The 72,089-nt window shown below is 33.3% G+C and overlaps 3 protein-coding genes and 1 pseudogene across 3 annotated transcripts; 3 read left to right on the forward strand and 1 right to left on the reverse strand.

Annotated features, from left to right (window-relative positions):
- Nucleotides 1–20,122: 20,122 nt before the first annotated feature.
- On the reverse strand, nt 20,123–22,069 carry LOC120138780 (annotated as a pseudogene).
- A 1,414-nt stretch (nt 22,070–23,483) lies between these two features.
- Nucleotides 23,484–25,442, forward strand: LOC120138788 (transcription factor ABORTED MICROSPORES-like). Its single transcript, XM_039154200.1, has 8 exons — nt 23,484–23,538; nt 23,688–23,764; nt 23,888–24,019; nt 24,195–24,263; nt 24,352–24,461; nt 24,578–24,803; nt 24,951–25,148; nt 25,254–25,442. Exons 1-8 carry the CDS (start codon nt 23,484–23,486, stop codon nt 25,440–25,442), a joined length of 1,056 nt encoding a protein of 351 aa, XP_039010131.1.
- Nucleotides 25,443–32,287: 6,845 nt separating this feature from the next.
- LOC120138797 lies at nt 32,288–34,822 on the forward strand. Its single transcript, XM_039154207.1, has 6 exons — nt 32,288–32,317; nt 32,436–32,912; nt 33,017–33,152; nt 33,303–33,622; nt 33,734–33,937; nt 34,586–34,822. Exons 1-6 carry the CDS (start codon nt 32,288–32,290, stop codon nt 34,820–34,822), a joined length of 1,404 nt encoding a protein of 467 aa, XP_039010138.1.
- Nucleotides 34,823–35,919: 1,097 nt separating this feature from the next.
- Nucleotides 35,920–38,520, forward strand: LOC120139129 (uncharacterized protein At4g28440-like). The gene is made up of 3 exons (XM_039154453.1): nt 35,920–36,025; nt 36,605–36,832; nt 38,100–38,520. The coding sequence occupies exons 2-3, from the start codon at nt 36,613–36,615 to the stop codon at nt 38,288–38,290; spliced, it is 411 nt and encodes a 136-aa protein (XP_039010384.1). The 5' UTR covers nt 35,920–36,025; nt 36,605–36,612; the 3' UTR covers nt 38,291–38,520.
- The last annotated feature ends 33,569 nt before the right edge of the window (nt 38,521–72,089 follow it).

Genomic DNA, 72,089 nt, shown 5'->3' on the forward strand with positions numbered 1-72,089 from the left:
TTATGAACTCTACCCGGTAATGCTGATCCATCAAATGATGAATTCAAACAAAAGGTTGAACAAGTTCTTCTCATTATGAACTTCCTCTTCCTCTTCAGATGAGTTCTTCTCATTATGAACTTTCTCTGGCAATGCTAATCCATCGGGTGATGAATTAAAGCAAAAGGTTGAACAAATTCTTCTCATTATGAACTTCTTCCTTCTTCAGATGAGTTCTTCTCATTATGAACTCTACCTGGCATGTTGATCCATTGAGTAATGGATTCAAGTCTTTGCTAAAATCTTTGAAATTCCTGTCAAATATTCAACATGGATAAAAAGAATGAAAATGCCCCTATTTACAAATGTCTAGATATGATGCATGAATGTTAAGTTCATCTTTATTTGATTTCAAAGTGGTGAACTCGGTCTTCCTTTACTTGGTCAAAATGTCATTTCAAACTGCATTTTTGATTTGGAAGAGCAATCTTTGTGTCTTATTTGCTTCATTTGCATTAAAGTCTCAGAAGAAAATGTTTCATTTATGGAACTCTTGCCGTAGTCAGAACTATGACCTTGATGCCCCATTTTGTCTGGATAAAACTGACTTTCTTTGTCTGGACTTTTGTAGAAATCCAATAAAGCTTTCATCTTTGAAAAGAGAATCTATCATCTTTGAAGAGTGTAGATGTAGATATGTCTGACTCAGCAAATTAATTAGGAGAGTAGCGTCTGTTCTGATTTTACTCTTGAAACACCTCACAAGGAGGATTTATCCTAATTCATTTCATGTCTCCACATCTAATTAGATCTCGAACAAGGCAACTTGGATCATATCATGTCAAGATGCTTAACAACAACTTGTCGTTCAACCTTAGTTGGCTCCACTAGTTTCTTATTGTTAAAATTTTTGTTTCCCTTCTGTGGAAAGAAATCTTCATCATATCTCACTTCTAACCTTTAGGTTGAAGAATACAGACTTTATCTTGCATCAATAAATGGAAACCATATGATCACAACATTGGTTTAGCATCGGAATAAATGGTTCATAAAACGCTTGACAACACATTCATCCAGCTTGTGACTTCTGCACAAATGCTTGTAAAACATTTGACAACACATTCATCCTTTCCTGTGGCTTCTTCACAGCTGGTTAGGGAAGCACTTTCATAGTGTGCAGAACCTTTCTTTTTTTTATGATGTCACAAGACCACTTGAGAACAAAACTCGATGGGAATACAAGTGAGCTGCTGGTATGACCAAAAAGTTTATCAAATTCACGATATATGCTAGTGATGAATTGAATAAGAGATACCAACTGATCTTTATATCATCTTGAGCAAGGGCAAGTGTGATATCAATCACGTTTTCTTCCATAATGAATGTTTTAGGAAGTAGAAACACATCAATTATAGGAGCCATGGAATTTGTGTTGCTGCGGATGAAACGCATATGATAAAACCCAATAGATTAAAACTCTGTTCATCCTGACTGGCAATGATAACTCCAATAACAATGGGAATAAGGGTAACATACATAAGTCAAGCCTCTTTCTTCAATGTCATCAAGTAGGCAAAACCGATGTGAAAAACGATTTTGTAGCCTCAACAGCATGATTAAAACTAACTGCCAGAAATCTCAAAGAAATATTTTCAATCATCACCGACACACAGAATACAAAATTCAAAGTCGAGATCTTGAGGAACTGAACCCTGGATCGAACGGTCTACATGGGGACCAAATTCAAAGAACATGTTGTCATGTGACACATGGTTAAGAATATTGGGTATTTGAAACCATACTTGTTGAGTAAATATTTGTTCAACAATAGGACCCTAATACAACTGCCTGATGAATGAAGCAATTATGTATAGTCAGCTCGACTGCCACTGTTTCTCCATTTTCATTATTCATACCTTTTTGACTCAATGAAAATATTTGCTCAAATCAATGATCTTTCTGTAAGATGATATGGGTTTCAACATGCCCCAGCATTGGCTAATACAAACGTTCAAAATGCACCAACATTCTTGATTCTGATTGAAATGGGATTTCAGCATGCCCCAGTATTTGTTGATTGTTAATGTGAGCTTTCAAAATGCCCCACATGGATCTGTCTGAGGTAACCTTTAAAGTGCCCCAATATTTACTGATACAGATGTTAAAAGTGTGCTCAACCTTACTTCTTGCTGAGATGAGCCTCCAAGAATGCCCAAATATTCATATTGCCGTGAGCCTTCAAAATGCCCCAAATATTCATACTGACATGGGCCTTCAGAATGCCCCACATGAATCATTTATGTCTGAAATGGGCTTTCGAGATGCCCCCACATTTTGCTTCTGATTCACTCTCAATCTCTATTTGACTTGAATATTATGATCCTTACGAGGTCCAATTTTGACAATGCATTATTGTGGGTATTTGTAGATATATTCGTGCCCCAAATCTGTTTATCTTGAATACTCTCATTCTGGTGTCACTAAACAGAAGTTGTCAAGTAACTTGAGGAATTCTCTTCATGTTGTCACAAACTTAAGAAATACTCAATTATTCTGATGGAAATGTATGAGATATGTGCCTCTTCTGAATGAGGTGGCCATTTACAGTGATATAGGTTCTTTAAAAGTCCGCACCCACGTAACATGTTGATTCTGATAACTACTCATCTGATTTTGAAGCGGTCTTTCAGGATGGTTCCACATATATTGATAGCTCTTCTGATACCAAGGAAAACCTGAATTCTGATTCTGATGACGAGAATAAACTGTTATGCTTAACGAAAATGGGGTACTCAGAGGCGAAGGCCTCAATAGCCATGGAGAGATATGGTCCAGATTCATCAATTGCAGAGTTGACAGATTTTATATGTGCTGCTCAAATGGCTAAAGCTGTTGACGCACTTCTTCCGGTAAAAGATAGGAAGCCTTTATACAATGACCCCAATTACAAGAAAAGGTGAAACTCGGGCTATGATTTTTTTGAAAATGAAGAAGTAGATGAAGCTTGTAAAAGAAGCTTCTTAATGAAGACAATCATACAGTTCATCTTCCAAATCTAATGATTGGTTTTGGGGTTTCTACCAAATCCGATCAGATAACTCAAAGAACGCTTCTAGAAGATGCTATTGGGCCTCTTTATCTCTACAATGAGAACGTGGCACTTGCTCCAGTTGGTGTTTGGATCGAAATGTCACGATACGTATCGATGCAGAGCTAGAATTTGTAGATTCGAAGTATTTTTGTATTGCTAGAAAAGGGTCTACATTCATAATCTGCCAATTGATAACAAATTTCCTCTTATTCCGCTTCCTTCATGCACCATACATGATGTTTTTCCATTGACAACAAACTGGTGACCTTCCTTCGAATGTCCAGAAGTATGTTCTTGATGAGTGCCAAAAATGGAATCTGGTATGGGTTGGAATGAATAAAGTTGTTCCACTTGAACCTGATGAAGTCAAAATGCTTCTAGGTCTCCCTAAAAACTATACACGAGGAAGAAGATCTGCTAGAGACATGTTCCCTGGTGGTATCAATGTCTTGTCTCTCTTTTCTCTGGTATCAGTGATGCAGAGGTTGCCTTCTACTGTCTTGGCATACCTTTAAAAGCAAATGTGCAAGAACTGAATGGTGATCAGTTGGAGTAATTTATGAGTAGATTTGGCGAATTTGACCTTGTTGTCGGTGGCCTCCAGTGTAACAACCTTACCGGAAGAAATAAACATCATCAGGATGAACTAGAAGATTTTTGTTGGTGCCTTTCCTTGCAATGAATGCTACAGTGACTGTCTCTTCTGCTGCTTCAAGATAGACATCTCCATATCCCAATCTTCCCGAACCATGGAAAGGTTTAGTTGAAAGGACCTATAAGTGTAGAATCTGTTCCAATGTCTTATTTTGTGCCATAAGTTCTCAATTTCAAGTTCAGCAATCTTCTGAAGGATATAATGAATATAATCCTGACAAGGAAAATGATCGGATATGGAAGAAGCTATGATGTACCAAGACTTGACCCAGTATCACGGTATAACCAGAGTGCAAGTGGTGACTTATTCATTCCCATAATACACTTAATGGGACTTATGACTCTGTGATTGGAGAATCTGCTAGAGACATGGATTGATGGTTGGGGAAAATAATTTGTCTGGTGATGCTTATCACCCTCAGCATGAGATAAGTGATAATCTTTCTTGATGGATTGTTAATGATGTCACAGGAGAGCGTTACAAGTTCAATTATCCAGACTTTCTGGCTTTTTGGACCACTTGCTTTCAAGAAAGTGCAATGCTTCATCATTCTGGTCTCGTTTTTTTTCTACAATAGAGGTAGAATAAACAACAACTTGCTTCAAGGACCTTCCCTTATTTGATAATGTCCTGTTTGAAAATGTTTTTCCTTTTTTCTTTATCGAAGAATAACATAATTTTGTAAAATGTTGTCTATCACAGGTTCACAATAAAATCAAATCATAAAAATGAATTCAAAGAATACCAAAATAATCAATAATTCTTTAATGTTTGAGAATTATAGTTCTTTGACAAGTATCAAGATTTGGTATGGTTTCAGGATGGCTTTCCTATTTTCTATGTTTACATCTATTTAAGATGTCACTCATCTCTCGCTCTTTGTGAACTTTGTCACATGCCTCACTTTGAGGACTTGGTATTTTAACCGATACGTACAAAATGACGCAACTAGGATTGCCAATTACTAGACCTTCTAGAGTCCTTTCATTTCAATTCTCTGGAATCTTTCATTTAGACTCATCTAATCAAAGTAGTGCGAAAATATCAGTCTAAAAATGAAATTTCTGAGTGCTTGTGTGAAGTTGACTATAACATGTGTTTCGTAACTCCCTTGGTCCATTTGTTAACACATTTGCCATTTTGGCTAGCTGAATTCAGCTTTATTGTATATAATAATATAATCACCTTTATCAGGTTAATTGAAACTTATCCATAAAGCTGGGGCGATTAACCAATTGCTCTAGAGGGACAGTTTTATTGCATATAATAGTATAAATAGATTAGCTGAATATTATCTATAAAGCCGGGGCGATTGACCATTTGCTCTAGTGGGACAACTCAAGCTTTATTGTATATAATAATATAACATGGGTATCCAAATCCAATTTCTTAAGCTTGTTAAGAAGAACCTGTTATAGTCTAGGTGTTTTGGTGGAATTCAGAAAATCTCTTCGTTAGAGTTCAATTCTGAAGCAACTAACTTAAACTAGATTTACCTATTTGTAAAAATTATGTTCATCATTGAACGTCATCAATAGAAAAATATTTTAATCGGTTTTTTAATGTATTACACCAACGATGCCCCATATTGTACGCTCCTATATATAAATACCAAGCCTTCTTGTAATTTCTTTCAATAGGAGTAGGCTATCTCATATTTGTAATAGGATAGTGTTTGGGTGTATTTCTTCTGAGGTAAGGTCAATGGTCCTTGTTTTTCTGGTTTTCAAGCCTGATATTCTGTCAAAGATTATAACTCTAATCATGAAAAGCTTTTTAATCCAGTTTATATTCAAAGAACTACAAGATTACAAAATTGACTCAGTGCTCATAACCTTAATAAGCAACACAAATTTATTTATTGCACAAAAGGCAGAGAAAGGAACAAAAAACAAGTTTAATCAGGATGCTGAAAATAGAAAAGTAATACAGTGGTAGATAACAACTTCCACTTGTTTATTTAGCTTACGTATATCATTCCTTGAATGTTGGGTGTGTACTTGGCCCAAGATTTTCATCTTTATTTGCCCCCATTCCTTGATCATTTCTTATGTCAAGACTCCCTTATCAACGAGTGTCTCTATTTCTTTTAACAATGACCAACAATTCCTTATTGAATGCCCAGATACTCCAAGTGAAAATTACAAAACCTATTTTGATCATAGCAATGGGCATAAGGGTTTGGTGCCACTTTCACCAATCTTGGTGTAATGTATTGGCCTTTAACCAAATGAGGGTACAGATTTGAGATAGATTCCTGAAACATCTTCAGAGTTTTTCTTGCTCGAGAGATTATCACTTTCTTTGATCGTTCTGAACGATAAAATGTTCTTCTGTGATCGAGGGGGTTCTGAATGCTCATTTCAGCTGCATCTGGGGTAGTATTAACCAGACTCCTTAAGTTGCCCCTTGCCTTACTAGTTTTCAGAAAATCTGATATAGGTATCTGAGGTGTCTTCTGGTTATATCTACCTCATTCTTTCTTAGACCTATGGGCCAATCTCGAGTTATCTCCATGGGAGCCTTTTGATTTTCTTGCGCCCTATATTCTTCGCATGATTTGGTCATATTAGTCTCTGTTGAAACAACAGTTTCTGAACATTGAACCTTAACCCCTTCTTTTATCTTTGCATTTTTGAATTGCTTGCTCTAAAGGATCTTGGAAATTTCCATCAAGGTTACCAGGAGCCTTAGCTGAACAATTTGGAATTCCAGTCTGATTTATCCAAGGAACTTCCTTATAGGTCCAATTCTCATTTGGAGGCCACTATGGTTGATCAAGTTGTGGAGTAGTTAATCTGGCTGAGAGCATTTTTGGATGCAATTTTTCACTCGAATAGTGGAAGGGAGAAAATTGAAAACCTTTCACATTCTTTTTCTTCTTGATCACTCTATAAGGTTCGGCACCATGTTTAACTGAATAAGGCCTTATTATATTAACCTCAACTTCTTTCTCGACGTCAGTATTGTCAGAGCCTCTTATCCTGCCATTATTGATAGCCATTTCGATCATTTCTCCACTCATGATGATATCAGAGAAATTATTAGGGACAACCCTATCATGTGATTAATATAGGGAAACTTTAGTGTACTGATGAACAAAGTAGTGAACTCCTTTTCAGTCAATGGTGGATGTACTTGAGAAGCAACGGCCTTCCATCGTTGTGAATATTGTCGAAAGCTTTCATTGCACTTCATAATCATGTTTTGTAACATTGTTCGATCAGGGGCCATATCAGTCATGTGCTTGTATTGACCCAAAAAAGCTTGAGCGAAATCCCTCCAAGAACGTATTTGAGTACGTTTTACCTAATTATACCATTTGGATGCAGACCCAAATAAACTGTCTTGGAAACAGTGGATTAACAATTTTTCATTCTCCACATAGCCAGTCATACGACACCAGTACATAGTGATATGATATGAAGGGCACGTGGTCCCATTATATTTCTCAAAATCTGGGACTTTGAAATTTAGTGGGAGAACTAATTCGGGGACCAAACTTAGCTCTTTAGCGTCAAACCCATAAAATGACTCAACTGTCTCTCTAGAAGCAGTACAAAATTCATTTGGCTTCAACCCAGAAGCAGTAGAACAATCAGTGGGGAACGACGCTCCAGCTTGATATTTCTTAACAACGAGTGAACTGGTGATTGGATTTCTTGATGTACAAAGGTGTGTTCAGGAATGTGAACAGGTGTAACACCCAGAGGATTTGTGGGGTTTTCAACTAGACTTTTCCCAGTGGTTAAATGTTTCCCAATCATTTCTTCCATCTTGTTCAGTAGATTGATCTGAGAATTTGTGATATTAATTTCAATTTGTGCCAACTTGATCCTCAATTCTTCTTGTGTCTCTTTTTGCTCTATCTCAAATTTTGCTAGCCTATCCTCAGTTTCTTTAGACATTTTTCTTGTGTCATTCTAAGCGTTCTTGCTACAAGAAATAACCAAGATCACTTCGGTTGAAATCCTTATTTTAATGAATGAATATTTTAATGATGTAAGTTTGAAACTATAGATGTAACTATGCAACGATGAAAATGTAAATACAACGATGCAAAAAAAAGAATGCAAATTGTGCAATACAAAAGCAAACAAATGTAAAATGAAAATACAATGCAAATGCATGTATGAAAAGGTGTTACTCAAGAGTGATCATCTTAGAACAGATTTCCTTGAACACAAAAGTTTCCGTGCATCAAACAAAACTTTTACATATAGGGGACATCTTTCAGTCCTATCTTCAGCAAAACTTTACATATAGGGGATAACATTTCCCTCCTAAAGCCAAGTTATTCTATCAGCTTGTGGGCCATATTGCTTGTCTGGATTGCAGCTTCTTCCATGACATTCTCTTTCATCTTCTGCATCAGTTCTTGGAATTGCTCATTTTCCCTTGTTAGAGAACCTTTCTGTCCAAGAAGTTCTTGGATAAGATCTTCGTATATGTTGCAGTTCTTTTTTAGTTTGGTGACCCCTTGTATCCACTCTTCTGGGGTGTTTCCTATGCCAGCACTTTGAAAGGCTCGACTCATCTTCTGGAAATCTTCATGCATGGTTTCCACTTCTGAGCTCAATTTCCTGTTTTGGTCTTTCAAATAACATGCTTGAGCTTCATAAAAACCTCCTTTATTCTGAATGCCCCGACTGATGCTATTACCGTAGACTGCTTTTGGTATCAATCTGGAAGGATCTCTGTGGAGTACTTTTGGTATTAATATAACAGAATCTCTGTGTGCATTGCTTGCTTCTATCCTCAGAGTTTCCTCAGGATGTCTTTCCTTAGCCGCATCATATTTTGTTTGATCATAAAACTTTTTATCCATTTACGATTTCTTTCCAATTTGATGAACAGTCTTTCAAGTAAACACCTTTTGGTTATGCCATGATCATGCAATGCAGACAAAAGAATATAAACAAATTAGAGCAATGTAACATACATGGAAAAATAAGAAAAAATAGAATAGTTAGTACCAACTAATGGAAAGAAAAATTCTATCTATCAAGGTATAAATCCTGACCTCATGCTTTCTAGTTCCATGCTTTGTTTGGAAAAAATAACATAACTGCATGATTTCTAGTTCATGCATTTATTCAAGAAAAAGAAAATAAATTAAATTAAAAGCTAGAGTTTATTTCTCCTTTGTGTACACCTACGGACAATGTTTAAGTATTGTCTTAAATCAGGAGAATCTCTAGGGTTTGTTATATGCAAGGTTTTGGTTATAAAAGTAAAGGTACTCGAATTGTCCTTGTTAATGCCCCATTGGGCTCCCAATCTTCAATCCTAGTCCACTATAGACTTGAATGGATCGAGTTCAATTCGAGGGGACACATTTCTCTATGCCTGACACGGAGAATAAATTCCCACGAAGACGTCACTTTCACTCCCACTTAAAAAGGACAAGCTTGATTATAAAGCTTATGCAATGCAAGTGATGTGTGTGAGGAAAAATGGTCAAATCTCTAACAAACAAATAATATGAAATTTAAATACTTGAAAATAAAAAATATATATATAAAATAATACATATATAAATATTATAAAAATAATAAGTATATATAAAAATTTTGAATGAAAAGAATTATAAATTAAATATATGAATTTTTAATTTCTAATTAATAGAGATAATTTGATTTTAAAGTTTGACCAGTCGCCAAGCTGTCGTAACCGGTTTTCGCCCGGGCACGAAAAAATTTATTTGGCGGGAAAAATAAAATAAATAAATAAATAATGATTTTGATTAAAAGAAATTTTTGGGGAGTCGCCATTGACCTTTTTGGGTTAGGTAGGTCAAATACCTAAAAACAATCTTTTAAAATAGTTTTTAAGAAAATATAATTTAAAAGATAAAACTGATCTGCGTACAACCAAAAATTTTAATAAAAAAGGATTCGTGGTCGATTACGTTTAGGGAAGGATTAGCACCCATATAACGCCAAAAATTGGTACTTTATTTATTATAAATTGTCTCTATTATTGGAAATTTAAGAATTCAACAATATATTTAATTTATAATCCTATTATTTCAAATTTATTAGTATAATTTTAAAAATATATTATATTTTTTAAGATATTTATTTATTTAAAAATATCAGAAAAGGGCTTCTATCTTAATATTAAAAAATAAAATATTATCTAAAAATAATTAAAATATTTATAATTTAAAATATTTATTTATTTAAATATATCAGAAAATGGACATCCGGTTACTTTAAGACTGTCATTTCTTAATATTTGAAAAAAACAATTAAACATAATAATTTTTCCTAAGAAAATAATTTAACTAAAATGTGTATTTTCTGGTTTTTATAAGTAAAATATTTATTTATTTAAAATACCAGAATAGGACATCTAGTTGCTTTAAGACTGTCCTTATCTTTGATATTAAAGATAAATAAATATTAAAAAGAATATGATAATAAAAACGAAGCAAATATATTTTATGAGCAAGATATTTATTTATTTTTAATATATCAGAATAGGACATCTAGTTGCTTTAAGATTTTCATTTCTTAATATTTAAAAATAAATAAATATTGTTATCTACTCAAATTATAAAAATATTGTATTTCATGTAAATATTAGTGAATAAAAACATAAATAATAAATTAAATGAAATACTAATTTAAACATATAAATGATAAAAATATAATAAAATTATAATAAAATGACCAAAATAAAATGATATCTAAATTAATGAACCTAACTCTAAATATTATAAAAATATAATTAATAATTGTGTAATTATCCCTTTATTAATTGGTGATTAAGATAATAATTATGAAAATTAAAGGCTCTAACTTGAATAATAAAAAGTTTGAATACTAATAATGTAATTTAACCCTATTTAATTAATTTGGATTAAAATAATAATTACTAAACTGTAAGGGACTAAATTAGACATTTACCCTAAATATATATATATACGGATAAGGACTAAAATAATATCAAATAAAATTACGACACTAAATTAAAAGGATTAGAAAATAGTTCCAGTGACTAAATTGCAATGTTACAAATCTATGGGTGTTACGGAAATGATTTTCCTAAAGGGAATTATATAGATACCCTCCCCCAAAACGACGTCGTTTGGGAGAGGGCATAAATACCCTAAAACCGGCCTAAAATGGCCATCTCTTTCATTTTCATTTTTCAGCTTCTCTCTAAAACAGAGAGGGAGACCACCGGCCGGCAGCCATGCTCCGGCGCTGGTCACCATCGCCGGCCACCGTCAGCTTTTACACAGTTTCTGGCTATGTTTGGGCTTTCCGAGGGTAAGTCTTTTTCTCTCTTCTCTCTTTTCTTTCGATTTGATGTTATGGCGATGACTGTTGGTGTGTGTATTTTCTCTCAATGGTTGATGTGTGTATCTCGATTTTTCTGCTTTCTTTTCTTGCTCGGGTTCTTGGTTGCTGTCGGTTGCCTCGTTCTTCTTGCTGTGTTCTCTCTCGGGTTCTTGCTCTCTGTCTTCTTTGTTTGCAGGTGGTCGATTTTTATAGTCTCCACCGAGGATACTCTCGGACCAGTCCAAAGGGTTGAGCCTCGGTGAGTCACCATAGCTATGGTGGTGACTCACCATAGAGCAAGCGACGTGGAGGGACAGTTGGTCTTCTGGAATCTTCGGCGGTGGTGAGGCGTGGTGGCATCAGCATCGTTAACGAGTGGTTGGACCATTTGGCAGTGGAGGCGTTGGCAGAGTGGGACGTGGGGCGGCTGGAGCTAGGGTTAGAAAACTCTAGCTAAAACCCCAAATTAGTTTAGGGTTTCCATTTAGGTCTGGGCCGGTTCTGATTAGGCCTGTGTATTTGGGATGGTCCGGTTTTGGGCCTGTAATAGAAAATTTTATATAATAATAATAATAGTATAAATAATAAATAAAAATAATAAAATAAAATAAATAAAAATGGATAATAAAAAACTAGTATCTTCACATTGCATCAAAGACATATTTGTATTTCAAAACCAAAAGAGATGAGATGAAAAGACTAACAGCAGAATTTGAAAACTCATTTGGTTTGAATGATTCAGTCAACCGAAGCAGTGTAGTAAACAACGTTCGTGACCCTCAACGAAAACAACGCAAGCGAAAAGAAGTAACAAAGAACAAGGTCGAGAAGAAAATTAGGCGATGTGGGTTCTGCAACGGTGAGGGACATAAAAAACTAACATGTCCTCAAGTCAAGCTCAGTTTGGAAACAAGCACACAACCTACATCAGCTGATTTTTTTGAAGAGGGAATGGAATGCCCATTCAGTCCCGCACATGATGAAAATTATGTTAGTGACATTTGGAATAATGCATACAACGATCTCCATATATCGTAAGTATCAACATGTATAAGAAACATGTACAACAACCTATTGCTAACATTTCTCATCTCATACATAATTACATTCAGATACAACAACCTATTGTTAACTTTACTCATCTCATACATAATTACTCCTACTATGTATAAGAAAACATGTACAATAACCTATTGTTAACTTTTCTCATCTCATACATAATTACATTCAGATACAAAATTATAAATCGAATACAAAATTTCCCTTACATTGACATCATCGTGCCCTTTTGTTATTCATGTGTCTGATGGCAATATTCATCATCTTCTCTCTTCGTTTATTTTGATCGTGGCTTACAAGATCATTTAATATTCGCATACAACCCCATTCTCCAACAACCTATATTCAAATTGTCAGTACGTTAACTATTGTAAACCAAAACATTCAATCTACGACTTTTAACAATTTAATCGCAAACTAATTTTTCATTCTACTTACAAAATCACCAGTTGCCCTCTAGAACCGATCGATTTCATCCACATAATCACATATATACTGCAATCAGATCTGTTACAAAATTTGAATACCACACATGTCAATTATGAAACCTGCATAAATTGAGCTTTCTATTTATGATAACATCTCAAACCCATTCAATTGCTCATTAATCTTATGCTCCACAAATTTGAATTGTTTCAATGGGATCTTTAGACGGTCACATGCTTCTACCCAAATTCGTTGCTTATTATATCTATCTAATATTGTCAACTGCATTAAAAAATATCAAGTTATGATCCAAACAAATTATGGATTATAATTTACATAATTTGCTTTCATACATATCAATCTCTTAGCATCCTTCACTCTCTGTTTGGCCGCTGCAGATGAAAATAGACTATCATATACCGTTACAACACATTCTACCATATCCAACACCAACAAATACCAATGGGAATTATTATAGTTTATTGTGATCATGATCTGCAATAAATTTCACACCCAATTTGACAAAATTCAACATTATATATCCAAAAACATCATTTGCAATTCGTATGGTGTCTTACCTTGTCACACGCGGTGAATTTCACATAGTCATCTAATATAGAACCCCAAAAGCTCGCAAGACCATCAACAGTTACGTTGTCATTGGCCTCCAACGCTTGTTGCTGCATTTACGAGACAATCATTATTAATTTACCATCTATAACACTACTTTTCAACATTTATTAACTTAACTCACCGCTAAGTGGTATGGAAGGTAGCCAATCTTCCCGAGTAACTTTTTTGAGTCGTAAACTAATGTCCAGCCGACCAAATCAATAACCTAACAAAAAAAATTAAACAATCAGAACATATTCACTAGGTTTTAACATTTTTTACTTTCTAATTATCGCACTGCTTATCGATTTCATAGCTTCAACGTTGCAACGTCGGATACATTAGCGAATTGATTTCCCATTGCGATTACAACACATCTGTATAAAGTATTAGGATTAATATTTTGTAACGAAATATTTAAATATCACTCACAAAACAATATATTTCACTTACGACAATTCTAACCCACTATTCCATAAATAATCACACATTGCAGCTTTGTAATCACCAATTCCGCTTGGAATTTCCGCTTTTTCAACCTACAATTTTGCATACAAATTTTTGTCACAACAACATAATAAAAATCAAATTAAGTTTTCTTTTATTCAGCTTAACTTCTGCCTTTTCTTCTTGGGTGAATGACATTCTGAATCCAAATCTGCATCTATAACACTCTCCGGTGTATAAATCACATCCACATCCTTCCTCCTCACTTCCTCCATCTTTTCTTCTTCATATTTTTTCAATTCACGTATTTTTCCTCTACATAACTCTTCATCTCTTTTATTTCATCCTTCATTTTTCCCTCATCTAAGTTTTTCTCAACCACTCCCTTTACACCCATAAGTTCACCCCTCAAATCCACAACTTCCTTCACCACTCCATCAATTTTTCACCCATCACCATCTTAACTTCACCCCTCAACTCCACAACTTCTTTCACCACTCCATCTATTTTTCCACCCACTTCCCCCTTAAGCCTCTCAGTTGCCTCTTCGGCTCTTGATTGTCTTTACAAAATATCAAAAAGGAATTTTTTTACATCCGCCAATTCAAACATCAAAATATGAATTTACTCTGTTTCCCTCACTGTTATCCCCCTACTACCATCTCTTATTCCTTCTCCTCTTCCTCCACTATGTCGACTGCATCCACTGCCTCTACTTCCTCCTCTACCACCTCTACCTCCTTACCAATAACCTTCAAAATTAAATTACAATATTAATACATTGATTATATTCTTAATATTATTTAATTACATTCCCTTTCTTGCTTCCTCTATCAGTCCAACTTCAACTTCGCCATCACTCTAACCACCTTTTCTTCCCCCATACACGGATGTGTGCCACTCTGTTTCTTTCATATGCTGGCACACTATTACAGCCCGACCAAAAATCGAACAGTGCAATCTGCATTTATAATAAAATTTATAATTTTATATAATAACTATACTAGCATTTTATATAAAAAAACAAAAGTTTCTTTAAATCATTTACCTCTTAGATTATTATGCACCCTTTGAGGTATCTTTAGTTGTCTTTTTGAAAGTTGATTATTGATTCAATCAATCTCAAATGGACATATTCAGCCCAATTGAATTCACCTTTCAAGCCTTCATCGCAAATCATCTTCATATTGTCCTTGCTCGTTGATGTATCACCCGTTGGACAAAGAAAGAACCCGACAAGGTACAATAGAACTCGGGCCTTCAGGTCATCCCCCCGGTAAGATCCACTTTTGATTTTCTCTTCAAGTTAAGTATATGTCACCTTCTGCTTCAAATCATATTTGGAGGCAAGTGCTTTCCAGTTCTTACTCTTAGTGACTTCTACAACACTTTTACCTTCATTTTCTACCCCCAAGACGGTTGCAGCACATGGAACCCCCAGAGGAAATGAATAGTCACCATATTTAGCAATACATTGTTGGACATCAAATTGCTACACCAAGGATCGAAACAATTCCCTCCGAATTGGTCGATCCCTTACTCCTATCAATGATCCAAACCCCATTTCTTTCAATTACTCCTTCTCCTTAAGGTGTTCAATTAATGAATTCACTCTTTTTATGTTTCACCTTGTCGACACTTCTTACATTTTTTTAAAAATGTATAATGTTATTTTTCTTATATATCTTTTATCAAAGTATTTAGAAGTTTAATAAATACATTCTTTTCATGTGCTTTCCTCCAAGCTTTGTATTCTTCACTATCCATCTTTGACTGTTTCATGTAAAGTTCCTTCTCAGCATCACTCATCGACTTCCATTTCTCCAACACATCGTTTTTCACCTAATATTGAGCATAAACGTTTCTTAATCAATACATTAACGCTAGATAATACTCAATGTCAATTTTATTTTACATACCGAACCGATGCGATTACCAGCATCCTTCATCCTTTGGCACTCGGTCATACTGTCAAAATTTAAAATTTGTAATTAATTTAAAGTTTTTAAATACTTTAATCCAATTACCATTTCAACAATAATAATAATAATACATTGATACTTACTAGAAGTACATATATCCACCCTTTGGTTGCTTTCGACTCTCGGCCTCAATTTCAAAGTCATCTTCGCCACCAACAATTGCAAGATCCATTGACTTCATTTTTCCTTCATATATCAGTTTACGCAAATCAAATCAAATACTGGTTACATACACTTTATTCAATATACAAATATCGATAACTACAATATCATTTTCTACATATAATATTATATACAGATATCCATATTTATTTTCTACCTATAATATTATATAATCGGTCACAAATCCTTCTTGGATTCGATTCGAAATCCCCAAATCAAACCCAAAAACCATAATCTCTATTTCCTTCAAACAAATGGGAACACCCAATACTCTAAATATCGGCACATTTATACAACATATAATATCATTTTCTACCTATAATATTTAATAAAAGTATCGATATTTATCATCTACCTAGAATATCACTTTCTACCTATAATCGGTCTCAAATGCTTATTTACTTCCAAAACCCCAAACAACACATAATACCCCTATTTCCTATTACTGTATAATAAAAAACCAGGGTTTCGATAACGTACTTTTCAATTCGACTACAACAACAAACAAACAAACTTCGCTTTAAAAACGCCTTCTGAAATGCAGCAACAATTACGCTTCGATTTCTCAAAAACTCAGCCGTGTTCTATCTATTTTTAGAGGAAATTTAGTAATATCCTTTATATTTTAACCGGATATGTTATTTATATTTAATCGATATAATTACCAAAGTATTAATACTTTTATGTCAGGTGTCGATACTTTCGATAGGATATTTACCTATTTCTTTAAAAAGTATCGATAATATTTTACGCGTACTTATTAAAGTATTAACACTTTCAACATATCCGATAGCGTTTTTCCAGTTTTGTCATTTCGAGACCGGTTTTGTCATATTTTTACCTTTTATATTGTTATGGATCGATACATTTTTATAAAGTATCGACATTTTATAGGCGCTATTACTGCTTCTCTTTTAAATTTCAAAAGTGCCGATACTTATATTAAAGTATCGACACTTTCAACATATTTGGTAGCGCTTTACCAGTTTTTTCATAATGATATCTGTTTTGTCATATTTTTACCTGTTATATTGTTATGGATCGATACATTTTTATAAAGTATCGACACTTTATAGGCGTTATTACTGCTTCTCTTTTAAATTCCAAAAGTGTCGATACTTATATTAAAGTATCGACACTTTCAACATATCCGGTAGCGCTTTACCGGTTTTGTCATAATGATACCTGTTTTCATATTTTTACCTGTTATATTGTTATGGATCGATACATTTTTATAAAGTATCGACACTTTATAGGAGCTATTACTGCTTCTCTTTTAAATTCCAAAAGTGTCGATACTTATTTCAATGGAATCGATACTTTCAACATATTAGGTAGCGTTTTACCGGTTTTGTCATAATTAAACTGGTTTGGTCATATTTTTACCTGTTAAATTGTTATGGATCGATACATTTTTTATATCGATACATACCGACAAGCTAAGTCTACCGGTTGCCAAATATTTTAATATTTCTTCATGATTTCCACATACAACATTATTATTACTCAACATTTTCGGTTGCGCTAAATCGAATTTATTAAATATCTTTTAATATATCTGATAACATCGTATATTAGTCCGTCTTTTCTGAGACAATCTCACATAACGGGGTTAAAAAGTTGATTGTCTGAATGTCGGTGGGTCATTCTTTAAATACTTTCTCTAAATTCAAATTCTTTACTATTTAATCTTAATTAAATTTTTCTATAAAATCTTAAGTAATATTAATAAGATAACTTAATCCTTGAACATCTATAAAACAAGTAGGGTAAATTATAAATTTATTAAGTGAGTTTTACCTTTTTCCTATTTTACTCAGTATTTTAATTTTTTTTAATTTATCCACTAAACTTTATTTATTAGTTTTTTTAACATTCAACTGTTTTTCTAAAAATTGAATGACATGACATTTTAAATTATTACTTTAAATTTTCAACATTTTAGTTATCATATATTTTTCTTTCTTTAATTTATTTTCTTCTATCTTTTGCAACACAATTAAATCATCACCAAAACACCAAATCCATCAATTTCATTATAAGAAATCAAACGAAGACGTAGCCTCCTAGACCCGACTTAGACTTTAAGTCCATTTCCAATCAATCAAATATCATATCCCATAAAATATTTATTGAGTAAAGTCCACAATGATAAGCATATAAATATACCATCATCAAAAAATCATATAAAAACGTACTCAACACAAATACTGATAATATAAATATATAAAGATAATAGTAAAAACACATGTACCAAAATTAAACAAAAAAGAATATATAAATGTATAATGGTACAAAAGTGAGGAATGATCAATCCTCCTATTATTTGGTAATATCTGAAAAGGTTAAAAATTAAATAGTGAACTAAAAAGTTTAATGTGTTCATTAAGGTGTATAAAAACGTACATATATCAAGCACTTAGGTAAAATTTATTTAAAAAATTATGTTTTGAAAATATGACCACTACTCTCATCTGAACATTAAAATAAGTAGGTTTCCTTAAACTATAAACTCATTTATACACCCAGTAAGGACCTTAAACTTATAGCATAAAAACATGAGTATGACTTAGTTTGTGCACAAAGCAGAGGAAACTACGATATGGTCTTATAAATTATATATTAAATGTGAGATACTTTCTTCTGTAATGTCCCTTTAAGATCTTATATGTTATAGATTAAGTGTGAGATACTTCGTCGTATAATACCTTAAACCAGGTGAACAATTTCATGAAAACATAGAGTCGATTTCCAACAACAGTTTTTTGTTTTCACTTAGAAGTAATCTAAAAAAAGAAAGCAACAAGCACAATCAGGTGAACAATTTCTTGAAGAGCAAACGAATAGAAGTTATCGAAAAATCATGTTGTTAACAATATTGGAACTTCGTTTCCCGAATATCATCACCCTAAATCACCCAATCGGACATCGGCACACTTAAACAATACCCTCTCCGACACCCTACGCTGATCATTCACTGCCGAGTTCTTCAAATTCCCTTACCAGAAAACCCCTTGGCGCCCCTCAATCTCACAAACCACCCTGAAATTTTTTGTTACTATCCTAAAATCTGAGTTTTCTTCGATTAGTTATTTTCTTTTATGGACGGTACTCATTCTAAAATTTTATTTATACTCATCTTATTTAAAAAATTTATGTTGTTAACATATATATGTCAATCCTAAAAAATATTTTTAGATTCATCACTGCCATCATTTATCCGGATCTTCGAGATTGTATAGGTACAAAACATCATGCATTGAAATTATTTTTATTGAGCTGAAACTTGTATGCTTCCCTTTCAGCTTTTCCACCAACTCTTTGGCATCGCCCCAATTTCCTCACAAAAATCAAAAGATTCGCCCTTTAGTTCCCAGATTTTGATATCTTTAATCCAAAAATATCATGAAGGTTTAGATTTTAGAATCCAAAAATATTTTAGTATATCTCATATCATTTAATGTATTAATTATTTCATCGATATTTTTATATTTGTGTTATTGAATGGTAAAATAGGTTCTTGAACTTCTATGAGCCATAGATAGGGGTGTATTCGGTTCGGTTCGGTTCGGTTTTTTACCAAAAATTGAATCGAACCGAAATAAACGGTTTTCAATATTTAAACCGAAACCGAATAGTTAAAAAATCGAAAAAACCGAAACCGGTTTTATCGGTTCGGTTTGGTTTTTTTAACGGTTCGGGTGGTTTTTCGGTTCGGTTCGGTTCGGTTTTTCGGTTTTTCAATGAAAAAATCATTTGAAACTATAATTTTTTTACAAAAATTGCCTATTCGGCTCAGTATGGAACAAATGGGTTCCATATGAAAAACCCGAACCGAACCGAATCAAAAAAATGAAGCCTTTAAATCGAACCGAAAACCGAACCGTTTAAAACCAAATCGAACCGAACTGAACCGTTTTACTCGGTTCGTGTCGATTTTTCGGTTTTCTCGGTTGTTGCTTTGCCCTAGCCATAGATAAATAATTTTAATAAAAATATGATTAAATTATTATATTACAATTTTAAAACAAAAGTTCACCTAATAATAATAATAAATTAAGTTATAATCATATACTTTTATATTATAGATTATATAAATTACATCTATCGGAAAACAAACCCGAACCCAAACCAAAATCTCAACCGAAACCAACTCCGAACCTAGACAAATTCGAACCCATAAAGACTTAAACCCAAAGTAATCAAAACCCCAAAAAACCGAAGCCAAAGCCGCCCAAATAAGCCTGATTGGCACCTCTCGCTGTAATCACTGGTCATATGTGTAGGAAGAAAAAGATTGGTACACTGCTTAAAATCCGAAAGAGTTACAAATGTCCAAATGGAGAAATCATTACAATGTTAGTGAACAAATTTCGTATGATATTGATGCAACAAAATACAGATGAATTCGAACAAATCAAAAACTTGAGGATTCATCTGTGAACAGCTTCTTAAGACGCTGCAACAACTTCCGATTCCTCCGATGAGACTTCCATCTTTCTTTAGTGTCACAGACTTGCTCGTGTTGGTAATGATGTTCGTTTATCTTCTTTGATAACCAAAGCTCCTTGTCCAAAATTTCCGAGTCACATCTGCCCTTGATTCTGTCGGCTTTGGCAACTAGATCATTTATCAGCATCTCAGTGGTTTTTGCAGGTATTCCGCTTAGATACCAAGAAATGGGTGGGGGAGGAGCGATGGCTGGTTGAATCAGTTGGTCTTCCTTTACCTCCAGTACATGAACAATACTCTGACAACATTTTCGGTTTGAAAAGAAAACAGATTTTCTCGTCCACGAAAAGTGGTTCGACTCGCCAGTAACCTTCAAGGCTTCAAACTTTTGCATGAATCCGTTGCTCATTTGTTTGAACCTCATCTGTTAACCATGATCATTAGAATTAAGGGTTATCCACTAGTAAACCTTGCACAATCTCTTTGCAAACAACTTATGCATTGAGTAATCCGAACAAGATCAGTTTAAGCAAAAGCAATCAGGCAAAACTTCTAGTACTCAGACGGGTATTTAGAATACGTTTTCTAAGTATTTAGCGATTCATGGAAGATAATACCTCCATTATCATTCCAAATACGTGTCAATTAACTAGGGGAAATCCATACCGTGTGATCTCTGTTTTGATCCACTAGAACATGAACCGAGATGGTTCCTGACCACCAAAGGAATCTCCAGATAGCTGATTGTTCCACTTCGACCACCTGTCTTTGACCTTCATCGATTAAAACCTTCCTTGATATCACTTCCTGAATCCAAATATCAGCTCGTTAAAATAAAAACCGGAAATTTCTAAAACTGCTCGAAACATTGAAGCTATATGAATGTCATTCCGACATATGGGTAGTTGCTAAGTCATTTCCACGAGCATTAGATATCGGTACTTCAAAGTAAATGAAGATTCAGAGCAACACGGGGTAATCGTACCGTGATATAACTTCAGATTTATCATTGTGGATGAAAATGTAACACTCACCTTAACGTTTTTGAAAACTCTCCTGTTATCAGGATCAGTACAGATGTTATACACCTCATCTGGGGGCAACCCAATATCGACTGTTGCTTTAAGGTGGCAAAGAGAGCCTTTCCCTACACTGACCTGCCGAAAATAACATTAGATTTCAAGTACTTTACAAAACTGAAAGTAAAATGACAGCAATGTGGTGCAAATATTGGATTTTAAATTATCTTTTATTATTAGAAACAAATTTTTTCTTCAACGTCGCCTATATGAAAGAAATAGTACTATAAAAGTGTCATGCTTTGTTACTCGGAACTCGGATGCAAGTGTCAGAAATAGGTATGTGTCTGACATGAGTATGTTTCATTTTTGAGAACAAAACCATAAAATTTCCAGTACCTCTCTTTACCTCTATTTCTGGAGGTGGATTAACCCATTAAGGATTTCCTCTCCAAGCTTCCAATTGTTTCTCCCGATCGATCCGCAATCCGGTAGATAAACGGTTCTTCTTCTCAATAAAAGAGTTCAAATGTTTTATTTTGCCACCATCTTTGGCTAATCTCTTCAGTTGTGACTGTATCCGAAAAAAAGGGAATTTGTCAGTCAAAATCTAATTGAGAAAACAATGAATGATCTATCAGCACAGCATCGTAAAAAATTCATGCAACATAAGAGCTATGGCTAACCTTAAGACAGTTTCGAAGTTTGTGTGGAAGTTGAACAAGAAAGACAGAAATTACTGGATCAAGAACCTTGGATTTTCTATTCCTGGGAATATCTATGCTTATTTTTTCCCCTTCCATTCTCACCTGTGAAGTATGAATATTAACGCAAACGTTAATCCATTACCGGTTAAAAGATGTATTCTTATCCTTCCTAAATTTCTAAAATTTTGGACGATAAACGTATAGTTTAGAAATCATATTTCTGATTCAGCGTTCAGGTAGGATCAGGAACATTATGGTGCACCTTCAATTTCATCTGTATTACTAGGATTTGGTGAGTGTGTTTGACATGAGTTGATATCGAATATAGGTATGTTCAATATTTTTCAAGTTTTTCATGTAATTGGAAAGGTCTTAAGAGGATCATATACCCTACTATAGTCTAAATATGCATCAAATTCGGGGTCAAAACATGTATGCTTCAAGCAGAATGAAGAGTCATAGCAATATAGTTTTTCATCGGCTGATTAAATGGAAGTACATCTCTTAAAGTATAATTTTACTTGGAAACCTTGGAAAAACTCCTACAATAAGACAAAATTAGCAATAATCCCCAAAGACAAACCTTTGAAACAATTAATCAAATGAAGCTAATCTGTAAAGCAATGCAAGATAAAATATTTGAGCATAAATGAAACAACCTTGAGACAAATTCTGAGCACTATATTCGAATTTCATTTGTTATATAGATTGTAAAAAAATGTTAAATTCAAAATCATAAATGTCTGCATGAATTTCAAATTCAACCCTAAATCGATATCCAAGAAATCCCCAAATTGCATTTATATCTTTTTCTTCATCGAATTAACACCATTCTAAAATCCGGAATCCAAATTCCCAAATACAACCTGAAAACGTTATAATCAAAAGATGAAGGCAGAGACTAGAAAACCCAGAAACGGAAACAAAAATGAACATCCCAGCAGAAATCTAATAGCTCTTGCAATGAAAAATTAAGAAGAAAAACAGAGGAAAAAAGGGTTCAACTTACAAAAAATAGGAGAAAATAAAGATGAACAATTTACCAACCAATCAAATATACTTACTTTAATTTTATTTGTTTTGTAAAATCTTACTAATTGTTTTATTTATATCAAATTCTATTTTGTAAAATCTTTTTTATTGTTTCATTTATATCAAATTCATATAGCGTGATCATATCATATACCGCGTACTATATGGATACTGATGGGGCTGAGCAGTTAGAGGTAGCTGTCACAAGCTGCTTTTGTTAAATATATTTTAATATACCGCAAAACCGTATATTAACCCGCCATTTTTGAGACAACCCCTTTGTACCGTCGTTGATTTGTTGTTATAAAGACTCATGAATTTCTTCAAGTAGACAAGTAAAAAAAGCTCTCTGTCACTGCCACTGCCACTGCCACTGTGCCTACCAGCATCAGATGCTTCTCTGACACAGATTTTGTACCCAATTTTAAGATGATCCCTCCATTATTAGTTGGTTAACCAAAAAAAAACATTGCCCTTGAGCTTTATAACAATCATTTCTTTTTATATTTCCACTATTTTTCGATTTTCAGTAAGTTCTGGGGGTTTTTTTTCAGGGGTGATAAAGACAATGAGAGGTTTCGACAGAACAGTGGATTGGCTTAGACCATTTGTTGATAGTAAAGGTTGGGACCTTTGTGTTGTTTGAAGATTGGGTGATGATCCTTCTAGATACAGCATTCATCACCATAACCAAATATCATATTCATTCTTTCTTCCCTTTTGGAGACTCAAATGAAGCTTTAGTTTCTTTGTTTTTGGTTTCTTGTTGAAGGTTTATCGAATGGAAAAGCTGTAGCGGCGCTTGTTTTGATGTCAAAGAGGAAAAAGATGAATTGCAGAAGCCATAGGGTCCCTTCTGCAGGGATTCTCATTTTCAACATCCCATAAGATCAAAGGCTTGCGAAGCTCTCTCACCCTTTCCTTTTCTCATTTCTTTCTATTGTGGGTCAACATTGCTCTCTCAAATTATAGAGTTTTCAGTTTTGGAAATCCAAGAAAAAGAAAGACAAGTATTCTGATTTTATGACAGTGAAAAGAACAGGATTCATGGAGATGTTGCTATGTCCAATCAGCCAAGTTGGATTAGCTATGGAAATGCCTCTGGTTCACAGTCTTCACATCATGTGTGTACTTTCCACTCTCTTACATTTTGTCAGTATAGAAATGGCAGTAGTTTAAGTTTGATCAACATATGCGAATGTTTTCTCCTTGAACTATAATTTTTGCCAAATGATCAATGTGTTTCTATATTTTGATATGATCAATGTGTTTTGGACAGGAAATGACCGGAACCCAAGTTCTGATCCCGGTTTTAGGCGGTCTGATCGAGCTCTTTGCTTCGAATCATGCAAGATCCTTTGGCCTTTCTCATTGATTTCCTTGCAATCCATTACTGTCTTTCTTATAAACATGTTTATTCATCCTTTTTCATTCAGATACCGAAAGATCACAGCGTCATAGAGTTGGTAACATCTCAATGCAATGCAGTTTTAAAACCAGAACTCACAAGTGCAGAAAGCTATACAAAAGCAAATCTTGACAGATGGTATAACTTGACATTTTCCATTAGCTTGTCGACCTCTAATCGAGAATAGGATCAATTCCACCGGTATCGTATTCGAGCTCCCGTCTTAGCTTGGATGGATCATGCTGTGGTTCCAGTCCTTCAATTGAACATCCACCCTTTGCTTCTGATTCTGCCTACATGTCTCAAGGCGAGAAATTCAAGCACCTAATTGGCACACATTATGGAACAAAGAGACCAAGATGCAGCCAAAATGTATCTGAGCAACAAGCAAGGTTTGTTCCAGATCGCGACGAGTCCGTAAACAACAGAATGCGAACTACCGAGCAGCCCGAGAAAGAGAAATACAATTCTAAGAATTTTGTCTCAGAGAGGAACTGAAGGAAGAAGATAAATGAACAGCTCCTCGAGCTGAGCTTTAGTCCCTAAGATATCCGAGGTTAGCCTTGAACTAACATTGCATATAAGCATGATAACAGAGTTCATTTCACTCTTCTGCCTTCTTATTAGACATCTCCAATGATATCGTTGTTTCCGAATTTGCTGATGGATAAACCTGCTATTCTTACGGATGCCATCGAATTCGTCGAAGATTTGCAGCAGGAGAAGAAGAAACTCGAAAAAGAACTCATGGAAATCGAGGACAACATTTCTGCTGTTAAGCCTAAACAAGTGTCATCCAGTGTTACTGAGACGGTAAAAACGGAGGTAACCGAAATGGAAATTAAACACTAGTTTTGTTGTTACTTTTTTCACAAGTTTCCATGGTTGAAAACTTTCAACTTAACTTATGTTCTTGAATCTTTTCCTCAGGTACATGTAGAAGTGAACCAGATAACAAAAAGAGAGTTCTTGATTAAACTCCAGTATGAGCACAAGAGAGGTCGCTTTGCAAAGTTGATGGAAGGCATAGATTCTTTGGGACTTCAAGTGATTGATGCTAATGTCACAACGTTTAATGAAAAGGTTCTCAGCATTTTCAAAGTTGATATCCATAAATAGCATTGTCAATCTGCACCACCATGCCAAAATCACTAATATTTTTAAAAATATATTAAAATAGTATATTAATATTAAATATATAAAATAATATTACATATTATTAGTAATTTATATTATTTAAAATATTATAATAATAAATAAATATTATTTATAGAAATATAATAAGGGTAAACTATATCGTTCATCACTTAACTATCTTCTCACTCCTATTTTGGTTAGTGAAGTTTAAAAATTTTCAATTTAATCACTTAACTTTCGAATTATTCATGCTTTACTCACTCAGCTATTAAATAATTGACGACATCATGATATGACAAATAACACCGAAACGAAGTAATTTTAGATCTTTACAAAAAAGAATCAATTTTGGAAACATCAATTTGATGTTAATTTACCGTATGAACCAAAAATGGGGGAAATGATCACGAGCGGCAGCCTTAATATACGGCTAAAAAATGTATTACCGGTTTTGTTATTATTTAAATAACAAAACCGGTAAAAATATTACTGAAAACATTATTATTTCTACCGGTTTTGTTATTTTTTTCTACCGGTTTTGTTATTGTTGGGCATTTTACCTAAAATATTAAAAAAACATTGATGTTTTAGGTAGAAATGATAATGTTTTAGGTAATTTTTTACCGATTTTATTATTTAAATAATAACAAAACTAATAACATTTTTTTAGTTGTATATTAAGAGTTTCGCACCGTAACACTTCCTAAAAATGAAAAAAAACTTGGTAGAAGGAAACCCAAGAACCCAACAATCAAATGAAAGAATAGACCGACACTAGGGATGGACCACATAAGGGGCAAAAAAACATAAATGAATAGTTTTGTTTTGTTTTAGTAACTAAATTTTTATTTGTTTAAAAATCAAATGTTTACTTTTTGTTTTATTTTGGTACCCTGCCACTAAAAATCTAACTGCATTCTATATGGGTAAATTATATCATTCATCATTCAACTATGGTCTCACTCTTATTTTGGTCACTAAAGTTCAAATTTTTTTCATAACTATCAAATTGCTCCTATTTTAATCACTCTAATTAATTTTGATACTAATTTTTGTGAAATGATATTTTTTATTATTTTATTAATATATAATTAAAATAAAAAAATTATATTTGAAAATTTAGAGTGATTAAATTATGAGCAATTTGAAAGCTAAGTAATTAAATTAAAAAAATAAACTTTAGTGACCAAAATAGGATTGAGAAGATATATGAGTGATAAATGATGTAATTTTCCCATAAAAAAGTTTCCACGTACAACTCACCTATTAAGTTTTTAACGACGAGGTACTAAAATGAAACAAAAAGTAAACGTTAGATATAATTTTGAAACAAATGAAATTTTAGATATTAAAATAAAATAAAACTAATAGTTTAGGTATTAAATTTAAGTTTACCCATGAATTATTCAAAGGACATACATGGGGATAGGACATACGAGTACAATTTTATAGATTTTGTACTGTATCCGCTTCAATTGGGGTAGGGATAGGTATAAGTTTAGTGGATGTAAAAAGTCATACCCGCCGTGAGTAGTGGTAGGTGATGAGTTTGAGAGCTTACCCGCATCGCATCCGCCCGACCACTAACTACTCACCATATAAATTTTGAAACATTATGAATTTAGATATAATTTTAGATATTATTCTGTAAATTTTAAGATTTTATAGGACATAACTTTTTATTTAACATAATGTTAGGGTATAAACATTTTTAGAATTGAAGATCGTTGTTTCTCTTATCTTAAATTGACGAGTATTGACGGGTATGAATGGTACATACGAGATATGAGATAGGTAGTGTGTATCCAGTTGAGTAGTGGAGGTGAGGATAAATTTAATAATGTATAAGTGTGGGTAGATAAAAATTTAAAATTTTTACTCATCATAAATAGTAGGAGATAAGAAATATAAAAATATTAGATAGATATAAAAATAGGAAAAGAATATCTACGGAAAGAATATCTACAGCTGCTCCACCCGTTTATCATTCCTAGACATACAAAGATTTTTCTTTTCATCAATAACTGCGAAAGGAAAGGTCCCAACTCCCAACTCCCAAAGGTGGGATCATCAACCCAGATATCGTCAACGTGATCGTCTATCACCAAGAACAAAATTAAACTTAAATTTTTTTTACATACATACGGTAAATTATTTGTATATTGATGAGTATATTATCATAATATATGAGTTACATGTAAATTTAGGATAAATATAAAGTTTTATTGTATATAATTATATAAAACATCAGTTATACACAAATTAAAAATTTTCAATTAGATAAAATGTATAAGAATTATTAGTTAACTAAAATTACTATTGATTATAACTGATACATATTCCTTTGAACAAAATCAAAGCAAAACCGAGTGTGAGACGATCAAAAACAAAAACCAAGAGTGAGTTTTGCCGCGAGCAACTATAACTTAAAACACAGATTCAAGAGATTTTGTTTTGTTTTTGTAGGTTTTCAGTATGATTTTGTTCCGAAAAATGTATAGCCAACAAAATTACAGCTACAATATCCGACAAACTTTTTTTAATTGAAACATAATTAACTCAAGGAACGCCGCCAGTCAACAGCCGCGATGAAAGAACAGTAATCGCCGCGGTGAAGAAGATAATAATAACAAAAACAGAAAAATTAGTTAGAAGAGGTACTAAATTGATGTAATTTTGAAGTGTTAATTTTTTTTTTTTTTGAAATCAGGATCAAATTGTAGAAATGTATAAAAGTCGATAATTAAAATTTTATTGTGTAAATTTTATTAATTATTATATCATATTTCGTTAATTTTTTAAAAGAAATAGATCAACTTCTTATCTTTTAAATTAGATTATTACTTTTATAATTGAAAAATTCAACAAAAACTACCTTATAATTAAGGGATTATTTATGTATTTTATCTTTAATAATATTAAATGCTATTATATTAAAATAAAATATTAATAAAAATATTTTACCTTATAATTAAAGGACTATTTGTATATATATTTAGGTATGGACAAAAGATTTTATGTTAGGTGTGGACAAACTTAAACTTATAAAATTTCAGGGGACAAAAATATTTTTTCAATAGAAAATATATAAAAAAATATAAAATATATGATAATTTTAAATTTTTAAGGGTGATCGGTTCCACCTATTCCTACCTAGGTCCATCCCTGTATAAATTAGAATTGTATGAATTTATGATTAAATGTTTGTATTGATACGAAAAATTTATTATATTTCATAGTTATATTTGGTACGTTTATAAAAAAAATGGTGAAGTATATGAATTATAAAAGTTATCATATGTATTGTGTTGGGTAATTTATCGATACATTCATAACCTTTGTGGGATAATCTATTAAATTTGTTCTCTCAATCTTAATATTTTTGTTAATATTGCATATAGATTCGAATATAGACATAAAGATTATTGATAGCTGTTAATTTTTTTTTGATAGAAAGATGAAACATACATTTAAGCGAATGTTTTGATTTTAATTTTCTTCACGTCTCTTAAATTTTCATGTTGGAATTGTTTTGCATTCGTTGTACTTTACCCTTCTATTTAGCAATAACCTAAATAAATGTATTCACTAAATAAATTTTAATAACTATATTTACAATAAATTCAATTTAATTACAAATTAGAATTTAAGTCTATGTGTACATTTTGACAAATCATTAAGTATTTTGATCATACTCCATATTTAGGTGTTTTTCTCGAAAAATCACCGGTGATCGGTATATTTACCGATCTAACACTGGTAAGATTATATTTTCCGGTCTAACACCCGTAGCAGTAAAACGCGCTCCTGAACCGCGCTATATGTTGATTTGGCTCCACGTGGGGTATAGCGCGCCCCCTTCTCCTAAAAATAAATAATTACAAAAATTAATTCTTAATCTAATAATCATGCATTAAATAATTAACTAATTATTACTAATAATTTAAATTAAATTAAAACGTTAAAATGTTATCGTATCAGCAAAGTGTCGAGATATTTAATTCTTAATCTAATAATCATACATTAAATAAATCAACTAATTATTACTAATAATTTAAATTAAATTAAAACGTTAAAATGTTACTGTATCAGCAAAGTGTAGGAATATATGATTTTCATCCGAGTGAAGTAGACTGCCTTCCATTATATATATGCAAAAGAATTATATTAGTAAAATATTAAATAAATTAAAATACTTAAATAAATTAAATACATAATAGTAAAAATATTATAAAATATACCTTAAAAAGAGAGAGTATTTGAGAGAAATTTAGAGAATTTGAGAGAATTTGGTGTGATAAAAGTGATTGAGGATGATGGTATTTATAGGGAAGATTGGGATGTGGAGGGGCGGGTATTTAGGGGTATAGCGCGCCCCCTGCACCGCGCTATACCCCACGTGTTAGATATCTAGGTATAGCGCGGATCAGGGGCGCGCTATACTCACGTGACGCCAAATCAGCGTATATCGCGGGACAGGGGGTGCGCTTTACTGCTACGGGTGTTAGATCGATAAATATAATTTGATCGGTGTTAAATCGGTAAATATACCGATCACCGGTGATTTATTGGGAAAAACGTCCCATATTTATGGAAAAACAAACTTGATCAGTAAGAATCTGTATTTCATAACATTTTTATTTAAATAAACTTAATCAAAAATAATTTTTAACCATTATAATTATAATAAAATCTGATTCCATTGTGGATTAAAATTTGAATTCATATGTAATATTTTGGTAAACATTAAATATTATTTATGTTTACCTATTTTGATAAGTGTTAGAAATTAAGTTAATAAAATAAAACTAAAACATTTTAATAGTATTATTTATTTTAAGATAATATATGTTTAAAAAACTTTTAAATATTCAATAATGGGAAGAGTCTACAGCGCATAATTGATTTCGAATTTATTCTTTAGTTTTAGTTAACAATAATATTAATATTTTAATTTATTCATTAATTATTAACTTGATACTAATAAAGTTGAAAATTAAAACTCAATTGTAAAAATAAAGTAAAAATTATAAAAGATTTAAAACCTAGAAGTCTAAAATCTAAACATGGGAAAGTGTGCGTGTTTGTATGCAATTTGACCATTTAAATTAAAACGGTGATAGTGTAATTTAGCTATGTCTATTAAAACAGAAATATACGTTTGTCTGAAATATAATTGAGAGAAACTATAGGGGTTTTCCATGTAATTTAATCATTCAAAATTAAAAACAAATAATGGAGTTGGAATGTAATTTTACCTTTCAAAAATAAAACAAACCTAATAATCCAATCGTGCAAACCGCAAATGGAAGAGACGACCGCTGCAAATGAAAGAGACGACCGCTGCAAATGAAAGAGACGATCGGTTAAGCGAGAGATGAACTTACACGCGAAGGCGGTTGGAGACGAACCAGAAATTTCTGTCGTGTTAGTTGCCGGCGGTTAGACACGGATGGACGGCAGTCGGGGTAAACACAAACGAAAACTGGAAACGCGATTAGGATATTTTTGTAAAGCTGCAAAACGGGGACTGTATTCTCCAAACTGGCCAACTGCTTGCCTTCTAATGGTGCTGCGCGACGGCGACAATGAACGGCGACGCTGGATTTGTAGTAGACTGTTCTGCGGCGAATTAAAGTCTACTGGTGATTATTAGTGATTACCATTATTAACTTAAATAATTTAAAAATCTTAATTTTAAACAATTTAAATCATTAAAATTAATTATTATTTTTAATAAATCTTTATACTTTTTAATATTTATATAATAAGGATAAATTTACTTTCATTATGTTTTGATATGTCGTTTTATTGATACGTTACTATATGCGATATACACCGTAAAATTTTTTAGTAATAAATGTTTAAATATCACTGTAGATATTATACTTAAAAAATAATAATTATTATCTTTTTAATTATTAAGATAACATATTAATTTGACAACTAACAGCTCAGCGCAACACCTTTCCTTGCTTGAGATGATTATTAAATCCCCTCACATTCCAAAAATATACTAACATGATAAAATAGAAGAGGAAGAAGCGCCACCTCTATCCTTTATCTTTTTAACTTTTTCAACATGTTTTTTCTTCTTTAGCTTCACATATTGAATTATCTTTGCCACTCCAAGAGAATCACCTCTCTGCTTTCTACTAGAATTCTCAGTAGGCAATCCCATCAAACTTTCAGGATCAACAGAGTTTAGTATCTCAAATTTATTTTTCGATCCTCCCATAGTAGTTTTACCACCCTCTTTAGATGGTCTGCCTCTCCCTCTCTTAAGTGGGGGATTACTTCCATACTCAGGATTTAATGTGATAACTCCCTCATGACCAGCCTGTTTGGTCTCTTGCACAATCTCCTCACCAGAGCAAGCCTTATCCCTACCAGTGCAAGTCGCTGCATTAGAATCTCATTAGAATCTATCACTGCACAAGAGTTTGTATCAATAGAAATATTTCCACCAGTAATATTTCCAGTGCTCAGCACATATTTTACAGCCTCACCACTACTAACAGAAACATCCTGATTAACCTCCTGTACAGAACCTTTAACCCTCCATATTTGTTCAACCTTTTTCTCCTGAGGACAATACTTCCCTAAATGTCCAAATCGACCACAATCAACTCAAGAAATATGTATCCAAGGTACAATAACCTTAATCCAAACCACTGATCCATCACACAAAAGCACATCAACATGGTCCGGGATCTTTGAACCATCAGAAATCTCAATATAAGAGTAAAAGAGGGTAAATCAGGGGAAATTTTAAAATAAGAGGTTTAGTGATTGGGATTTTTGTTGCAATTACAACCATGCTGTAAATGGTTGTATTTGGGTCATTTGGCAAAAAGGTTTGAGTTGTATTGTTTGCTTTGTATTTGACCAAAGTGTTTCTATCAAGGGCACTTTTGATGGAAAATATGTTTGGATAACTGTGGTTTATGGTTCTAATGTGGGAGGTATTCGCAGGAAACTATGGAATCAACTGAGTTCTATGAAAAGTATGGTGATATTATGCCTTGTTTGATAGGAGGGGACTTCAATGTCATTTTAAAAGCTGAGGAAAGTTCGGTTCCTGTTACTGCTGGAGCAAATGCTGATATTTCTGATTTTCAAAACTGTGTGGAGGAGTTGGGGCTTTTCGATCATCTTTTTACTGGTCCTCTATTTACTTGGTCGAACAAACTGCAAGAAACTTACCTGGCACGTAAATTGGACCGCGTACTTGTAAATTCGAAATGGATCGACACATTTCCTGACTCAGATGTTGAATTTCAAGCTCCAGGTGAAATGGATCATTGCCCTGCTTTAGTTTGGCTGCACAAAGAAGCTCCTGTAGTTAGACCTAAGCCATTTAAGTTCTTCATTTTTTGGGTGATGCATCCTAAATTTATGAATATAGTTGAGGAGTCTTGGCAGGCCCTGGCTGTAGGGAATCCAGCTCAGGTTATTTTTCAAAAACTTAAAAGGTTAAAGAGCTTAATAGGGTTCAATTTAATGACATTTTGGGTTAGGTAAAGAAAAAGAGAGAGTAACTGATAAAAATTCAGTTGACCAATTTGGATTCCGATATTGCTGGCAACAATATTAATGCTGAGTTGAAAGTTAAGTGGGAATTGGAAGTTCTTGAGAAGGTAGAATTGCTTTTCTATAAGCAAAAGGCAAAAGTGAACTGGATTAGAGATGGTGATCAATGAACTCAATTTTTCCACTCTATAGTGGCTAGCAAGAGGAAGAGTAGCACAATTCGGGTTCTCTATAATCAAAATGGAACTAGGCTTGATACTTTTGATGACATGTCTAACGAGGTGATTAAATTTTTTAAAAACCAATTAGGTGTGGCTGACTTGGATGTGAAGGGTTGTAATGTCAGAATGATTAAAGATCTTCTTGATTACTCCTTTCCTATGGGTGCTACATATGCTTTATGCATGGAAATCTCTGATGCTGAGATAAAGGAAGCCATATGGGAGCAAGGGAATGACAAATCCCCTGGGTCGGATGGCTATAATCCTTACTTTTTCGAAAGAGATTGGCCTATAGTGGGGGATGATTTTAAGGCTGCCATCAGGTACTGTTTTGATAACTCTTTTTTACTCAATTCTTTAAATGCAACGACTATAGTTCTTGCGCCAATGGTGCCTAACCCGAGTATGGTTAGGGATTTTAAACCTATTTCTTGCTGCTCTGTGATTTACAAGACTGTTACTAGAAATTTAGTTAGATGATTATCTGTTGTTTTTCCTGGTATGATCTCCATGAACCAGACTTCTTTTGTGAAAGGGAGGAGTATAGTAGATAATGCACTACTTGCTCAAGAGATTGTTAGAGGTTGCACTAGGAAAAATATATCCCCAAGATGTGCTCTAAAAATTGATTTACAAAAAGCATTTGACTCTCTAAACTGGGAGTTTGTAGGTTTTATCTTGCATGCTTTGGGACTGTCTGAGAAGTTCATTGGCTGGATTTGGGTATGTTTTACAAATCCCAGATATTCTATAGTGTTTAATGACAACCTAGTTGGTTATTTTAGGGGTGCTCGGGGTGTAAGGAAAGGTGATCCTCTCTTACCGTATATTTTTTCCTTGCTATGAATGTTCTGTCTAGTTTACTGAATGTGGCTTCTTCGAGGGGAATTTTTAAATTTCATCCTAAGTGTAAAAGGATTGGCATCACACATATTTGTTTGCTGATGATTTGCTTATTTTCTGCAAAGATTAAATTGATTCTATCATTGGAGTGCAAACTGTTTTAGATATTTTCTACTCCATGTCGGGTTTGAAATTAAATGCTAGCAAATGTGAGATATACATAGCTTGGGTCTCTGATGAACAGTGTGATGCTATTAAGGAGATTACTAGATTTAAATTGGGAAAACTCCCTGATATTTGGGTGTTCCTTTGGTAACTAGAAAACTTGCTGTGAAGGATTGCCAATGCCTCATTGATAAAATAAAGGCAAAGTTGGATTTATGGGCTAATAGACATCTTAGCTTTGCTGGTAGGCTGCAACTTGGTCGTGCTATTTTATTCAGCATAGAAAATTACTAGTGTAGACAACTTATTCTACCACAAGTGATAATTAGAAAGATTGAGCAGTTATGCTCTCGTTTTTTCTAGAAGGGGTCTGACTTGCCTGCAAAGGGTGCTCGGGTAAACTGTAGACAGGTTTGTTTAGTGAAATCTGAAGGGGGACTGGGTGTAAAAGATATAGGAGGATGGGAAAGAGCATGTATTGTGCAATTGATTAGAAACTTATTGGCTAATGAAGGTTCCCTCTGGGTGGCTTGGATTCGTACTTATGTGACTAGGAATGCTGAGTTTTGGCAGATGAGTATCCCTATTAATGCCAGTTGAAGCTTCAAAAGTATTTTGAAATTGAGGCCTGCTATTTGTCATCTATTTGCTGGTCCGAATAGAGACCTTAAAATGGGGCAGATTTGGAAGGATAGGCGCATTAAGGTTCCAAAGGTCCTATGGCATAATCTGGTTTGGTTTCCAAGGCGTATCCCAAAGCACAACATCATTGTGTGGATGACTATCTTAGATAGACTTCCTACTCGGGTAAGGCTTTTGAGCATGGTATTAAATGTAGAAAATGACAAGTGCATGCTTTGTGGTATCGAGGCTGAGATTAGAGACTATTTGTTCTTTGATTGTGGTTTTGCGAGGGAGTTGTGGGGTGCTATCCTTATTTTATGTGGTGTAAATCATAGAGTTAGCAATTGAGATAGGGAGTTGGCATGGGCTGTTCATTGCTTTAAAGGAAAGTCTCTCATTGTGAGAGTGTTTAGACTTGCTTGGACTGGTCATGTGTATGGCATTTGGAATGAGATAAATAACAGGTTGTTTGGAGGCAAAATACGGCTGAAAGGTTGGACTATCAGTAGAACTGATATGAGAAATGACTCCCTCTGTTTAAAATATGGTATCTCTTAAGTTGGGGTGAACTTGTACTATTGTTTTTGTGTTGTTTGTGTTGTTTGCACTCCAAGTGCTAATTTGTTGTTTTATATAGCAAGTTTCTTGTTTTCTTAGGTAATGAAAATAGAATTATCCAAAAAAAAAATTATTGAGATAATATTTGTCATGAATATTAATATTTAAAATGTTAAAAATTTAGGTGTAATTTTAGAAATTTCGATAAAACGTTATAAATTTTGGTTTATGGTAAATGTAGAAAATTAGTTGACCCTATTCTCATATGTAATAGGGTGAGGGGGAGGAAAAATAGTAAGCTGCCCCCAATGGGTTGAGAGCAATTTTATGGAAGACCTCCAACAGTCAGAATTATGAATTGTTCACCATAAGACTCGATCCCATAACTACAAAGTTAACTTTACCAACTTAACTGGACGGGTAAATGTAGACTTCGATAAAATAGGATTACGTGTATGATTTTGATTTGCAAAATCCTATCGGAGATTAACGGTGGATATTGATTGGAAAACATTTCCTTCAAGAGAATACTTCGACTACGCTAACTACGAGGTGTCTTGTCAAATCTCTCTCCGTTAGCTCTAATCCCAGATTCGGTTTAGCTCTCCAAATCTTCAGAAGGTAATTTCAAAACCTTAATTTTTCTAACTCTCAAATCGTTATTCGAATTTTTTGATGCCCAATATGCGATTCTTTTTTTTCCCGTTGTATTTTGTTGTGCGTGAAATTTTGCCAACGATTGTTACCATTCTGGGGAATTATCTGAAAGGAGAATTACAGGAGTTTGATTCGTTAGATTTCATTCATGTTATTATCTGATATCTCTGTTTGTGTATCAAAATCTGTAAGTTTTAGGGATTTTACTATTCTGTTAAAATTAGTGTTATTATTAGAGTTGTGTTGTCCTATTAGATTGGAATTCAAGTTGCAGAGACCATACTATTGGCTTTGGATGCTAAATTGAACAGTTTTTTAAATAACTGTTTGGATCATGAATTTCGTTAAAAATCAATTTGGAGTTTTAAATAAGTTTTCTCACTCATTTAAGTTTATTTGTTTAGATTTGAAAATAATTAAATTTGGAATGTAGTAATATTCTTTAGTTCCCGCGTCTCCATGCTTAAGAGGCTTATTTTAGTGGTATTTTTTTTGGTATTTTTTTAGTAGGCTTATTATCTATATGTGTTTCCTCCCCTGAAGGTATTGAAATGGCGGAAACAAAGACGTTGAGAAAACCTATTTTCACCCAGGTGGACCAACTTCGCCCGGGGACTAGTGGCCATACTCTTACTGTCAAGGTTGTCAATACAAAGATGGTACTGCAGAAGGGTCGTCCTGATGGTCCCCAAGTACGTCAAATGCGAATTGCAGAATCTTTGGTCGGAGACGAGACTGGAATGATCATCTTTACTGCAAGAAATGAACAAGGTTTATTGTTTGTGATCTTCTCCTTACTCGGTTTGGTCCCAATTGTAGTTTTGCTTGTGTTATTATTTGTGGTTGCACTTCTCATGCATTTTATATGTTTTGCACTTTCATATTTTCGTTTACTTATTTTATGTTTGATTGTATTTTCTCTTGGGAAATTTTGCTATCGCTCATTGCTTTCCGTATTATGGTCCTCTTTCTATTTTAGACAAGTAATGCAGCATTAGCTTCATGTGGTTAAAGAGCTGAAGTCATGGAAGAAATGATATGAAGATTTGGATCTCATAAAATTCCTTTAACACAGTATATCTGACAAGGATGTCTATTTAAGTGGCTAAGATTGTATTGGAATGCATTAAATGGTAGTTTTGGTTTTTGCTGTTACAGCTTATTAGCTTATTAGTGGTTATATTAATGTTGCTCGGATTTGGGTGTAAGTATCAGATAGGGTTATGTATTTCGAGGATCTTTAGAGCTTGTATCCTTTACTCGTGTATCAGACACGAATACTTCAAGAAAATTAACAATGGGAGCAACAAAGGTTCCAATAGCGTAGCTGGATATAAGTTTGCAAATTTTGAGGGTATGCACCTTCCAAATTTATTATGCATAAAATGATGATTCAATTGCTTTTCATTTGATCTTTTGTTCCCAGTACTTGTCGTCACATATCCAAGATGAGATTTTTGTCTGTTTACCATCCTTCACCTGTTTTAGGTCTGTTATTGCTATAGTTCCAGAGCTAGCTTGTTTACAGTTAAATATTAAGAAAGATTAGTGCACATATTTTTAAGAATGGAATAATTTCAGTTTGTTGTTGCTGAATGAAAGAGTGAAATATCTCTACAAGCATTTTCGTTTGGCTAAGCCTTCATGTTTAATTCTCTGTAGAGATTTCAGTGCCAAAATTCCATATTTATCTAATCAAATGTAAATGTTATATTGTGTCAATTATGATGTTAGACTTTATTAGATATATATTTTTGAGCTCATAGAAATTTCGTAAAAGTGTTCAAATTCTTTCAGCTGCCTACGGTTATGATGGAATTCAATAATCCTTTGCTTTCACAGAAATTTTATACATATGAAATCTCACCCAATAGAGATTAAAAATATGTTTTTGGCAATCATTTCAAGGTTTCTGTGCTATGATATTTTATTAATTATGCAGTGTCATCCGAAAGCGAAGGTGGTAGAACATGCTTTATTTTTTCAAAAATTATTGTGCTAATCAGAACTAACACCATCTTTTTATTTATTTTTATAGTGGACTTAATGAAAGAAGGTGCTACCCTAACGCTTCGCAACGCAAAAATTGACATGTTTAAAGGATCGATGAGGCTTGCAGTGGACAAATGGGGTCGTGTTGAGGTTGCTGAACCCGCTAGTTTTGCGGTGAAGGAAGATAACAACCTGTCACTGATTGAATATGAACTGGTCAATATTGTTGAAGAATGACCTCCATAGACCCACCTTGGGACGGTCTTTGCTTTGCTTTTTATATCCGTGACCCGAAGAATAAAATCTAATCCGGAAACATGGTACTCTGAGTCTAATCTTTCAGAGCTCGTGGAAGTTAAGTTTTAAAATCTACATTGAAGTTGCTTCTTGCCCATTGCATCAAATCCAGCAGAACCTTTTGGTTGGAAACTCCAAACAGATGGGGATGGCTGTAAACTTTTGAGGTACAAATTGGTAGCTTTCGGAACCTACTTTCATTTGTTACTTTTTCAACTGTGTTTTTGGCTTTTAGATTATACTAAAGAAGATTGTAATAAAAGTGCGTGCCTACACACGTCATACCAGACCCAATAGGTTGTGTAATGTGTATTTTATCATGTTAAAAATTGTGTTCCAAGTAAGTTTTCAGTATTTTATCATGTCCGTACGGTTGAAATATATAGACTATCTTTTTATACTGTAGTTAAATCCATAGTAGCAGGTGTATGGTTTTTTTTTGTTTTGGTGTTTAATTGATTTTAGTATATAATTTCAACTTTATCGGTATTTTTTTTAATATTTTTTCAGATGTATATATATTTATAGACTATTTGTACTTTATCTATTTATAAAAATATTTTTTTGTCCTCATAGTTCTAAGGCTTCGCCTTGATTAATTTAGATTGACCCGGATTGTACACATGATTTTAGTTGGTGAGTCTCTTAGTGGGGATTTTCTGCATACACAATGACTCGAATATGAGACTTTGTTTAAACGATATCAAGCTGTTTACCACTTGAATCAACCCTCGTTTGGTTTATAAAAATATTATTTTAATAACCAAATATAACGACATATAAGAATTATCAAAATCTATACTATAATATATCAATCCATCGATGTACAGGAATAAAAATGAAATTTTATAAAAATGACTGTTATAAAGCAAAATGACGAGTTTAAGGAAGATGTCCAAAACTAACTTAATATTGATCTATGAAATTTTTTTGGTCCATCACTTTCGTTTCTTTATGATTTGATATTAAAATCTATGAGTCGCATGGAAAGCAATCCATCTTGAACCTGAGCCAATTTGATTCTCATAGCTGAACCTATATTGATATTCCCCATGTCCTAACCCATACCCAGCCAACTATAATTTCAACATAATTTTTTTTAGCTATATATATATATAATTGAATGAATTCGGAAATAAATATCTAAAACTAAAAAGAAGAGTAGAAGATTGAAAGAGGGAACAATTGATAGAAGGAGCACTTGCAAACAAGAGTGATAAAAGAAACATTTCATAAAATTTGGTATGTCTTTTTCTTTCTTTATTCTGAGTTGAGTAAGTATTATATGATAAATTTATTTAATTTTTTATATTTTGTTTCATATTATTCTATTGAAGATTATTTATTTAATATGTTAAATTTTTTGCAGACCAAAGAGTGATCAAAATATTTTTTTTTTCAAATCAAATTGTTGAAAGAAACAATCAAGTAAGTGTGAAGAAATTTTATTTGATATATTTTACTATTTATTATTACATTAATATCATTTTTATAATATAGTTGCATTTCACGATTCATTGTTATGTTATGTTAATAATTTTTATAATATCATTTTATGATTTATTGTTATCTCGTTATAATTATAGTATAATTATTTATGTATTATTTTTTTATTCTAAATACAATTTTTTTTTAATTTGTAGAGAAAATGAGCAACAACTTTTTGATGATTGTCCATTATAATGGACAAATTGTTGAAAATAAGGTCGAAGTTGTTTTTAGTCTGAAAGACCTAAAAATATGATGTTTAAAAGGGATATCACATTTGTAGAAATTAAGAAGATGATAGAAAGAAAATTTCGAGCAACATTTGATGGTTTCAGGTACAGGTACGGATGGTCATGAGTCGGTTCAGATTTTCGACCCAATCCACAATAAAAAAAGATTTCACCCTATCGACTCGACCAAATTTATTTTTTAATTTTTTATTCAATAAATAAATAAATAATAAATAAAATTTAAAAACACAAATCGAACAAAAATAAACGAGTTCAAATACAAGATAATTAAAGTTACAAGTCCATAAATTAAATTACGAGTCTATAAAATATAGTTTAATAAGTTAAAGTTCAAACATAAATCTTATAAAACGAGACATAAAAATAAACATCCGATGAAAAAAATCCTCCATTATCACCGGTTTCACATTATTCAATCTTAGCTAACCATTAAAATCTTATTAAATAAATTTATACATCAATATATAAAAACAAGATTATAATAAAAATAATAAACATAAAATTATTAATGTCTGTTATCTCATCTTGTTTGATTTCATCATCTTCATAAAAGCTTGTTTCATTTGAATTTGATACTAAAACATAAATAAAAATAAAATCTAATAAGAAATAATAATCAAACATATAAGTAAAAAATAATGAAAATTACTCGATAAGTCTATTAAGTCAAAAGTAAAGTATTTATGTACCTTTTTATGCCCATAATCAAATTTGATAGCATGTCAAAGCTTCTACAGTTGATGGATTAAGTCTATTACATTGTGCATTCACCAATCTCCCTTCGATACTAAAAGTAGACTCCAAAGCAACAATAGAAATCGAAATAACATAAATATCTTTAGTGATTTCTTGTTGTTTAGAAAATTGTGCCCCAATTGTCTTTCTCTTCCACCAAGTCAATATATCAAAGTCCGACATCCTAGGAATAACATCCACTTTCAAGTAACGATCTAACTCAGATTTGAATTTTTTATTTATTTTGTTTCTTCTTTGAAACATAAGCATCAAAATCACGCGAGCTTCCCAAATCAACTGGAACTCTATCTAGAAATGTATAATTGAAGGATCGAGGTTCATTCTTTGAGGACATAATTCTTTCTTGATACTCTATGACCAAATCTCGATATAGTTGCACAATTCTTTCAACTTCATATTCGGTAGTAGCCCGATAAGTATTCTCAAAGTAATACTCCAACAAAGTTGTAGGAACACCTATAATACTATTCATATCACTCAATATTTCTCAAAATTTTCTAACATGTATTTTGCCATTCTTGAAATGCTGATATTACTAAGTAAAACCCATTTATTCAATGCCACCATAATCATGTAAATACTCAGAAAATAAAGATTCACTGTCCTTTATTTTGTACCTGAAAAGCCTTTGTTGATATTATAAAATATTTTAAGCTTATCACAAATCATCAATGTAAAAGTTCAATTATCATCGGTTCGCAAATACTTGAACAAAGGATCACGATGTAATTGTACACGTAATACCCCAAATCCATGGTTAGTAGTTTTGGGTTAAATCCAAAGCGTTTTGGATAAGTTCTCTAGCCTTGTAGGGAAACTTGGTCCAAATAGGTGTTGGTTTTGGTTTGGGTCCAAAAAATGATAAAAATGACATTTTTTATTTGTGACCAAAGCCTGAAGGATTAAGGAATAAATTTACCCATTTTATGTTGGAAAGACTGAAATCTTTTAAATGTTGGTGAGGTCATACGGTTGACTTCTCTTTTTCCTCCCACAAACTTTGTCATCTTCATCATCTTCTTCCACTCATTCTTCTTCTTGTTGCTTGAGAAAAGGTGTAAACTTTAGTGGTCTACTCACCTAATTCAACCAAACCAAGGTAAGAATCATTTCCTCCATCTCCAAAGCTTCAAATCAAGCCTTCAACCTCTCCACTTTGTCATGGTATCCATGAAAAGAGTTTTAGTTGAGGGTTAGAACCCCATGTTATTTCAGCTTGTTTTTAGGGGATTTGAGTCTTAAAAATACACAAAGCATATTTCTAAGCTCTTAATCCAGTTAATAATTTACGTGTTTGATTCTTGTTTAGTGAGAGAAGTTGGAGAGAGCTCCAAGAGCAAAAAAAAAAGTTAACCCTTGGTTAATTTTTGGGCATTTTCAGCAGCTTAGGAGTCCAAGTAACACACTTGTAACTCATTTCTATCACCTGTAGATCACTAGATGTGTTTTGGTTGGTTGCATGAGTTATGAAACATATAAGTATATTCATGGTATATTTCAATGTATGGTGTTTTTCAGTATGTGTTTTGACCTATTATAACCTTCCTTAACATACATAAGACTTAAATAACACTTAGGAACCTCAAGGAGACTTTTGGGAGAAATAAGGTGTCATTTTCGTGCCTAAATAAGACATTTCTGGGCTTGGGTATCGGCATTGGAAGAACAATACCGATACTATTCATCAGATAGCCTAAAAACAAGGAATTTTAGAATGGGAGTATCAATACTCATTCTTCTGGCATCGATACTCAAGGGTGGAGTATCGATACCGAGTATAGATAATAGATTATAGTAGCCCTTTTTGGTATCGACACTCATGGGAGTATCGATACTGAGGATAGGGTATCGATACCCTCAGTAGGGATATCAATACTGAATCTTTTTCAAAACATCAAAGAAAATTTGGTATTAATCCTCAGGATAGTATCGATACCCCAGTCTGAAGTATTGATACTCTAACTAAGGGTATCGATATTGTCTAATCTCATCAGATTCCAGTAGCTATTTTTCGTATCGATTTCAAATGTTAGTATCGGTACTCAAGGTTTAGTACCGATATTGAAGAGCACAATATTGGTACTAGCGTGCTGTTTTGGGTAAGGAATCCAACTGATTAAAGGGTTTCAGACGAGGGGCCTAAAGGTACCAGAACACCATAGAGAAGAGTTTTGGTGTAATTCACCCCGTTTGAGATAATATCAACAAGCTATAAGAATATGGTCATGGTAAAATTAGGACGAATATTGTTCTTAACATGATCATACCACCAATAACCATAAGCGCGCTTATCGATAGCTTTACCACCGAAAATGCGGAAAAACTATATGATGGGGAGTAACAATAGATGATCGAGGAACTCAAGAGAGCTAGAGCTATCATTGAGAAACCTTTCCATTTGAATATATTGATTTTTATTGAAGGGATCATCATCCTTGATAGGTAGCAATGGAATATGGAATAAGAGTAAACATTTTTTCCATAAGGAACAACTCAATCCCAATGACCTTATTTACGTCATTTTTCTCATGGACTATGATAATATTACTAAAGAAAGCATGGACAAGGTTTGAATTCACTTTGAGAGGAATTCTAACTAAGTCCAACCAACCCCATGAGACAAAGGTTTTAAAGATGGTGAATTGATATACCCATGACATAAGAAAGTTTGGATCAATGGTACGCTTGGTTTGAAGGGGCTTGGTTTTAAAAGATCAACTGAAAAGATCAAGGGCATTAGAATCTCTAAAGCAAGCATTTTTAAAAGATGATGAGCTAGAGGTTTAACCCGGATGAGTTGTGCCACTAGTCCTAAGACGCTTGAGATTTGTTATTGGAGGCATTTTTTTATAAAATTAGTAACACTGACAAGAGAAAAAATTGTTTGAGAATTTTGTCGAATATGTAACACCCATCTCCCATATACCTTTCCATACACGAGATACGGATGTCACATCACTTTTTAAAACATTTTGTCATTTGAAAACCCGTAAAATTTCGTTTCAAAATTTTAAAGTAAAAAATTTTAGCACAATTATAAAACAGTCATCGAAATATACTACCAAATTTCCACTTTATAAACATTCCAGAGCATTTTGCTTTAAATTCAATTACATGCCATCAATTGTTCAAAATAAACATGCTTGTCCTACCATTACTGATGAGAGTCAACCTTAACAGATGAAAGCTGCTGCTACTGTTACACTTCTTACGCAACTAATCTTTGCCTTTACCTACGCTTGAAATAAACACACGTTAAGTATTTACTTAGTGAGACATAATACTGCAAGGATATTACAATTATACGACAATATCTTATAAATACTGAATGAATAATTTACTTTCATCATTCATAAGAACCAGTTAAGCCGTCCTCAGTTAAACCATTCTTTTATACCATCATGTAAATTATTCTTAGTATGTCCATCATAATTATCATTCTGTATATTTTCTCCCTTTATTCTTTATTTACCCTATGCACAATAAATGTGAAAATACTATACATGTATTGCACCAATGTGCTAATTGGTCATGTATCTTTTATAATCATTATAGTGGCCTCTTAAATACTGTTAATATATCGTTTTGTATTTTCATTTAGGTATCATTTCATGCCCATTATATTCTGTTTACGTTTTCCTTTATAACATCCCTTAATACTAGTTATGCTTTATTGTACATTATATATATAAATATATATATCATCCCTTCTTATCACTTATATACCATTCACATCACATTACCTTATAATTCCTTTATTCTTTTACCCAAAGGTATTTATATTTTCACTTAACTTGCATATTTGACACATTTCTGTCCAATGCACAGCCAATCCATTATTCTTTTACTCAACAATGTTTAACCGTTCCTCTCTTACTTAATATTTTTAATAGTTCATCTAACTGGCATAATTGACACCTTTCTGCTAATTGCACAGTTAGGCCTCAAAGGTACTTAGCCTTTCATGTAACTGGCATAAATGACACATTTCTGTCAAATGCACAGTTAGGCTTATTAATCTTTTATTTTAGAGCAGTCCCTACTATAATAATCATTCATAATATCATTTAACCTTTTTAATCATTACACATTCTATGATTTACGTTGCTAGTGCTATTACCATAATTTCTCAACCATTACTAAAACCTGTGTGGTTCACATACTCATTACCAATATAAAAAAAAATCCACTTTATTATAAATTTATTATATTCATACATGTATATTTCCCATGTGAAAATTCATACACTTAGTATGAGTTTCTTATCTTTTTGCACATAAAGTGCCTAATACGGAAATTCATACAATTAGTATGAATTTCTTAACATTTTAGCACACATAGTGCCCAAACAATTATTCATCCACATAGGATGAATTCCGTAAAATGCACACTTAGTGTCGAAATGGTTATTCCTCCACATAGGATGAATTCCATGAAAAGAACACTTAGTGCCGAAACGGTTATTCATCCACATAGGATGAATTCCATGAAATGTACACTTAGTGCCGAAACGGTTATTCATCCACATAGGATGAATTACCTGAAATGCAAACTTAGTGCCTATTTGGTAATCACCATACATATATTAATTAATCATACATCTATAACTACCATAACATATACGTACATAATTAAATGCATTCACCTGACTTCTCTCTATATAACCAAAACGCAAAGTTGATCACTCCGGTACTGTGCCTTCATATTTAGTTTTGTTTGACACGGGAGCTTGGTTCTGATCTTTGTTATGGGGAGAGCTTGTCCATGGGGAAGAAGAGAAAAGAGAGATAAACTTTTCCTCTTTTTCCCCTTTTTAAATTCCTAATAGGGATATATCTTAATTTCCCTCCTAAAAGATCAAAGTATCCTCTTTATTCATCATTCTATACAATTTAGTTCAAAACACTATCCTCAATCATTTTCTCATCTTTTAGCATTTATTCAATTAAATCCCAAAAATTCTAAATCTTTCCAATAATGTCATTGACCTGATATTTGGGGTATTACAGAATACTTCGTGGACAAACCCAAAAACAAGGATTCTAAACAAATATTGGTGAATGGGTTATTCTCCTGCAATAAAAACATACATATATACATACACACACATATATAGAAAATAATCAACCCAATTTCAGCCAATGTAAACAAATCTCTTACTTATTTTAAAAAAATCAGAACCTACATGAAGAAATATTTGAATTTTTTAAACAAAATATGTTGTTAAAGAATTGTAAATTTGTTCAAATGACATATATCTCATTTCTAGAATAAAAAACAACTTAAAATCATGATTAAAACGATTTTTTAAATATAAATTTTGAAAATAGAAAAATAGTGTTCAAATGAAATTACCTCAAAATTTGATGTGATTTTGAAGATTTTGGAGAAAATTTTGATTCTAATCCACGAAATATGGTGAATGGATGAGGAGTTTAAGTAGAAATTTAAGTGAACCCGGATTTAAATTAGAAGGATTTGAGAGGGGAGTTGGTTAGGGTTTTAAGAGATGTGATAAGAATGATAATTTAGGGGGAGGGAGAACAATACTTTTTAACACGTACAGAGGCCTCGAACTCGGTACTGGGAGAGTCGACCTCGATACTCTCTATGTGGTATCGGTACTGAAACACGATATCGATATTGGAAATGGGTACTGGAATTTCGATATCGATACCAAACAACTGGTCTTGATACCAAAGGCTAGGAAATGTCAAAATTGACATTTTTAACCCTCAAAACCTTCTAGAATAAGAACCTAATGATTTTAAGACTAAAGATTGCACTAAAAACTTATTTAGGCACTAAAATTATGATTTGATACTAAATTAAAGCACTTTACTAGGTACTTTACTAAAATGTATATTATGAACTTTTTGAAGATATAATTAGCTAGATCAAGTAAGGTCCAAAACATACCATCAAAAGTAATTTAGGGCCAAATGATAACAAAATAAGCATATAATGCCACAAAGATAAAATTCAAGCAATATAAATTCCCCCTAACTTATTGCAATATAACACTAGGTGGAGACACACAATCAAACATAAAGACATATAAAATCACGTAAAAACATAAAATTGCATGAAATTAAAACTTGCTACCACTTGAATTAAAATTGATTTCTTAGGTCTCGCTTTCTTCAAGTGTCATTTCTTAGTGTGTTTTAGAGCTCTCAAATAGCTTGACTTGGCTCACAATACCTCAAACAAACCTACAATAGACAATTATACAACTTTTGGTACCCAAATCTTTTTGGGTCCATTGACATTAGTTTCAAACAATTTAGTCCCCTTGGGTATCCATAGAGATATGATATTCATATTTTTGGTAGCAATGAATCCTTTAGAGACCCATATACTCTTAACCATTTTTCCTTTATAAAATTTAGGGGAATAAACACGTCTATTATAAAAGCCATTTTTGACAAAATTTCAGAGCAATCTTTTCTTTCAAATTTATTTTTGATAATTTTGTCAAAATTAACATTTTCTTTCTCAAGATCATCATTTTTCTTTTGATGATCCTCATAAACTTTGGAAAGCAAATTTTGCAAATCTATATTCTTTTTCTCAAAGTGATTTAATTTTTCTTCCAAATCATTTACTTGGTTTTCGAGTTCACTATTAGCCTTAGAAAGTGAGTCATTTTCAATTTTGATTGAATCTTTTTGTGTTTTGAAATCATGTCTTCACATTCTAACACTAATTCATCATAGACATCTTGCTAGTCATCAAATGTATATGAATTTGAATTAGATGAGTTAGAGGATACCTTTGATATCTTCTTGGATGGCCATGAGGCAAAGGCTGGTTACTTCATCATATTCATCATCGATGATGTCTTCATCACTCCATGTAGTAACAAAAGCCTTCTTTTTTGGTTTGCTTGATCCTTTCTTCTTTAAGTAAGGGCAATTATACTTAATGTGTCCCAATTTTTTGTAATTTTAGCATATGATAGAATCTTTCTTGTTATTTGATTTATGTTTTCTTTCTTTTTCTATGGATGACATGAATCGCTTGAATCTCTTGAACAACTTGAAAATTTCTTCATCTTCTTCATTCACTTTTCACTTGAATCTTCTTTATTTTCATCGGTGGATTTGAGAGTGATGCCAACATCTTTTTTCTTTTTTCTTCTTTCATTTGAAGCTTCATCTCATGAGTGAACAATGATCCAATAAGTTCATCAAGAGTAAGAACTTCAAGATCTTTGGCTTCTTCAATAGCCATCATTTTGGATTCCCATGACATAGACAATATATTAAGAAACTTTCTTATAATTTCTTCATTTGAGTAGAATTTCACGAAACCCTTTAGCTCATTGATGATAGCGTGAATCGATCGGACATGAATTTGATGTCTTCATCGGGATTCATTTTGAAATTCTCATAATTAACTAATGGGGCCAAGTGCATAAAAGAGAATGTGCATGGATTTGGCGTTGAGTTGTGCTAGCTTTCTATCTTCATTGGTCTATTCTGACTTGATGTGCATGGCTTTGGCATTAAGTAGGTGAACCATCAATGATGATATCCCAAACTAAATAATTGGTAGCTTGAAAGAACAACATCATCATATTCTTCCAATAAGAATAGTTTGGACCATTGAAGTATGGAGGTCTTGTAATGGATTGAGAATCTTCAATATTGTAGGAGTTGGAAGTTGAAGCCATTTTTATCAGTTGATTGCAAAAGTTGATAGAGCTTTCAAAGACCTTTTCAAGGTTGTTAATCCATCGATGGAGACCCACTTTGATACCAATTGTTATCTCTAATGAACAACTGAAATATGTCTAGTGGGGGTGAATTGGCTTTTAAAATTTTTATCGTGGAAGAAACCGAAATTAAAAACTTTTGCACAATGAATTTAAATTGGTTCAAATTTTAAACCAAGTCTACATCCACTACCTTAGCATACACACTAAGGATTTATCAAATCCACTAGATTTTCTAACCTTTGAGGACAAGGTGTAACCTTACAATAACACGCAAGATTTATTCCCCAAAATGTTGTTTACATACTCTTCACAAGAGGGATTACAAATTTAGCATACAAAAAAAAACTCACAAAGATAAATTAGTTTGCAACAAATTAAACACTCACCTAAATCATACTTGAGCAAGAATAAAAAAAGAACCTCACAAGTGTGTTACAAAGAATATAACAATTTTATCTCTAAAACCCTTTTGATTTTGGTTTGATCTTACATTTGACTTTCTTGTTATTCTCAATTTGAATCTTGGTCCCTTTTACGTCTTCTAACATCTTTCTAACCGTTTGGAGCCGTTGGTGGATGATTAGATCCGTTGTATTCATTCATTTTGAGTATTTAATGTTCACCTGCATATTTGGAATTGATATCGAGTAGTGGGCATCAAAACCGAGCATCATAACAGTCAAATTTATAGCCGTTGAACTCTTGGTATTGATACTGTTCATGTGAGTATCGATACTCACCTATCAGTCCCGTTACCAATACCATGGTATCGATACCGAAAATGCCTAATGGAATGATGGTATCGAGACTGGTATGTTGGTCTCAATACTAAAAGGGGTTTTTGGCTAAAATAAAATGTTTTGAGCTTTAAAACAATATTTGTAAAATATGAAATTACTCAAGAACACTTATGATTATTTTTCACATTTAAAAATATTTGAAACTAGTTTATGACAAATTATTTATTGAATTATAAAATATAAATTTAACGACTTAAAAACATTTTAAAAATCATGTTATATCAAAATCAAAAGTTGGTTGAAAAACCTTCCACTCATTGTTTATCTTTCTTTTTTAAAGTGTTGCCACACCTTAAATTTTAACTTTAATGAGATGCATTCACTTGATTCATTATTTTTAACCACATTATTAAGTTAACTAAATGTAGGAAATGTATTTCCCTCATAACTTGGTTTTGGACTTCATTAGGTTGGTAATGGAGAAGAGTTGAAAATAGGAGATGTTGACAAAACAAAATTCTCTCCCAAATTAGACATCTTTCTGTAAAGTCATTCAAAAAATAATATTCAATAATCACAATAACTTATATAATGTCAAATGTTAAATATCAGTTCATATCTCAACAAACAAATAAAAATCATGCCATAAAAACGCATGCATGATAGTGCAATATTGTGGTATAACAAGATTGTAGTTTGAATATTGATAATCATTATATTCATTTTCTTCTATTTGGGAAAATTATGAAGCTCAAATTTATATATTAAAGATTTATAATTTATAATTTATAATTTATATATCAAAGATCCATTACAATTGCACCATACTTACTATTACTAAACTTATGCAATTGAGAATGAATGGCTTCAACGAGTAAATTCAAAGTACAATATTGTTCAGCCATTAAAATTATAAATAATACTGTAAATTATGAACGGTCAAATCTTAACTAATTTTCTATTTTGGATCGTCTTTAAATTGCGATAGAGCAATATTTTTTTTCTTAATTCCATTAAAACTCAAGTAAATCTTTTTATTTATCTACTGTTGAAACTTATCTGCCGCTGCAAATTTCATATCTACAGTAAATAAAAGAGCTACTGATTTTTTATAAAATTAAAACCTAATAAAGGGTTGAGTAAAAACTTATTTCTATTCTATTGACTTCACATAGTTTTCACATATACAAAATCAGCACATATACAAAATCAGCAGAAAGTCAAAACCTCAATGAAAAATTAACTTCCTCTACTATTGAATGTTTTTATTGTTTATAATAGAGTACCGATTGTGGGAAGAAAAATAAAAATAGATGAAAATCTTGAAGGTCTAAATTAAAGAAGAAGGATCAGAGTTTTAGTGGGTGATGGATAATGATGAATTAAAACTTTGAATAGTGAAATATGGAGGGAATTTGTGCATAAAAAATGAGAAAAATAGGGTTTCAAACTTTCAGTTCGCGAGCTCTACTCTACAAAGGATCATTTTAATTGTAAAGTATCCAAGTCAAGTCGAGTTGGGTTATTTTAACCTTAAACCCAACTCTGACACGAACTTGAACCTTTTATATATAAAACCTGATCTGAGTCGACCCTGATTTTTTTTTAAAATCTGACACTATCGGTTCGGGTTGAGTTGGAACCCTTTGGGTCTGCGACTTGTGCCCATCCCTAGGTATAAGTGTATGGTATGTCCCAATCTAGTTAAATATGTTTCAGTACCACTTGAAGTCTGCATCCATCACATTAGCTCCACACTAAGGATTTCTAACAAATTCTTTAATTTGTTCTTTCTTTTTCTAGTTTCAAGAGTAACCTTTTACAAATCTGTATCTTTTCAATGGCTTAAATAGAACCACTCCCCTTTTTACAAAGATTAAGAAATGTAAACAAGACAATATCTAAAAGGTAGGAGTTTACAATTTAAACTCACAAAAATATCTATGTACAAGAGAAAAGGAAAAATAAGATTAAAGAGATTTTCTCTTGATGTGGATTGCTTGGTTAGGTGTTGTAATCTTCTTAAAGTGTCCTCAACTTGTTTTTATTTGTTGGAATGAGTTTGTAGCCATTTCTAGCTGTTGGGGATGTTTTGGAGCTGTTGGGGTTAATTTTCTACAAAAAAACTACCCAAACAGGGGAGTATCGATACTCGGGCTAGGAGTATCGGTACTACTCTAATAACTTTCAATTAAAATAATCATTAATTGACTGTTGGACTTGGAAAGTACCGATACTAGGTTTATGATATCGATACTGCTATGTAATAGTATTGATACTCCCTTGAGTATCAATACTATTTTTTCTGAACACATTTGAAAACACAAGGCAGTATCAGTACTTCCATGAGAGTATCGATACCTCTTTTATATTTGGCATTGATACTATAGGAACAATATCGGTATTGTTCATGTGGTATCGATACTGTAAGAATAGTATCGGTACTGCTTACCTAGAAAAATTGTTTTGTGTTCAAATTCAAGTTTTATGAACTTTGAATTATTTTTGAAAACTTTGAATAAATTCAATCAAGTCCAAAAACATTTTTCCCTTAAATTTGTTATATCAAAATAGGTTCAACAATATCTCATTTTTGATATAACAGAACATTTGAAAATTTGTTTTGGCAAAACTCCCCCTCAATAAAATATTTAATGAAAAAGAGAAATGTTTGGGAAAAATATTTAAGCTCCCCTTTTTTATTCTTTAAATTGAATTTTTCAAACCTTATACTTCTCCCCTTTTTTATTATATAAAAAATAATTCAAACTTTAAGGTAGAAAATAAAAATGGAGAGTAAGTAAATAATCTTAACATAAAATCATTTGAAAAATCAAAGCTCCCCCTCAACAAATGCATTCAAAAAAAAAGTTTAAAAAATGACACTTAAAAACTATTGAATTTCAGAAAAGATAAAAAAATGTTAGTAACACATGAAATTTAATAAACCCAAGACTATACTACTTTATGCAATATTAAAATGAGACATTAAAGTTCATATGAATAAAGCTATCTAAAATCTTATGCTTTTGAAAAATTGATATCAATTGTTAGAGAGAGATCATTTGCAATAAAAAGAACATGTATAAACATTTAAGTTTAAGGTCAAAATCAAAGTTTGTAAAAACAAAACATTAAAAAACATATTCAACCAAAAATCATTATGATGAACAAAAATTAAAAAAAATCATTAAAACTTAAAAACGTTCACCATAACACATTTTAACATTCATGATATAGAAAAATAACATATAAGCATTTATGCTCAAAACTCATGCATGCATAAAACAAAATTGACCATCAATTATTCAAAGTTAAAAACATTAAGCTTAGAGGTTACCTTGTCCTCATATTGTGTGGCTAAAGCATTTGAATGACTTCACATTTGTCACCATTGCTCCCACACACCTACAAGAAACATTTATTTGGATTTTGCTATCCAAATTGCTTTGGATCTTTGATTGTTATTGCTAATATCTCTTGTTCCCTTTGGAACCCATACTTGTCTAGTTTTAAAACGTTTACTAAGTTTTAAAGGACAAGTATATTTCATGTGAACATGAAAATGACAATGTGAGCATTTTGCCATTTATTAAACATGATGAATTGTTTTGAGAAATTATTTCTTTTTCTTTTGTTAAGCATTCAAGCTTAACTTTTAAATCAAGATTTTCTTTTTCTAAATCATTAATTTTGATTTTTAAATTAGCTGACCCTATTCCCATATATAATGGGGTAAGGGGGAGGTAGAGTAGTAGACTGCCCCCAATGCCAGGTTGAGAGCAGCTTCCGTGGAAGACCTCCATTATGAATTGCCCTTAGTGGGACTCGATCCCACGACCAAAAGGTTAAGAGCCTTGCGCTCTACCAACTGAGCTAGACGGGCAATTCTTTAATTTTGATTTTTGATAACTCAAAATTTCATTTTGTTTTTCAAAATCTAATTTTGCTTTCAAAAGAAAATCATTTTCAACTTTAAATTTTGAAATCAATTTCTTATATTTGGAATTCATGGTCTCAAATTCCAAATACAATTCATCAAAGACATCATGCAACTCTATAAAGGAAAAAGAATTTAATTTACTAGAGTTAAAACTTACCATTGAATCTTCTTCGATGACCATAAGACATAGGTTGGCTACTTGATCTTCATCATTGGAGTTATCTTCATCACTCCAAGCAGCCAAAAATATCTTCTTCTTACTTGATCCCTTCTTTTTTAAGAGTGGACAATCATACTTGACATGTCCCGTTCTTTGGCATTCAAAGCACACAGGGGAACCCTTCTTCTTGGTCGATTCATGTTTTTTGTCTTCTTTTGATGTCATGAATTGTTTGAATCTTTTGAAGAGCTTGGCCATATCTTCATCTTCATCCACATCTTCACTTGAATTTTGATTACTCTCATTGTTGGATTTGAAGGCGATTCCCACTTCCTTATTTTTCTTGTTATTCTCTTATATTATTTTTTCTTTGAGAGTCTCACCTCATAAGTGAGTAATGATCCGATGATCTCATTAAGGGTGTGCAACTCCAAATCCTTAGCTTATTCGATGGAGGTTGATTTGCCTTCCCATGATATAGGCAATGAGGTAATCATATTTCTTATCATTTCTTCATTGAGATAAATATTCTCAAAGTTATTCAGCTAGTTGATAATTGAAGTGAGCCAATCAGACATTTATCCCTATGAAGAAATGGTGAGAAAAATGCATGCCTCATCGGGCTTCATCTTGAAGTTCTTGTAGTTGAGAGTGGATAATGCTAATCTTGGACTTTCTCACTTGGCTTTTTCTTTATAGGTCACCTCCAACTTGTCTCATATATCTTTAGCTTAGAGTATAAAGATACTCTACTATATTCTTCTTAGCTAAGAGCACAAAAGAGAATGTGCATGGCTTTGTCATTGAGTTGGGCAAGCTTCCTATCTTTATTTGTTTATTCTGATCAATGTTTTAGAGAAACAAGAGAACCGTCAACGATAGTATCCCAAACTGTAAGGTCAGTTGCTTGGATGAACAAACTCATCTTATTCTTCCAATAGGAATAATTTACTTCATTGAAGTAGGGTGACCTAGTTATGGAGTGTGAATCCTCGAGATAGTACGCACCGGATGTAAAAGTCATCTTCTCAATTGAAGAGAAAATTGGTAGAAAACTTCAATGATCTTCACAAGATAGTAAATCATCGATTGTGATCCACTCTGATATCAATTCTTGGGATTTTTGTTTCTCTATCGATCAACCAAAATAGTGCTAAGAGGGCGTGAATTGGCCAATTGAAAATTTTGGGTAATGAGAGAAATGATAGGAAAAATTGAACAAGTATTTAGAATGGTTCAACTTTCTCAAATGAAGTCTATATCCACTACCTTAGCTCCACATTAAGGATTTCTAAAAAAATTCACTAATTTGTTCTTTCTTTTTCTAGGCTCAATAGTAACCTTTTACAAATCCCTATCTTTTCTATGGCTAAGATAAAACCACTCCCCTTTTTTTTACAAAGAATTAATAAATGTAAACAAGACAACCTCTAAAAGGTAGGAGTTTATTTAATCTCGCAAAAATATCTATGTACAAGAGAAAAGGAAAAATAAGATTGAAAGAGCTTTTATCTTGATGTGGATTGCTTGGATACCTTCTTCAAGTCTCTTGAACTTCTTTTATATGTTGAAATGAGTTTGTAGTCATTTCTAGTCGTTGGAGATGTTTTGGAGCTGTTGGAGATAATTTTCTACAAAATAAAACTACCCAGACCAAGGAGTATCGATACTCGGGCTAGGAGTATCGGTACTACTTTAATAAATTTCAAATAAAATAGTCGCTAAATGACAGTTGGCTTGGGAGAGTATCGATACTAGGAGTATCGATGCATCTCTTACTTTGATACGATACTATATGAACAATATCGATATTGTTCATGCGGTATCGATACTGTAAGAACATTATCGGTACTGCTTACCTGGAAAAACTGTTTTGTGTTCAAATTCAAGTTTTATAGACTTCGAAATATATTTGAAAACTTTGAATAAATTCAATCAAGTACAAAAACATTTTCCCTTAAATTTGTTATATCAAAATAGATTCAACAGATTCCAACAAAGATGAAGAAATTGAGGAACCTGTTTTAGCCATTGATAAAGTTTTGACACTGTATCAACCTACCCCTCACATGTACGTGATAGATTATGATACGATAAGAGCACCTGAATTTCCAAACATGCGACATTTAACTCTATACCGCATGGTTAAATTATTCAAAAATGTGGGTGAATTATCAGTTTGTATGTAATTTAGAGAAAAAATAAAGCTACATTGGTTATTAAAGAGTATTGAATCAAAGGCCATATTGATTTTCATGTTCTAGAGTCCAAAAAAATTCATATATGTAAAGTACGTTAAATATGGCTCAAAGTGTAAGTGAAAGATCAAAGTGTCCAAATTTCAAATGCAAGATGCTTGAGTCATCACAATATACAATGGTTCTCACACATGTTCATAAAATTCCATTGAACAAGATCACTGACTATTGAATTTCAATGTAATATGCTAATATGCTAATATGTTGGTTGAAAAAAATCCAAAGAACCTTTGTTCAATGTTAGTTGCACCTGTAACCCTCTAGACCCGACCTATGTGTTACGACCAAATCTAACAGATTACAATAAAAAATTCCAAAACATTTTTTTTACGATTTAAAACATTTTTATAAATAAACATATTTTAACAACATGGTTATTAATAATAAGTTCTAATTCGAGTAATATATAAAACTATAAATTTCTGAGTAAAACAAAATCTTTCACAAATCAGTATCGATGTAATTCTAACATCAATCGCAAAAGAAATATGCGTCTCAAGACAAGCATCTCAAAATAAATAGGCACATGTCACCCATCATAATTACAAAACGGAAGATAAAAACATTACAACAAAATAATACTGTACGAAAGTGTCGATCCTCTAAGTGCCAGGTCCGGGTCGCCTATCAAAAAGTATCTGAAAGAGAAAAGTTTTAGGGAGTGAGCTGGGGAGCTCAGTGTGTTCCAACAGTGCAGAAATAAAACATATAGTTAAGTTTCTGAAATCAGTTCATTATTAAAGTCATGAAACGTCGGTAGAGTTTTTTGTTTGAAAATACGGAATCACCCTCCAATCATACACCATATGCAATTCCCAAGAACTGTATCTATAAGGACTTACCCTAGGCCCAAAGGGCATAGGAGCCAACCTAAGGGAGCACCTTGGGTCCATAAGGTCTTACCCTAGCCGAAGCGTAGGTGCCCACCTGAGGGGTATGCTTTCAGGCCCATAAGGACTTACCCAATGCACATAGCAGATGGGACACCCTAAAGGAGTACCTTAGGGTCCATAAGGTCTTACCACTAAGCCCATTGGGCCCAAGAGCCCACCCAAGGGTCACCTTAAGTCCATAAGGAATTACCAGCTTGATCGGTGTTGAACCTATATAAGGAATTACCAGTTTGAACAAAGCTGAACCAACAGAGACTTCATACCAGATCCTAGAGTACCCCGAAGAAAAACAATTTTCAGACAGTAACCAGTGGTAGTAGGAAATCAGAGTTCAGACATATATTTATTTATCCGTAAAAATAATAACCAGAGAACATATGTCAAGCAAGCATGATTTAAAATACAATAAATCAGATAAATCATACTTAAATTAGATAAATCATAGGGTAGTCAAATTAGAGCAAACCATTCATTTCAAATCAGAGAAAATAATCATTGCACGTGGTATTTCAAACATATGTTTAAAACAATATATGGCACACAAGGAACACACCTCGTAAAAAGAATCAGTTCGGTAGATCTATCGAGCACTAGCGTCACTACACTATTCGTCTGTATGAGTAATCACGGGCTCTTACTGTCAAGCGGATCGGGAGGAACCGGATCAAGCAGATGAATTATCAGGAGAATCGTAGCAACCTTAAATATATGATAACATAAATTAGCCCTTGACTCCTTAAATTAAATTAAACTAAATACACTTAATTAAAACACTTAAATTATATATGCATATTCGGATTTACGGGTCAATTTGGAGGCTTTTAGGTTCAAATTTTGCAAAACAAAATTCATATTTGGACTAAGGACATCAAAAAACATAAAATATGACTTTTCAAAAATTTTAACTTTTTGGTCAAAGTGAACATGTCTGGTCAACGGGAAGGTCAAAGTCAACAGGTCATATCAGCTTGGGTTGACTCAGTTAGGTCTGAGTTGAATCAGACCGGTTCAGTCTACCTGGATCGTTTCTAGAAGGGGCCATGGCTAGAAGAGGAGACCTACGCGGGTTGTCGACACGTGGCGGTGCGTGCGGTAGAGAAACAAATAATTAAGGGGGATTCGATTACTCCTAAAGCTCTAATTCACCATATCATCACAAATTATCGCAACAAATAGCCAAAACATAGTAAAAATGATCGAATAAAGGCTATCGGAAGCTTACCCACGACAGACGGCGAGAACAAAAATGGTGGACGATGATCTCGGTTGGTTTTATCGAACGACGACAGGGAGCACAGTGTCGACAGTAGTGAGGCAAGAGGATGGTCATGGTAGTCGAAAAACGTGAGAAAATGAGGGGATAATTTGAGTTTTTACCCCTTTTTCGAACGCTCTTCCATGACAACCGACACGAGGTTTTGGTAAGTAGAACTCTAAACTACGTTCGGACTGAGGCGACACTTTAGTTGGTGTCGATGGTGAAACTCACTGGTGAACGGTGGCGTCGAACTATGAGGGCCAGCTGGCGGGTTTTCACTTTTTTACGTCTGACGGTGGTCAGTTTAGATTCAGTGACAGTTGGGTTGAGGTCACTGATTGCTGCGGAATTCGATGGCGATGATGGTGTACACCACTGTCGATCAGATGTGACTGTATCATAGATAGGTGATGGGGATGGCTAAGGATTTTGGGGGTAAATTGGGATATTGGGGTTTGGTTCACGTTGGCGAGTATCTGATTTGGGTATTTGACCTGAGCCTAACCCTTAAAATTTATTTTTATTATTACAATCACCAACAGTGATCTAGGCTAGATGGCTAAGGCATGGGTGGCTATCCCCTAGGTCACGAGTTCAAGGTTCCATAACCATTTATTTGCCATTTTTAAAATTTCTCTACATACCAAAAAAGGGAAAATTCATGACTAAGTCCCTGAACTTCCCAAAAAATTGAGATTATCCCAAAATTTTTCAAAACTATCCATTTTGGTCCCTTAATTAAATTAAATATATTTTAAATTAAAATTTGGGGTGTGACAGCATCTATTCAAAGCCAGTTTGGATACCATACAAAATATGACAAGGTTTGAAATGCTAAGGAGAAGACAATGAATTTGACGTATGGCGATTAGGATACATCGCACAATGAGCTATGAGATTTACTAACGATTCATCTTGGGAACCATAGTTAAGTCTCAAACCATGCTTACTTATAATGAAGAAGGTCAACTTGCTCCAGGGAAGAGAATATTTCGTAGACTTTTTTGGGCATTCAAGTCATGCATAGAAGGATTTCCATTTTGCAAATGTACAATCAAAGTACATGATTTGTGGTTGTATGGTCAATATAAGCATATACTGTTGATAGTAGTTGCGCAAGATGATCAACGAAATATTTTCTCGAATACAAAATTACATTCTTCATTATTGAATGAGGGACAACATGGACTTGGGATTTCTTTTTGGCCAATCTACGTCAATATTTTATTCGAGAAGATGGAGTTTTTGGATATATGATCAAGTAACAAGCATTTTGGGGGTAATTGAATGACCAGAAATTCGTTGCATACCTCCTCATGCATATCCCACATATTGTATCCATCATATTGGTAAAAAATAGTATCGATAAGTTTTATAATGTTCTTATTCGTAGCGAGATGGTAAGCATAAGTAAGTTTTATTTTCAACATGTGTATCCATTTATGTGTTTTTAATTGATGTTTAACACATACATTATGAAATAAGATATGAACTACGCCAACCAATTTTTGATAAGAGGTTGGAGAATTTGAAAGTTCTTTATGATAAGTATGTTCAGAAGTGGGCTTCAAAAATCTCACGAGAAAAATGGTCGCAAGCATATGATGGTGGTTGAAAATACGGATACATGATAATAAGCCTTATTGAGGCCATTAATTTAGTACTAAAACATACACATTGTAACTTCATAATCCAATATGACCCGAAGATCAATGAACTATGACATCACACGGACCACTGGAGTGGCTAACCCAAAAAATTTCTTTTAAAATAACATATTATTTCACATAAATTCATATATTGACATAAACAACAAAATAAATACATAATATTTGTTTACATATACGAGAGACCCCAAAATTTCTTGAATTTAAAATTTTAAAAATATTTAAATATATCATTTTGACTCGACATACACAAGTTCATTTACAATACATGCCCACTAAATAATAAGCTGAAACATACTCAAAAGCTGGCGGTGGCTACTATAAGGTCTAGGCGATGACTCCTCCCACTAACCTACGTACGAAAACAAATTTCGAACGCTGAGCTCATAAGCTCAATACCACACTAATAATCAAATTACACTATATGCATCCTATAATTTACATGCTTATAACATAATTGTTAGCATACGAGTATGCTAACTAAATCATACATATAAACGTAAGTGTCATGGTGCGGCTGAGAGAAGGGGTAGTATTGATCCTACATAGGATAGAATCCAGAATTCCATATCATAACTGCACACCTGACTAATTTACTCCATCAAGCCTTGGAGCATCTACGCCCAGTTAGCAAAGAAGAACCTAGTGCACTATCTTGACTTAGCATACAATCGTTCACTTGATTCTAGAGTGATTCGGGTGTCCGTCTTGTTTCACGAACAACACATAAGGCAAGTCTTATGATTCCCTAAGTTATAGGTTTTCTAAGTGAAATATCACATTATTAATTTCATTCCACTTGATGTCTTATTGAATAATTTAAGAATAGATTGGGTCCCTCAATAATATTCCTAAAATTTCCATAATTACTTATTTAGAAAACTTAGTAGGTATCGGTACTGAACCTATCAGTATCGATACTTACCTAGGAGTATCTATACTTCCTATTGAGTATCGATATTGATGGCTTAAAACCATCTATGAGAGAAGGGGTAGTATTGATACCCCTATGGGGAGTATCGATACTCAACCCTTGGTATCGATACTCCCATGAGTATCATAACCAAAATTAGCCTTTGGAAAATTAGTTTTGAATCCCCCCTTTAAGTATCGAGATCGAGCCTATAGTAACAATACTTTATGCATGAGTATCAATAATGCTACCTAAAATTTCTTAAGTTTTTGCCTTGTACAATAATATTATCGATATTGTTCCTCCAATATCGATACTGACTCTTGAAAATACCCTGTTTGGCATACTAAATCCTCTCCAAACTATCCTAGAGGTCTTAAGGAGGTTCCCAAATGTTATTAGTATCTTAATTGAGTTTATTACATTATAAGAAGTCATTATAACACTTAGAAACACATAAATCCATGATTTTCCAAAAAAAATGCTTATAACCTCCAAAACCTAATGCAAGCTACACCAATGCATAAAAAGGGCTTATGAATGGTTTAGGCAGGTTAGAAGGGTGTTGCCTTAAGGTCTTGGTAGTTGGAAAACGTCACAATTCATCCAAGAGTTAACTTTTCATTACCCTTTGCTATGTAACCTTCTCTAACCTCTTTCACTAACATAACATAAAAATGGTGTTACTAGCTTGATTATGGGACATTAAAGAGTCTAAAGACACTTTCTAAGTTTTATCTTACCCTAAAAACAAGTTAGAATCCTCTAAGTCCTTAAACCCCTTCTAAACTCTTTTTTGTTTCAAAGCCTAGAACTTAACATATGGGGCTTGAAATCAAGCTCTTGAAAAGGAGAATAACTTTCCTTCCTTAGATAAACCAAACTAAGTGTTAAAACCCTTAAAACTTCAATCTTTGTTTCACTTGAAAGAGAGAAAAATGAAAAGAAGATGATGAGAGTTTGGTAAGGAAAATAGGGAGTGGTTCACGTTGATGTCATATAAAATAAGGGGGTTTTAGCTCCTGATTTGAAAAATGGGAAATTTACACTATAGATTCTATTCCTTTTTGTAACATCCCAATTACCTGATTGTAAGAACTTTTAAACTCAGTGAATTAATTAGAATAAAGTGATAAGTTTAGTGATTTATGGAGGAATTTGTGTTGGGTATTACAACAATTATGAATGTTTAACAAGGGCCAAATGGTAATTTGAAGGGGAATGATATTTTTAAGATAAGTTTACGGTGATGAGAGAAGGGTTGAACTCTTTATTTCTCATCTTCTTCTTCTTGCCGTGGTAACCATTGCAAAGGTGAGAATCTGAATTTTTGGTTGTTCCTTTAATTTTTGGTTAGGTAATGGAAGTTTGGATGTTATATAAGCTAAAGGAAAGCTTATATAGTAATAAAACAACAAGATGAGTATTTTAGATATGGATATGTAAAATGGGTTTTTAAATGGAATTTTGTTATGAATGAGTTTTTGAAGCATGAATAAGATTTTTGACTTGTCAATATTCTAATTAAAGGGTTAGTAGTGTTAGAATTGGTTAATAACATGTTTGGAAGTTAGGTATGATTCGAAGATTCAAGTGCTCAAATGAGAAATTGGGTTGTTTGAGAGTTATAAATGTGTACAAGTGGGTTTGGAAGTATATAGGTGAGTTTATAAACTTAAAGTATGTGTTTAGGAGAGTTTTGGATGGATTTTCAGGTGAATTTTGGGATAAAAATTGGCATTCTGGGCTTTGGGTACCGGTACCCTTATGAATAGGTATCGATACCTCATGAGTTTAATAGGAGTAATTATAAGGGATGTATCGATACCTGTTGAGAGTGGTATCGATACCTTAAGCGATGGGTATCAGTACCTTAAGGAGAGTATCGAAAATGTGTATCGGTACCTTGAGGAGGTATCGATACCATTGTAATTTTGAATGCAATTTTGGAATCGGTAAATATGTACGTATCGGTACCCTTAGGGTGGTACCGATACCTCCAAGATTGAAATGAAACTTACTTATCAAGTTATTATGATCTGATATAATTGAGATAAGAACGATATTGATTTTAGATTGTTTTGTGTAGTGATTGAATGTAATTGACTTCCAGCCAGCTTGGTATTTTGAACATCGATTCGAAAGGATTTAGATTATACTTTAGTGAGGCAAAGGTGGGTGCAACTTCTCTTTCTTGTAATATAATTGAGGAAGGCTTACGATAAGCCAACCTCAGTGTTTTCGATCAAAAACTTTATATTTATTTTATGTTCTATTTAAATGTTTTATTCAATTTCCATAATTATATGTTATGAAAATATGAACCTTGAACAAGTGAATATGAACTTCAAACCAGGGAATGTGAATATACTCTATGACAGAGAAGCTATGTGAATAAGAAACACTTTGAATAAGGATTAAACCTAATTATATGATTAAAAGCCCAATGTATATGTATGAGGATTAGAGGTATAGTTACACGCCAAGAGTCGAGGGTTTATGTTGTCATTCAGGACAATTATTTGGTCCTCCAGGACAAATATGTGACACTTCGGTACAACCCTATGTGGCACTTCGGTGCAAACTATGTGGTCATTCGGGACAATTATGTGGCACTTCGGTGCAAATTACGAGCTGTGGTGAAAGCATTAGTGCACAACCTCATAGTACTCAAATACCTATATTTCTCAATAGTATACCTTGGGCAATTGGAACAAAGACATACAAAGTATAATTATTCATAATAATACCTTTGATATGGAAATCAAGAAAGCTCTTTGAAAAGTAGTTTGAATAAAACAAATAGGATTTCTGTTAATAAGTTAGCACTATTAGTATTGCCTCACTAAGTCATCGACTGAGCGTGTGTTTTCTCACGCGTAGGTTTAAAGAAAGCTGAAAGTTGATTTGGGTCAAGGATAACATACACTTAAGAAGATCAAATCAGAACAAATTAAATGTAGGATTTTGGTTCATTTTGTAAAAACTGTTGGCATGTATTATACATTTTAATTTGAAATGCTCTGGTCAATTTTGTAAACTTATATATATTTTGTATGGTGTAAACTCTTACTTTGTGTTATTTATATGAACTATTAAGATTTTATATGAAATTATTTTCTATTAAGAACAATATTGTTTTCTTTATCTTGATTTGAATAATAAATTTTAAATTTATTCCTATTTGTGAATTTCTTATGTTTTCAAAAGTCAAATGTGACACCTCATATTCGTTTCTGGGTCGGATACGGGTCAGGGGTGTTACATTTAATGGTATCAGAGCTATGGTTTAAGTGATTTAAGTCCTAAATAAAGTCATTTTTGGTTTTAAAAAGAATACATACCAATTTTTAATAAAGTTTTTCTGATCTGATAAGGGGATCAATATGTTATCTTCACTAATACCTTTAGTAATTTGATCTTAATAGATGCCAAACTTTGAAGGATCTTGAGTGATGTGGGAGATAGGATGGAGGAGAGTAGTAACTCCCCTGCCCGTAGTAGACAGAGTGAGGAGCAAGCACAGCCTGGAGTGCCTGTTTAAGATCAGGGGATATTCTTTCAAACGTTGGACGCTATCCTGACGTGTTTCCAACCGTTTATCTCTTCAGCCCCTAAGATGAATGTCCCTAAAGAGCTGAGAAGTTTAGGAGCACCAAAATTTAGGGGATAAATGAAAGAAGGTCCAATTGTTGTAGATATGTGGCTTCATGATTTGAAAATGATGCTAAATAATCTCTATTGTTCTGAAATGGAGAAATTGGATGGTATAGTTTCGTTATTAAGAGGCCAAGCCAAGATATGGTGGTCTAATGTGACGATGAGTGTGGCAAAAGAGCATGTGACGTGGTCATTTTTTATGGAGGAGTTTAAGAACAAATACACAAAGGATCAGTTCATTCGGCAGATGAAGCATGACTTCATGAATGTAAAGCAAGGGAAGCGCACAGTGTATGAATTTGAGTGCAAATTCAAAAACTTGAGTCAATTTGCCGCCGAGTTAGTTCTTACAGAGAATGACTCATGTGATTGGTTTTTGGAGGGTTTTCGACCACGATTGAAAGAGTTGATGTTGGCTCTTAACCTCTTTTCCTTCCAAGAGGTTGTGAACTGAGCTAAAGCTCTAGAGCGAGCTCAAAATGAAAGGTTTATGGAACAACAGACGCAATGGAATAAAATATCTAGTGCATTGTTCGGTTCTTCATAATCAAAGAAGAGTAGAGCTTTAAGTTCTCGACCTTAGACCATGGTAGAATCCGCAACATCCTTGGGTGGAGGATCAAATCCGGGAAGAGCCAGACAAGCTTATTCAGTGGAATCTGTAGTGGATAAGCCGAAGTAATGTCAGCATTATGGGAAAAACCATAGTGATGTATGCAGACGGGTCTCCGGAGCTTGTTTTAAATGTGGAGAAGCAGGGCATTTTATTCGAGACTGCCCAATGATGCCTGGAGAGCTTGCGGAGACAGAGAGATCCACAGCTGCACCGATGAGAGGTAAAGGTTGAGGAAGAGGAAAGAATTAATCCGAGTATATTTTTCAACCTGAAGTGCAATTTGAAGACCAGTGAAGATTGTAATGACACAGAAATTATTACAGGTACTTTTCATATAGCCGATAAATTTGTTTTGGTTTTGATTGACTCAGGATCGAATTATTATTATGTCAGTAGTAAATTAGTTAAAGAGTTGAACCTTATGTTAGAGCCTATTCGTAATGAAATGATTGTGACGAATCCATTAGAAAATAGTGCCCGGGTAGGAAAAGTCTGTAAAGAGTGTCCCATAAGGATTCAGGGAATTGAATTCCCTGCTAATCCAATGGAATTACCCTTTGATGAATTTGAGGTTATTCTGGGGATGGATTGGCTTTATCATTATTATGCCAACTTGGATTGTCGACTTAAGTGAGTACAATTAACAAGTATTGAGGGGTTGGAGGTTAGTGTGGTCAGCGAAGAATCTATCATTTAGCTAATGTGATATCATTAATGTCGACTTAAAAGTTGATGCTGCAAGGATGTCAAGCATACATCACTAATCTAATCGATACAAGAGTTACAGGAAGTAAACTTGAATATATTTCGACATTCTAAAAGTTTCCAGACGTGTTTTCGAATGATTTGCATGGGTTACCTCCAGATAGGGAGGTTGAATTTCAGATTGAAGTGATGACTAGATCGACACCAATTTTGATGGCTCCTTATAAGATGGCTCCGAAGGAGTTGAAAGCTCAATTGTAGGAGCTTTTGGATAAAGGGTTTATTAGACCTAGTGTGTCACCATGGGGAGCTCCAGTATTATTTGTTAAGAAGAAAGATGGTTCGATGAGTCTCTGTATAGATTATCGTCAACTTAACAAAGTGGCCACTAAGAACAAGTATCCTCTTCCAATGATAGATGATTTATTTGATCAAATCAAGGGAGCGACTGTATTTTCAAAGATCGATTTACGCTCAGGGTATCATCAGCTAAAATTCAAGAAAAATATGTTCCTAAAACGGCCTTTAGGACTCAGTATGGTCATTATGAGTTTGTTGTAATGTCATTCGGGTTAATTAATGCTCCTGCAACATTTATAGACCTGATGAATAGAGTTTTTCATCCGTACCTTGATCAGTTCATGGTCGTCTTTATTGATGACATCTTAGTGTATTCCAAGTCGAAGGAGGAGCATGATGTCCATCTTCGTATAGTTCTTCAAACGTTGCGAGATAAGAAGTTTTATGCAAAGTTTTCCAAATGTGAGTTTTGGTTATCAGAAGTGGTGTTTTTAGGGCATGTGGTTTCTTTTGAGGGTATTCGGGTAGACCCACAAAAAGTTAGAACTGTATTAGAATGGGAGATTCTGAAAAATGTGTCGAAAGTTTGAAGTTTCTTAGGTCTAGCAGGTTATTATCGGAGGTTTGTCAAAAACTTTTCGATGATAACTTTACCTTTAACCAAATTGTTGAGGTACACTTTGAATGGTCTCTTGATTGTTAGAAGAGCTTTGAAGCATTAAAGAAAGTTCTGAAAAAAGCTCCAGTGTTGGTGCATCCGAAATCAAATAAGGATTTCACAATTTTCAGCGATGCTTCCCATAATGGGTTGGGATGTGTCCTAATGCAAGATTTAAAAGTAGTTGTTTATGCTTCGAGATAGTTGAAGCCTCATGAAAATAATTATCCGACGCATGATCTGGAGTTGGCAGCTGTAGTCTTTGCATTGAAATTTTGGAGGCATTATTTGTATGGTGAATGTTGCTAAATCTTCACTGATCATAAGAGTTTGAAGTATTTGTTGACTCAGAAGGAGTTAAATTTGAGGCAAAGAAGGTGGATGAAATTACTAAAAGATTATAACACAATCATTGATTAATATCTCGGGAAAGCCAACGTAGTAGCGGATGCTCTTAGTCGAAAGACTTTTACCGCTTTGCGTACTTTGGACGCTCGAATGGTGTTAAAAGAAAATGGTGCATTGATAGCTGAGTTAAGGTTGAAACCATTGTTGTTGGATCGGATCAATAAGGTACAGAAGAAAGTTGATATGTGCTTAGCTTGGTCTGATTGAGTAGAGAAAGGGGGACTTGAGGACTTCTAGGTTAAATAAAATGGGTGTCTATATTTTAAAAATCGTGTATATGTCCCTAATAACTGTAAGTTGAAACGAGATTTTTGTACGAAACACATTGTAGTCCCTTAACGATGCACCCAGGAGGGAACAAGATGTATCAAGATTTGAAAGGGTGTTATTAGTAGCCTAGTATGAAGAAATATATTACAGAATTTGTATCAAAGTGCTTAAATTGTCAACAAGTGAAAGCTGAACATCAGGTACCTTCCGGTTCGTTGCAACCCATCTCAATTCTACAGTGGAAATGGGAAAACATTATGATGGTTTTCGTAACGGTTTACCTTTATCGCTGGGTAAAAAGGATCGATTTGGGTAATTGTTGATCGCCTTACAAAGACCACACATTTCATCCCTGTGTGAACGGATTTCTCTATGGAGAAACATGTAGAATTGTATATTAAAGAGATAGTGCGACTTCATGATGGTCAATCTTTGCAAGATCTTTGGGTAACCAGTTTAATTTTAGCACTACGTTCCATCAACAGACATATGGTCAATCAGAGCGAACAATTTAGATTCTGGAAGATATGTTGAGAGCGTGTGTGATCGATTTTGCTGGATCGTGGGAAAAATATTTTCTGCTTGTTGAATTTGCCTATAACAGCTACCAATCCCGCATCAAGATGGCACCATATGAAGCACTATATGGAGGAAAGCGTAGAACACCACTCAATTGGTATGAATTAAAGGATCGAGAAGTTCATGGTCCGGATTTGATCAAAAAAGTGGAAGAAAAGGTTCAAGTGATTCAACACAATTTGAAAGTTACCTCGGACAGACAAAAGTCATACGCCGATTTGAAAAGAAAAGAGATTGAATTTCAAGTAGGCAATAAGGTGTTTTTGAAAGTTTCACTTTGGAAGATAGTGCTTCAATTTAGACGTAAAGGAAAGCTGAGTCCTAGGTTCATTGGACCTCATGAAATTCTGAAGAAAGTCGGACCAGTAGCATATCAATTAGCGTTGTCACCAGAGATGGAAAGGATCCACAATGTCTTCCATGTGTATATGCTTCGGTGGTATCGATCTGATCCTGCTCATATCATAACTCTAGATGAAATTGAAGTTCAACCTGATTGAGGATGAACCTGTTCAGATTCTAGCTTTTGAAACCAAGCAGTTGCGGAATAAGACGATTCCGTTAGTTAAGGTGTTATGGAGAAATCATAAAGTAGAAGAAGCTACGTGGGAGATTGAGGAAGATTTGAGGGAACAATATCCCCACCTTTTTGTGCAATGAAAATTCGAGGATTAATTTTCTTAAGGGGGAGATTTGTAACATCCCAATTACCGGGTAAGTGACCAAATTGTAAGAACTTTTAAACTTAGTGAATTAATTAGAATAAAGTGATAAGTTTAGTGATTTATAGAGGAATTTGTGTTGGGTATTATAGCAATTATGAATGTTTAACAAGGGTAAAATGGTAATTTGAAGGGGAATGATATTATTAAGATAAGTTTGGGATGATGAGAGAAGGGTTGAACTCTTTATTTCTCATCTTCTTCTTCTTGCCATGGGAACCATTGCAAAGGTGAGAATCTGAATTTTTAGTTGTTCCTTTAATTTTTGGTTGGGAAATGGAAGTTTGAATGTTATATAAGATAAAGGAAAGATTATATAACATTAAAACAACAAGATGAGTATTTTAGAGATGGATTTTAAAATGGGTTTTTAAATAGAATTTTGTTATGGATGAGTTTTTGAAGTTTGAATAAGATTTTTGACTTGTCAATATTCTAATTAAAGGGTTAATAATGTTATAATTGGTTAATAACATGTTTGGAAGTTGGGTATGATTTGAAGATTCAAGTGTTCAAATGATAATTTGGGTTGTTTGAGAGTTATAAATGTGTACAAGTGGGTTTGGAAGTATATATGTGAGTTTGTAAACTTAAAGTATGTTTTTAGGAGAGTTTTGGGTGGATTTTCAGGTGATTTTCGGGATGAAAATGGCCATTCTGGGCTTAGGGTACCGTTACCCTTATGAACAGGTTCCGATACCTTATGAGTTTAATAGGAGTAATTATAAGGGATGTATCGATACCTATTGAGAGTGGTATCGATACCTTGAGGGAGGAGTATTGGTACCTTAAGGAGGGTATCGATACCCTTAAAACATCAAATGCCAAATGTATATCGGTACCTTGAGGAGGTATCGATACCCTTGTAATTTAGAATGCAATTTTGGTATCGGTACATGTATGGGCATTGATACCCCTGAAGGGTGGTATCGGTACCCTTAGGGTGGTACCGATACCTCCAAGCATGAAATGAAATATAGGATTTCTTGCTTATCAAGTTATTATGATCTGATATAATTGAGATAAGAACGATATTGATTTTAGATTGTTTTTTGTAGTGATTGAACGTAATTGACTTCCAGCCAGCTTGGTATTTTGAACATCAATTCAAAAGGATTTGGATTAGACTTTACTGAGGCAAAGGTGGGTGCAACTTCTCTTTCTTGTAATATAATTGAGGAAGGTTTGCAATAAGCCAACCTCAGTGTTTTCGATCGAAAACTTTATATTTATTTTATGTTCTATTTAACCGTTTTATTCAATTTCCATAATTATATGTTATGAAAATATGAACCTTGAACAAGTGAATATGAACTTCGAACCAGTGAATGTGAATATACTCTATGACAGAGAAGCTATGTGAATAAAAAATACTTTGAATAAGGATTAAACCTAATTATGTGATTAAAAGCCCAATGTATATGTATGAGTATTAGAGGTATAGTTGGCATGCCAAGAGTAGAGGTCTATGTGGTCCTTCGAGACAATTATGTGGTCTTCCGGGATAAATATGTGGCACTTCGGTGCAACCCTATATGGCACTCTAGTGCAAACTATGTGGTCATTCGAGATAATTATGTGGCACTTCGGTGCAAATTACGAACTGTGGTGATAGCATTAGTGCACAACCTCATAGTACTCAAATACCTAGATTTCTCAGTAGTGTACCTTGGGCAATTGGAACAAAGACATACAAAGTATAATTATTCATAAGTATACCTTTGATATGGAAACCAAGAAAGCTATTTGAAAAACAGTTTGAATAAAACAAATAGGATTTATGTTAATAAGTTAGCACTATTAGTATTGCCTAACTAAGTCATCGACTTAGCGTGTGTTTTCTCACGCGTAGGTTCAGAGAAAGTTGAAAGTTGATTTGGGTCAAGGATATCATACACTTCAGAAGATCAGATCAAAACAAATTAAATGTAGGTTTTTGGTTCATTTTGTAAAAACTGTTGGCATATATTATACGTTTAATTTGAAATACTCTGGTCAATTTTGTAAACTTATATATATTTTGTATGGTGTAAACTCTTACTTTTGGTTATTTATGTGAATTATTAAGATTTTATATGAAATGATTTTCTATTAAGAACAATATTGTTTTCTTTATCTTAATTTGAATAATAAATTTTAAATTTATTCTTATTTGTGAATTTCTTATGTTTTTAAAAGTCAAATGTGACACCTCATATTCGTATCTAGGTCGGATACGATTCAGGGTGTTACACTTTTATTTCTTATTAAACTCACCCTAAACCCTAACACTTAGGCCCAAACCAAGCCCAATTCCAACTTAATTAGATCCACGCTATTCAAATAAGTCATTTCATCTTTATTTATAGGTCTCGAGTAAACCCGAACTACTAACCCGGGATTTGGGGTATTACAACTCTCCCCTTCTATAAAGAAATTTCACCATCAAAATTTACCTGCGTAAAAGAGATATTGTTACTGAAGTTGTATGCCTTCCTCAGTTTCCCAAGTGGCCTCTTTGACACCATGGTTCCTCTATAGCACTTTCACTAAAGGGATTTTTTTTTTGTTTCGTAGATCTTTCACATCATTTTCCAAAATCCCTATCGGTTCCTCCTCATATGTCATATCTTGGGTTAACTCGATTTGCTCTAACGGTAGAATGTGGGAATGGACAGAACGATATCTCCTCAAAATATATATGTGGAACACATTATGGATATGCTCAAACTCAAAAGGCAAGGTCAAAAGGTATACTACGAGTTCAATCCTCTCAAGAATCTCATATGGTCCTATGAAGAGCGGTTAGCTTTTCTTTGTGTCCGAAACGAAGCATCTTATTCCACATAGATACTTTAAGGAACACCTTGTCACCCACATAAAACTCAATATCCTTGCGCTTTAAGTCCATATAAGACCTCTATCTATCAGAAGCTTCACTTAACCGATTCTGAATCAACAAAACTTTCTCCTCAGTTTCTCTAATCAATTCAGGACCAACTAACTTTCCTTCACTAAGCTTGGTCCAACATAGGGGATTCCTACACTAACGTCCATACAGAGCCTCGTACAAAGCCATTTGGATACTTGACTGGTAGTTGTTATTGTACGCAAACTCCACTAGTGGTAGGTGGTCCTCCCAACTACCCTCAATGTCCATGATCAAGAACCTAAGCATTTCCTTAAGAATCTGAATAACAAGATCTGACTGACCGTCTGTCTAGGGGTAAAAAGAGATGCTAAAATATAGCTTGATGCCTAGGGATTGGTGAAGAGCCTTCTAAAATCGGGAAGTGAAACGAGGATCCCTATCACATATGATCGAGCTTGAAATGCCATGCAGTCTTACTATTTCACAGATTTACAATTGTGCTAACCTCTATAAGAGCGATGAGACATCGTGATATCTCCCATAATTTAGAGTTATTCATCTTTTGAAATCATTAATGGTTAAATTACTTCATTGGTCCCTATGATTCTGACAGCATATTAAAACACTTTTTTTACTCTTCATTGGGCTTGGATCAAGCCCAAATCAATCTCGATTTGGGTCAAAACCTCTCATAAACTAAGGAGTTAATTTAAGGCCCAAATCTGTTGGTCTAAAACTCCTAACCCAGAATCCGGGGTGTTACATAACACATTATAACTCTTCCTTACTACTTGTATATCATATACATGAGTTGCTTGCTTTTATGGGATAGAAGAGCATGTAGGGGCTTGGGTTTTTGATTTGTTGTTATGGACGTTTTGGGTGTTAAGTTGGTGTAAAAATGATGTATGATGACCCCT

The sequence above is a fragment of the Hibiscus syriacus genome, unplaced genomic scaffold (assembly GCF_006381635.1).
Source record: "Hibiscus syriacus cultivar Baekdansim isolate YM2019G1 unplaced genomic scaffold, ASM638163v2 tig00002237_pilon, whole genome shotgun sequence".
Classification (NCBI taxonomy): Eukaryota; Viridiplantae; Streptophyta; class Magnoliopsida; order Malvales; family Malvaceae; genus Hibiscus; species Hibiscus syriacus.

Excerpts from the sequence above, each read along its gene's own strand:
- LOC120139129 (XM_039154453.1), top strand. The coding sequence starts at position 36,613 with ATGGCGGAAACAAAGACGTTGAGAAAACCTATTTTCACCCAGGTGGAC. Across the intron at positions 36,833-38,099 it reads TACTGCAAGAAATGAACAAG|TGGACTTAATGAAAGAAGGT; the intron begins GTTTATTGTTTG and ends TTATTTTTATAG.
- LOC120138797 (XM_039154207.1), top strand. The coding sequence starts at position 32,288 with ATGGTTGTATTTGGGTCATTTGGCAAAAAG. Across the intron at positions 32,913-33,016 it reads CTGTAGGGAATCCAGCTCAG|TTGACCAATTTGGATTCCGA; the intron begins GTTATTTTTCAA and ends ATAAAAATTCAG. Across the intron at positions 33,153-33,302 it reads AGTGAACTGGATTAGAGATG|GTGTGGCTGACTTGGATGTG; the intron begins GTGATCAATGAA and ends AAAACCAATTAG.
- LOC120138788 (XM_039154200.1), top strand. The coding sequence starts at position 23,484 with ATGAGAGGTTTCGACAGAACAGTGGATTGGCTTAGACCATTTGTTGAT. Across the intron at positions 23,539-23,687 it reads ACCATTTGTTGATAGTAAAG|GTTTATCGAATGGAAAAGCT; the intron begins GTTGGGACCTTT and ends TTCTTGTTGAAG. Across the intron at positions 23,765-23,887 it reads TGAATTGCAGAAGCCATAGG|AGTTTTCAGTTTTGGAAATC; the intron begins GTCCCTTCTGCA and ends CTCAAATTATAG.